This window comes from Onthophagus taurus, chromosome 1 (genome assembly GCF_036711975.1).
Source record: "Onthophagus taurus isolate NC chromosome 1, IU_Otau_3.0, whole genome shotgun sequence".
Lineage (NCBI taxonomy): Eukaryota > Metazoa > Arthropoda > Insecta > Coleoptera > Scarabaeidae > Onthophagus > Onthophagus taurus.
In genome coordinates this window covers 13,161,930-13,229,732 of record NC_091966.1, presented here as the reverse complement: position 1 = coordinate 13,229,732, position 67,803 = coordinate 13,161,930, and the positions used below count along the sequence as shown (strand labels likewise).

Here is a 67,803-nt window from a genome sequence, read left to right as displayed (position 1 = left end):
CAGCTCCGTGATAAATAGCTGTTTCTTTTAACTTTTCTGATCTTTTTATAAATCGCAAAAAATTTTATTCAGTTTATCTACAAACGTTTAGCTTTTACGGTTAGAAGTTTAGCGCGATTTTAATAAATCCACACGGAGAAGCATGTATTCTGGGTCATTACTTACCCTTAAATCATTCTCCAAGTACATCAAACAATGCCCATTCTCTGAGAAAATTGTTGACATTGTCAAACATCTTAACAGTGAGCTACACTGAGCACCTGAGCACTAACTAAGTTAACAGAACACAGAAGATAAAATATAGAAAATAATCGGTCGAAGACGCGTCGTAATTTAATGTTGCACATGCTGTGAGCTGTGTTGTTGGTGCTTTAACACTTATTCTAGAAGCCCGTCTTTGATTGTTTTCCTGACTTGCCATGTTTTGCGAAATCGGTCCTCTTTCTTTTATTCTTTCGCCTATTGGTTTTTGCTTGTTTATCAATAATCCTTATATCTTCTAAAGTTATTTCCTCATATTCAACTTCATCTTCTTCCTCAATAACACTCGTTAGAATCCACGCCGCTATCCTATTTTTTTTCGTAGATCATTTTCAATCCATATTGAGTCAAAGAAAACAGTAATTTATTCTTCTTTTTACGCGAAAACTATTATCTTTAAGAAAAAACCAAAGAGACAAAGGAGTACCATTAAATAATGAGCTTTACAACTATTATTTTTTGTGTTAATATTCCATGATGTTAAAATATTCTTATAAAAAATTCAAAGGGGGCTGTAACTTTCAACCCATCAGAGGGCGCTAAGAAAGCTTAAAGTATGCTTGAAAATAAGGTGTTAACCAGTAGTAAAGACGTTCATATTTTCAATTACTTTGGCTTACTACTAGCCGATATAAAAGAATAATGTAATTTGGGTTAACTTTGACCGCTCATAGCTCAAAAACAAAAAAGTTGCGATCCTATGTTTGTACAAAAAAGGTGTGCTATTTTGGCAAGTACTACGTCGTTGTATAGTTTCCCTATTAAAATCTGACCATCCTAAATAAATATAATGTATGCATGTGTAATGTATACACGTTTATTTTTATGTAATTTTAATTTTTAATTCAATTTTGCATTTTTTTTTTAAATTTTTTAAAACATAATTTTTTTCATAAAGAAAGACTATAAAAAATTTAATTCAAGAAAGATCGTTTTTTTCTTTTTCAAGACACATGACATTTATTTCACGATATCAACAACATCACAACAATAAAAATAGATTAAATCCATTCTTTTTAAGGTGTCATTTTGCGAATAAATTCTCGATTGCTAGAAATTGATGTGTAAACGTACGGATATTGCGAACGACTACATCCGTATCCCCAAGCGGCTAACCCAATTAATATCGGTTTGACAGACGTTACTCCAGCTGAATCTTTAGTGGCTTTCTCCATAATCAACATCGTACCTTGTTCAATCTATAAGAAGACAAACGTAATTTTTTACACTCAACGACCACAACAACAATAATAATAATAACCACAACAATAGCAGCAATAATAACAACAGAGAATAAAAAAATAAAATGTTATGGAGGAGTTTTGGGAAAAGAACTTACGAGACAAGTATCTTCGCCACCGCTAACTCCGTCGGTTCCACCGCCCGCACATACCATATTTGGCGTGATGGCATTTAATCCGTACAAACGACGACATTCCTTTTCCGAAACGATAACTAATTCGTTAGAGCTTAAATCGTCATTGGTCGCACTATTCCAGCCGGTCGCGATGACCTGAGTCAACGGTTCCACAGCTTCACCGTCAGCAATCATATCAATTGATTTTATCATATTGCTAAAGGCGAGGGACGATGTTAGTTTTAAAATGGATATATCGTAGTCATTCGTTCTCGCATTAAAATCGGGATTTATGTTGATTGAACCAACGGAAACTACTCGTCCACCCCGATTGTATTCGGTCGAACCGACGCGAACACTCAACAGATCAAGAGATCTCCTACAAAAAAATCGATTCGTAATAAAATTATTACATTTATCAACTATTGATATAAAAGCTATCATCAACTTACCGTTCAACACATTGAGCTGTAGTCAAAATATATTGACTTGAAATGATTGCTCCGCTACATATATGTTTTCCGCTATATTGTATGGATGCTTGATAAGGATGTTTATCGATAGTTGTACTAACAAACGAAACGAATGGCATTTTGACCAAAAAACGATCACTTTTCTCGAGACTTGGTGCAGCATCTTATTGTAATCGAATAAAATACATACATATATAAGTTATATGTCCAAACAAAAAGTTAAATATATATTAAATTAAAATAAAATCAGTTTATGTACCTATACTGTATTAAATTCGAATAAAATTCGAAACAAAAAAAATCGAATACAACTTACCTTTAGATTCGGTTTTTAGAACGTTACATGTGATTGCACTAATCAACATGCCTAATAAAATTATAGTCTTCATTTTGTATAGTCGATTGATTGGTTGGTTGGCTAGCTATTGGCCACTCACTGGTGGTGTGAGAGATTATGTGAATTCTTCTTGAAATCCAAACTCTTTTATATGGATTCGTCGTGTTAAAGGCCATCATTGTTCGAGGTAAAAGATTTTAAAACCATCGACTTCGAAAAACATAATAATTCAAATTCTAAGTCTTCTGAGAAAACCAGAATGTATCGTCTATCTGCATGACCTGTTATTTAATAATGTGTGTGTTTCTCAGTAACAGATTTGAAGATTATCTGTCTTTTGGGGTCATTTGCAAAGATTTGGGATTAAACAACAAAAATTAAAATGTAATGTTTTAAGTTTTCTAGATTTACTAGAATTCCTTATCTTATCTGATGGTGGCATAAATGACCGCAAATTTCTGGGAACCAACTGTGTCGGAGAAATGCTCCAAATCGAAACTTTATTCCGATTTGTTGGGACTTAGAATATTTATTGAAGGTCATAATTTAATTTATTTATTCTCTTCACGACCAAACATTATTACTGTAGGACTCAAACCTACTACCCTAGGAGATCCTGCTCTACCCACTAAGCCAGTGAGGTATACTATGTGTATGTGTATATGTATCGGGCGTGAGGCGAACCCACACCTGTTCTGGTAAAACTAAGAATCACAATCCATGTCCCTTAGTTAAGTGGATCACATCTTTACGGTCAAATAAAATCCTTATTTACCATGCTACTATAATAGAAGTCAGTTTTGCGAAAAAATATTTGTTTGAGTTAAGGTTAAAAAAATTTATGTCTATTAAGTTCGACACACCTTTTGCAAGAAAAGGAGTACTACAGCACATTTGCAAGTGACTTTAAAGGATGGCCTGTTTAGTCAAGATTCCAAAGTGCTATAGCCTGCTTTTCAGCAAAAAACACTTTATTTAAAAAATTTATACTTTCGTTTGCTGTTTGTGTTTCCTCCAAAATAATTTACCAACTTCGTTAGAAGATGTGCCGATCAATATGTACGAAGATATTATTATTATTGATTATGCTCGTCGTCTACGGGATTACTTGAATACAAAATATCCCGAAAGATGGACTAGACGCCTTGGTTCGATTACATGGCCTCCTCATTCTCCGGGCCTAAATTTGCTTTAATTTTTTAATGAGATTGCATAAAAGAAAAAGTGTATTCAAAACCGATTAAAAATTTTGCCCAACAGCGCCACAATATTGATACCTCAGCAGAAGAAATAAATGCAAGGAGATTTGCACCTTTGAGCATTTGCCTTAGTTCTAAGAAAATAATCCATTAAAATTGATAATAAATAAATCAATCATTCCTTTTGATTAATTTTCTCCTTAAGTTAACTTTATTCGAAACAGTCCTTTTGCAAGACATAAGGGCAACCATTTTGTTAAAATCATATTTCTCCGTAAATATTGAGTGGCATATTTGGCATATTTTCTAATAAAGTTGGTAAATTATTTTGGGGGAATATTTTTGATATTTACATATCAAATCTTATATATGTTATCTTATATATGTTATAACATATATGTATAACATAATGTTATGAGACATGGATTATGTTTCTTATTTTTACCAGAACAGGTATGGGTTGGTCTCTCGCCCGATACCCGCCTCACGTTGAATTTCTGGACACCTGTATACCATAAATAATATATACATAGCGTACCTGACGGGCTTAGTGGGTAGAGCAAGATCTCCTAGGGTAGTGGGTTCGAGTTAAATTAAATTATGACCTTCAATAAATATTCTAAGTCCCAACAAATCGGAATAAAATTTCGATTTGGAGCATTTCTCCGACACAGTTGGTTCCCAGAAATTTGCGGTCGTTTATGCCACCATCAGATAAGATAAGGAATTCTAGCAAATCTAGAAAAGTTAAAACATTACATTTTAATTTTTGTTGTTTAACCCCAAATCTTTGCAATTGACCCCAAAAGACAGATAATCTTCAAATCTGTTCCTGAAAAACACACACATTATTAAATAACAGGTCATGCAGATAGACGATACATTCTATTTTTCTCAGAAAACTTAGAATTTGAATTATTATGTTCTTCGAAGTCGATGGTTTTTTAAAATCTTTTACCTCGAAAAATGATAGCCTTTAACACGACGAATCCATATAAAAGAGTTTGGATTTCAAGAAGAATTCACATAATCTCTCACACCACCAGTGAGTGCCAATAGCTAGCCAACCAACCAATCAATCGACTATAGAAAATGAAGACTATAATTTTATTAGGCATGTTGATTAGTACAATCACATGTAAAGTTCTAAAAACCGAATCTAAAGGTAAGTTGTATTCGATTTTTTTTGTTTGGAATTTAGTCGAATTTAATACAGTATAGGTACATAAACTGATTTTATTTTAATTTAATATATATTTAACTTTTTGTTTGGACATATAACTTATATATGTATGTATTTTATTCGATTACAATAAGATGCTGCACCAAGTCTCGAGAAAAGTGATCGTTTTTTGGTCAAAATGCCATTCGTTTCGTTTGTTAGTACAACTATCGATAAACATCCTTATCAAGCGTCCATACAATATAGCGGAAAACATATTTGTAGTGGAGCAATCATTTCAAGTCAATATATTTTGACTACAGCTCAATGTGTTGAACGGTAAGTTGATGATAGCTTTTATATCAATAGTTGATAAATTTAATAATTTTATTACGAATCGATTTTTTTGTAGGAGATCTCTTGATCTGTTGAGTGTTCGCATCGGTTCGACCGAGTACAATCGGGGTGGACGAGTAGTTTCCGTTGGTTCAATCAACATAAATCCCGATTTTAATGCGAGAACGAATGACTACGATATATCCATTTTAAAACTAACATCGTCCCTCGCCTTTAGTAATATGATAAAATCAATTGATATGATTGCTGACGGTGAGGCTGTGGAACCGTTGACTCAGGTCATCGCGACCGGCTGGAATAGTGCGACCAATGACGATTTAAACTCTAACGAATTAGTTATCGTTTCGGAAAAGGAATGTCGTCGTTTGTACGGATTAAATGCCATCACGCCAAATATGATATGTGCAGGCGGTGGAACCGACGGAGTTAGCGGTGGCGAAGATACTTGTCTCGTAAGTTTTTTTCCCAAAACTCCTCGATAACGTTTTATTTTTTTATTCTCTGTTGTTATTATTGCTGCTATTGTTGCGGTTATTATTATTATTGTTGTTGTGGTCGTTGAGTGTAAAAAATTATGTTTGTCTTCTTATAGATTGAACCAGGTACGATGTTGATTATGGAGAAAGCCACTAAAGATTCAGCTGGAGTAACGTCTGTCAAACCGATATTAATTGGTTTAGCCGCTTGGGGATACGGATGTACTCGTCCGCAATATCCGTACGTTTACACATCAATTTCTAGCAATCGAGAATTTATTCGCAAAACGATATCTTAAAAAGAATGCAATCTAATCTATTTTTATTGTTGTTGAGATCGTGAAATAAATGCCATGTGTCTTGAAAAAAGAAATAAATGATCTTTCTTGAATTCAATTTTTCAGTTTTTCTTTACAAAAAAAAAAAATTTAAGAAAAATCACTTAAAATTATATTAATAATTAAAATTACAGATACATTACCTATAAATAAATCCTAAATCCTAAAATTACTAAGTTTAGGTTGGCCACTTTTCTATTCTTTTACATCGAGTTATGACGTGGTTGTGAGGAGCTGTTACGTCATCTCCTACCGAGAATCGGTGTTTATATACTACTTACAATTGCTGTTGGTGTAGGACACGCCAAGCTATTGTTTTGGATATTCTGAAATATCTGAACTGTAGATAACGGTACTAACAGTACTGCGATCTGCTACAAAATCCAAAATTCCCATTCCTTTCGTTTAATTTTGCATTGCATTTAGTTGTTCAATTTGCGTTGGTTTGATTATTGATTGGAGTTGGTTCATGTTACCATGAACTAAAGAGGTCATAGAACCTACGCAGGAAAAAATTAGTTGTAACACGTACCACAATTGTAATACCTAGTTTTGACTACTATTTGCATCTAAAATGTATTAAATGTTACTACAGAAGACTGTAAAAATTACATTATATATATTGTAACCCTTACTACAAATACGCGGTGTTTTTACTACAATTAATTGTAGTGCTTACAACAATTAATATCAATTTGTAACTAATTATTACAGTAAATTTTAACATTTCTCTAGTAAAATCTACTATAATTAAGGGTAGTATTTTATAAACTTTGTACTATTAATTACCACAAAGGAATGCACATTGTGCACAAATTTATTGGATTTTTATTATCTTTGTAGTAAAATCTACTACAATTAAGTATAATATTTATAAATTTTGTAGTAATAATTACTACGAAGAAATGCACATTGCACAAAATTTGTAGTATTTTTATTTTCTTTTGTAGTGAAACCTACCATAATTAAGTATATTTTATAAATTTTGTAGTAATAATTACTACAAAGAAATGCACATTGCACAATTTGCACATTTGTTGTATTTTTATCCTTTTTTCTAGTAAACTCTACTACAATTAAGTATATTTTATAAATTTTGTAGTAATACTTAACACAAATATATGCATATTTTACACTAATTTGTTGTAATTGGATTTGCTCGTAGGGGATCAGAAACCATCAAAAACTTGTCATTTTTCAGTTCGTGCGTATATGTTTAATAATGCAGTCAAATCTGTGAAAATATGACGTCATTACTTAACAAGTTTCTGGATTGCGTACAAAGATGATTACTTTTTAACTATGAATAAAAATATAAATATGTTAGTATTTATTATAATAATCTAAATTCATTAGTATCAATTATTCAAAATGTTTATTACTCATAAAATGTGGGTTACATACCTACATTTTGGTCTGGCAAGCATAAAATGTAAAAAAATTGTTGACAATAAAAAAACAATAAAGCAATAAAGCATAAACCAATACTTGAAATGGTTTGAAACATAGATCAACAGCTCTTAAAGGGGTTTCGACTTTATATTTTACATTATGGATGACGACATAACAATCATTAATACTGTGGAAGTTATCACCTACTAAAACTGGAATGGGCAGTGTTATCAAACCATGTGCTGCATACTTTCCCCGTTGTTGCTCTAGCTGTGTCTCCAGATTAGATATAACCTATAATAGCAGAATACATTCTTCGTTTGGGATAATTTTAAAAAACCTAAAATAAATACCTTACTTTTAAAACTAATAAAAATCCATTTTAAACCTCTACTCTTGAAGGTCTCCAGTGAATACCGGCTTTTCTTACCTTTGATGTTTACAGAGGAGAATAACAAGCATATATATAATAATTACAATTTATAATTTATGTTGTTCACTTACTTGAACTTTTATTTTTTAAAATACCTTCATTCTCCTTTAATATTTTTTGTAAATATGCATCTTTCTTATTATTAGCAAAATTTAAAAGTTTTGGTTCAAATTGCGGCCACAAACATAGAACTTGGTTGACTTTCTCAGGGAAAAATTTTTCAAAATCTATTTCAAGCTAAAAGAGGATGAAAATTATAAATATTGTAAACAAAAGAAAAACGGAAAAAGATAAAAAAAAGGAAAAGAATTTTATATATATAACAATTGCCAACAACAGCTCCGTGATAAATAGCTTTATTAGAAATTTATCAAAAAATGCAGGAAATGCCGGAAACTGTTTGTATTTTTATTAGAAGGCCATGACATTTTGAATGTTTTTGGTCCATGTTTGTATTATTGTACATTGAACATCATAGCAAGTTATTCCAACGTTATAAACAACAATTATAAACTTTTCGACAGGATATATCGAACACTTAATGAGAGATGCCTAACAAACAATTTCCCAATATGAAGAAAACTACAACAAATAGGTGTAGGAAGGTGTAAAATTATATTCCTTATCTGATAGGCTAATAAAATACCATCAGACTCCAATTACAGTTTTCGATTTTCTTGCCATTGAATGTGGAAAAACGGTAATTCAATTTTTGATCACTCTGTGTAAGATAGTCTGATACTACAAATGGCAATCTATTGGATAGCATCTGCAGAACAGTCGTGCCAATTTAGAGCTTTTTTGAATGAACGTTGGATGAAAAATGGGGTTCTAAAGAGCATGGTGAAATTTTCCAAAAAATACTTTAAACCAAAATAGCTCGAATACGAAATACACTAGGCACCAATAACTTTTATCAAAGTCAGCATGAGGTGTAGTAAAAACTACAGCATATAGAATAATAAATAACGGACTTGTGGTTTACTTCCGGTACACAAAAAGAATTATACCTTATAGAATTATATATTTTTCTTACAGTATTATAAATTTTAAACCATACGATAAAATTTACATATTTTACGATTTAACTCTATCCTCCTATGAATACCAATTGTTACGTGGGTTTTTATCAAACTAAAGTTATCAGTAAACTTATTCATAAAATTTCTTAGTGTCTGAAAAAAAATATTTACGGAGTTGATGGTCTCTTGTGCACCAGTCACCTCGCAGACATGTAAGTATAATATTAATGAGCGCCACATAGTTTCTAAATTTACATCAACCCGCAAAAAAAACATTTTGAGTAAAACTACGAAATTTAGACACAAAAATAATTTTAATTAAAGATAAATTAATAGATAAAAAATATAAAGAAATAATACAAAAAAAATAAGTATAAAAGATTATCAAAAAAGAATTAAATTAAAATTAATAAACAAATTCTTTATAAACCGACGGCGTGCCAGGAAGCGGTAGGTAAACTAAAACGAAATGAAATCGGAACCAACCGAAATTTGGCCAAACCACGGTAAAACCGAGAAACTAAACGAACAACTCCAAATACAAAAATATAATAATACCGCTACAAGGTAACAACAGATCTAAAATCTTCAAAAGTGAGTAAAAAAAATTATTCTTTACTTATTAGCAAACACTTTTTTTTTAGAAACAACAAAAAATTAATCTCTCAAATCTACCGTGTCTTCAAATTTTTGTAGTATATAGGGATGACATAGTCTGAATATACAGATGTCCCGTATCTTCCGGATCAGAGCATTATATGGTTGAAGGATACATTATTCTGAAGCGATTTTTCTAATAATAATTTTTCGAAGTGTTTATAATAACCGCACAGGAACTGTTTAATGTCATCCAATAGGAGATCGGACGAAGGTAATCGGCCCCAATAACTGTAAAGAAAGTAACCAATAGATTCGACACGGAAAGAAAAATAAACTTTTTCCGTGAATCGGTATTGGACGACTTTAAACAGTTCCCGTGCGGTTTCTATAAACATTTCATTATTAGAAAAATCGCTCCAGAATAAGGTATCCTTCAACCGTACAATGCTATGATCCGGAAGATACGGGACAAGCTGTATAGATGGCCAATGAAGAGCGTTCCGGACCAACGTGGTCAATCCTTCACTAATTTTCCCACCTTTCAATGAATCAGTCTTTCCCTATAAATTTAATTTCCACTTTTCACTTTCCACTAAATAAAAAAATATAATCATTTATTTGATTAGCGTTGAAATTTTCTAAAAAAAACTCGTTTCTTACGCCTAAGCTTTTGAGCGGTTTTAAAATTCGTAATTCGAAGCTTTGTGGTGTTTATAACTCCCCGAAGGCGTTTCAAAAACTAATAAATCGATTGATTAAATCCACTAATTGTATATCTACCAACATTTTATCACCAAAATTAAATTTTCTCAACCCCGATATATCTTGTAAACAAGTTTTTGACGTCATCACATCCATAAATAAAATTCTTTTAACAATTGAACGCCACTTTAATTTTTATAATTCACCTGAATTTTACATTAATTAAGAGTAAAGTTAAATAAAATTTCGCCGTAATACAATTTGCAAGCATCAACATTTTAACTTTAAAATTTTTTTTTATTTAACTTTTTTACTTAACTCTTTTACTTAAGAGACCCAAAGGACTAAAGTCCCAACAAATCGGCATAAAATTTCATTAACATTGCATTTTAATTTTTGTTGTTTGACCCCAAATCTTCGCAATTGACCCCAAAAGACAGATAATCTTCAAATATGCTTCGAATATGCTTTTTCGATTTTGAATTACTCTGTTTTTTGCTGCCTATGCTGTTTTTAATATTTTTACCTCGAACAAGGATAACCTTTAACACTACGAATCCCTTTAAAAGAGTTTGGATTTCAAGAAGAATTCACATAATCTCTCACACCTCCAGTGAGTGTCATTAGTTAGCCAACCAACCAATCAATCGATTAAAAAAAATGAAGACTATAATTTTGTTAGGCATGTTGATTAGTGCAATCACATGTAATGTTGTAAATACCGAATCTAACGGTAAGTTGTATTCGACTTTTTTTTCAAATTTAATTCTATTTAATACACTATATACATAATAGTAATTCAAGTTGAAAAACGAGTGGCGAGGACACGAGTTTTTTTAATGAATGAGTGCTTTAAGTCTGATGAAACGTGTTTTTTATGCTATTTTTGAAATTCGCGTTCTTGTCCTTTTTTTTTAACAAAAATAAAATAAATTTTGACAATGTAGGGAAATAGGTATGTAGCAGTTGGTAACACCGTAACACTTGAAAATAGAAATTTGAATTGACAATTAGAAAAACACAAAATGTATTCACTTAAAAAATGTTTCATGTACACCTCCCAAAATAAGAGAAATTGCTCATAGTTCAATGTCCTCATCATTGTGGACCTTGTATTCGATGCTAAGAACGTGTTTAAACATCCATAGACAAAAATTGTCACATTCAGAACTAGAAAAATTAATGACTCAATATCACCAACTTGAATTGGTTCCATAAAATGTTACTAAAATCTTATTACAGCATCGGATGCTATAAGGAGTCTCATTACAGCACCCGTTTGAGTACTGTAATAGCTTTAATTACCGTCGCGAATTACAAAAACTAATTTTATTTTAATTTAATATATTATATTTAACTTAAGTTTTTGTTTGGACATATAACTTATATATCTATGTATTTTATTCGATTACAATAAGATGCTGCACCAAGTCTCGAAAAAAATCGTTTTTTGACCAGAATGCCATTCATTTCGTTTGTTAGTACAACAGTCGATAAACATCCTTATCAAGCGTCCATACAATATAGCGGAAGACATATTTGTAGCGGCGCAATCATTTCTAGTCAATACATTTTGACTACAGCTCAATGTGTTGATCGGTAAGTTGATGGTTTGCTTTTATATCAATAGTTTAGATATTTTAAGAAATTTAACACTTTTATATCAATGTTGATTTTACTACGAATCGCTTTTTTTGTAGGAGATCTCTTGATCTGTTGAGTGTTCGCGTCGGTACGACCGAATACAATCGTGGTGGACGAACAGTTTTGGTTAGTTCAATCGAAATAAATCCCGCTTATAATGCTAGAACGAATGACTACGATATATCCATTTTAAAACTAGCATCGTCCCTCGCCTTTTCCACTACGATAAAATCAATTGACATGATTGCTGCCGATGAGGATGTGGAACCTATGACTGAAGTCATCGCGATAGGCTGGAATAGTGCGACCCATGACGATATGAGCTCTAACGAATTAGTTATCGTTTCGGAAAAGGAATGTCGTCGTTTGTACGGATTAAATGCCATCACGCCAAATATGATATGTGCAGGCGGTGGAAACGACGGACTTAGCGGTGGCGAAGATACTTGTCTCGTAAGTTTTTTTCCAAAACTCCTGGATAACGTTTTATTTTTGTCTTATCTGTTGTTATTATTGCTGCTATTGTTGTGGTTATTATTATTACTGCTGTTGTAGAGTGTAAAAATTATGTTTTTATTCTTACAGATTGAACCAGGTACAAACTTGATTTTGGAGAAAACCACTAAAGATTCAGCTGGAGTAACGTCTGTCAAACCGATATTAATTGGTTTAGCCGCTTGGGGATACGGATGTACACGTTCGCAATATCCGTACGTTTACACATCAATTTCTAGCAATCGAGAATTTATTCGCAAAACGATATCTTAAAAAGAATGCAATCTAATCTATTTTTATTGTTGTTGATGATGTTGTTGACATCGTGAAATAAATCTCATGTGTCTTGAAAAAAGAAATAAATGATCTTTCTTGAATTCAATTTTTCATAGTTTTTCTTTACGATTAATGCACTCCAATAATATACAACCAATCAGAGTAACGATCGTTTAAAATTTCGACCAATAACGTAATTTTTTAATTGGATAAAAGTTACCTAGGTTTTTCAACTGAATAAATCACACGTGATATTATTTTATAACTGATAAAAACGCGACTACCATATATATACTTTTGTTTACCTGTCACATTTTTGACAACTATAATTAAGTCAAAAATAGTTAATAAATAATTAAAAATTGTCGATAAATTGTGCAATTGTCGTGTATTAATCTCCCTAAAATACGGTCGAGCTTGATTTTAAATCAGGCTAATTTTATTTTTAATTCACTCAAGTTTTGTTACCCTTTGGAAATAACTCTCAATCAAAATCAAAAGATAAAATCGCTCCAGCTAAAGCTGTCGCGATTTTATCATACTTTTGATTTCGAGTTATTTCCATGGTAACAAAACTTTCGTGTAAAAATAAAATTACCCGATTAAACGTCAAGCTCTTGTGTATTTACCCCCGAATAAATCACACGTGATATTTTATAACTAATAAAAACGCGACTACCATATACAGGGTGTATCTGAATGACGTGCCCAAACTTCAGGGGGTGATTCTTTAGGCAATTTTAAGGGTACTTTCTTATATAAACTATGAGCGATTTCGACTCCCCTGCGGAGCTACGCCCCTTCAAAAATGGCGAAAAATTTTGGTTTATTTTTTTTTCCCGAAAACCGTTAAACCAGGAAAATGAAATTTGGGAAATATGTTTAGCTTATAATAGGGCATGTTTCGAGCCTATTTGTACTTTCAATCTTCCCTTCTAACTTACTAAACATAACCATCCCCGTTCAATTTTTGTCTAGATCTATTTTATGACGGTGATAAATACATTGGAAATATTTTATTTAGATAGATGAAAATATTCTAAGACTTTTTTGCCTCTCTGATGTTCTTCGAAAAGTTAATAGATTCTGAGAAAAAAATTAATTAAGCAAATATTAATAAAACTCTGGGTTAACGATGAAAATGGTTTATTTTATTTTAAATTCGGTGCTACATGTTTTGGAATTATCTTATTCCTTCATCGGGCACGACTGGAAGTATCGAAATGCTGTTAGTTATAGATTTTTTAGAGATAAAGAAAGTTATAACTACCGTCAATGTTGAGGAGTTAAAATTAATTGTTTCGTTAAATGAATCAAGGACATATCAACAGAATAAAGTTTCAAGAAAACTTTTCTTTAAAGAATATCTCTCTCCAAAAAAGTATCGATCTACACGTGTTTTATAGTTAAGAAAATACTTTTCTATCAAAATTAACATAACACACTATTCCATTTTTTTATAAAAAACTGCTAAAAGAGAGAATGGGTTAAAAAAGGGGGGTGCGAGAAGCTTTTGAAACTTACAAAATCATTAAAATTAAACTCAGTCAGAGTCCATGTGTTGAGCACAAGTGGAAAAATTGAACTGAGGGGACATGAAATTTGGTTGGGTAAACGATAGCGCATGCGTTACAATTATTTAAGAGATGTAGAAAATTAGAAGTCATCTTATAAATTTAATGAAATGTCTGAAACTATTAAGATCCTCAACATCGTTCATAAGTTGATTATTGTGATTATTAATATGAATGTAGTATTCCTCTAAAAGATCTAATTCTTTAGATTTATGGAAGTTCTTGATAAGTTTCAGATTACTAATATCTATCTTATGGTTAAATTTGTAAATGATGGAAAATGTTATATTATAAACAGTTGTCTTTAATATTTCTGGAGATCTGCAGGTCAAGAAAATTGAGGGTAAAATTATCTTCTGTTTCGATTGTGAACTGTAAATTATTTATATTGTTAATTATGTTGTATATCGCTGACAATTTTGCGGGGTTTCCAATTTTCAGATTTAAAGAACACCTCACAAAAGAAAGTTCTGCGATTTACAAACACATCCACAAATTTAACCATAAGATAGATATTAGTAATCTGAAACTTATCAAGAACTTCCATAAATCTAAAGAATTAGATCTTTTAGAGGAATACTACATTCATATTAATAATCACAATAATCAACTTATGAACGATGTTGAGGATCTTAATAGTTTCAGACATTTCATTAAATTTATAAGATGACTTCTAATTTTCTACATCTCTTAAATAATTGTAACGCATGCGCTATCGTTTACCCAACCAAATTTCATGTCCCCTCAGTTCAATTTTTCCACTTGTGCTCAACACATGGACTCTGACTGAGTTTAATTTTAATAATTTTGTAAGTTTCGAAAGCTTCTCGCACCCCCCTTTTTTAACCCATTCTCTCTTTTAGCAGTTTTTTATAAAAAAATGGAATAGTGTGTTATGTTAATTTTGATAGAAAAGTATTTTCTCAACTATAAAACACGTGTAGATCGATACGTTTTTGGAGAGAGATATTCTTTAAAGAAAAGTTTTCTTGAAACTTTATTCTGTTGATATGTCCTTGATTCATTTAACGAAACAATTAATTTTAACTTCTCAACATTGACGGTAATTATAACTTTCTTTATCTCTAAAAAATCTATAACTAACAGCGTTTTGATACTTCCAGTCGTGCCCGATGAAGGAATAAGATAATTCCGAAACATGTAGCACCGAATTTAAAATAAAATAAACCATTTTCATCGTTAACCCAGAGTTTTATTAATATTCATATTGAACGATGAACATAGAATCCACCATCGCCAAATAATTAAGCAAAGTCTAACTGTTAAGCTGTAGCGTTGTTAATCGAAGGTTGGAATAAATTTTTAAAGAAAAAATCTTAGCAGGCTTAGCAATCTTTGTCAGAAATATTTTTGACGTTTAAATGTCAGCGGTTTTCTTACTATTATTATTGTTTTATTTAAAATTTTGAGACGTCGAGTGAACGAGCGTAAATGCGGTAGAACTTTATTCAAAAATTAATTTGAAAAACAATAATAATAATAAGAAAAACACTGACATTTAAACGTCAAAAATATTTGTGACAAAGATTGCAAAGCCTACTAAGATTTTTTCATTAAAAATTCATTTCAACTTTTGATCGACAACCCCGTTGTTTAACGGGCAATGTTTGCTTTATTATTTATTTTCTCAAAAGTTAGTCGTTTTTGGAAAAATCTTAGAGAGACAAAAAAGTTTTAGGATACTTTCATCTATCTATGTAAATTTTTTTTAAATGTATTTACCATCTGCATAAAAAAATTGTAGCAAAAATTGAAAGGGGGTGGTTACGTTTAGTAGTTTAGAAGGATAGGTTGAAAGTACAAATAGGGTGAAAATGTGCCCTACTATGAGTTAAACACATTCCCCAAATTTCGAGTTCCTAGCGTTTATGGTTTTTGAAAAAAAAAATTAAACCAAAATTTTCCGCCATTTTTGGAGGGGTGTAGCTCCTTAGGTTCCCCAAGTCGCTCATGGTTCATATATCAAAATACCCTTAAAATTGCCTAAAGAATCACCCCCTGCAGTTTGGGCACGTCATTCAGATACACCCTGTATATACTTTTGTTTACCTGTCACATTTTTGACAAGTGTAATTAAGTCAAAAATAGTTAATCAATAATTAAAAATTGTCAATAAATTGTGCATTAATAAAATACGCTCAATCAAAATCAAAAGATAAAATCGCTCCAGCTAAAGCCGTCGCGATTTTATCATGCTTTTGATTTCGAATTATTTCCATGGTAACAAAACGTTCGTGTATAGTAGTATATTATTATATAAGCATATAATGATGGCTATTATTCACGAAGGTTAAGTTTATGTCACGAGCGTAGCGAGTGGCATAATTAACCTGAGTGAATAATAGCTGATTATATGCGAGTAGAATACTATACTTTGTCCACGACTATTGAAATTGATTCCATAAATTTATTTTTTAAATAAATTTTTGAATAAAGGTTAAACGTCAATGTGACACAAATTCAATGTTACTAACTGTAACCAAATTCACAACAATTTGTCAAAATTAAATGTCAGTTTTATAAAACGTCGTTTTCTTTACGAAAATTAATTAATTTATGCTTAAATCATACGAAAAAAGGAATTTGTTTAGGTTTTTTTAATGTCAAACATTTAAAAACTCCTAAAAAATTAAATTAAATTGACGTTTTTTGAACTTTTAACGTTTCAAGTAATTATTATTAGTCTGATCAAGATGGCTACCTGTGAATAATGATTATTAGTCACCGTTATTATTCACTCCGTGAAAAATGACTACCATTTTGTTTTAGAAAACTCATTCATAAGGTATATATTATAAGGTAGTCGTGGACAAATAAAATTATCCGATTAAAAGTCAAGCTCTTGTGTATTTATGATTTATTAAAACCTAGGTAACTTTTATCCACTTAAAAAATCATGTTATTGGTCGAAATTTTAAACGATCGTTACTCTGATTGGTTGTACAGGGTGGGCAAATTTGGGTGTTATTATAGGCTATCTCAGAAACTATAAGAGATACGAAAAAAGTAGGTGTCATGTCCCGGTCTCTTTTTTCGAGACTATCCCAATCCAGCAAACACCAAAACTCTATATTCTTTTGTTTTTAAGTTATAGCCAAAAAGTCAAATTTTCGTGATTTCAAAAAATGCTCATATTTTGTTTATTTTTGAAATTAGAGAAATGGGGTTGATGCGTTCTTAAGACACTTTTCTAAGTAGAATATACTGCCGTTGAAAAATTTAAAAAATATTTGATGATTTTTGAGATACAACACAAAATTGTATTTTTTTAAATGCAAACTATAGTAGATTATGGTGTTACTGAAAAGAGCATATATTTAGCTTTCCAATGATGTATTGCATGCATGGTGTGTTTGGGGAAAATAAGCGTTATTTTTTAATTCTAAAATATTAAAGATTAGAATTCAAAATTTTAATTATAGTAGGCGAGGAAAACGTTAAATGCCACTTACAATTAGTTACTATAGTAACGTGAGTTTATTAATCATTTCATTCATGAATTTTTCGAAACGAGTTTCCCGCTTAAGAATTCCTCATTATCTTTAAATACATAAAGCGATAAAATTAAAAAATGATAGATAAGGCTCTATATCCCATATAAGCATCGTTTCAATGGAAAGTCCGCTGCCGAGTTTATGATCCCTAATCTTCCTGTATCTCGCCCAATTTCAAAAGAAAAGGTTGCCAATATGAAGAAACTTCTAAATCTCATGGTTGGGGAAAACTAGGAATATACTACCGAAGATTTCATTCATTGATACCCAACTGTTCTAACCTTACAACCAGTAAGTTTAGTAGAAGAAGATGACACAGTCTGTGACTGTTATTATTATTCTGTGACTAATTTATTTTTTTTTTTCGTAAAGAAAGACTACTATTTAATTCAAGAAACATCGTTTATTTCTTTTTTCAAGAAACATGGCATTTATTTCACGATCATCATTTTACGAATAAATTCTCGATTCCTAGAAATTGATGTGTAAACGTACGGATATTAAATCTGTAGACCCGTCTCAGCGATTTTTCGTAAACTGTTTTTAATGGTTTTATCGAATTTATCCGTTATTTTTGGGAAGCACTGTATAGGTAATATTTCTGTAATTTTGATTTTTAATGTAATTTTATGTATTTTTTTTCGTACAGAAGACTACAAAAAATTGAATTCAAGAAAGATCATTTATTCCACGATGTCAACATCATCAACAACAATAGATTAGATTGCATTCTTTTTAAGATATCGTTTTGCGAATAAATTCTCGATTGCTAGAAATTGACGTGTAAACGTACGGATATTGCGGACGAGTACATCCGTATCCCCAAGCGGCTAAACCAATTAATATCGGTTTGACAGACGTTACTCCAGCTGAATCTTTAGTGGTTTTCTCCACAATCAAGGTCGTACCTGGTTCAATCTGTAAGAAGAGAAACATAATTTTTTATACCACAACCACAACAACAATAATAATAATAATCACAACAATAGCAGTTATAGCAGCAATAATAACAACAGATAATAAAAAAATAAAACGTTATCGAGGAGTTTAACTTACGAGACAAGTATCTTCGCCACCGGTAACTCCGTCGGTTCCACCGCCTGCACATATCATATTTGGCATGATGGCATTTAATCCGTACAAACGACGACATTCCTTTTCCGAAACGATAACTAATTCGTTAGAGCTTAAATCGTCATTGGTCGCACTATTCCAGCCGGCCGCGATGACCTTAGTCAACGGTTCCACATCCTCACCGGCAGCAATCATGTCAATTGATTTTATGGTATTGGAAAAGGCGAGGGACGATGTTAGTTTTAAAATGGATATATCATAGTCATACGTTCTCGCATTAAAATCGGGATTTATGTTGATTGAACTAACGGAAACTGTTCGTCCGCCACGATTGTATTCGGTCGCACCGACGCGAACACTCAACAGATCAAGAGATCTCCTACAACAAATCGAATCTAATAAAATCAACTATTGATATAAAAGTGTTAAATTTCTTTAAATTTCTAAACTATTGATATAAAAACAAAATCATCAACTTACCGATCAACACATTGAGCTGTAGTCAAAATGTATAGACTTGAAATGATTGCGCCGCTACAAATATGTCTTCCGCTATATTGTATGGACGCTTGATAAGGATGTTTATCGATTGTTGTACTAACAAACGAAACGAATGGCATTCTGGTCAAAAAACGATTTTTTTCGAGACTTGATGCAGCATCTTATTGTAATCGAATAAAATACATACATATATAAGTTATATGTCCAAACAAAAACTTAATTTAAATATACAGTGTGTCCGTAAAGTAATGGATATAGGCGATAAAATCATAATAAAGATTTAAATTTGTTGCAATTTTTAAACCAGTTATGACGTCATCGATATTTTTTTCAAACGGAGATCCCCCCTATTACAGTCAATATTAATATTGGTTACATAAGAAAATTTTCGAGAAAAATTACTTTAAAGTTTAATTACTTCAGATTTGTTGACATGATGAAAATAGCAGTAGCCATGAGTAACTATGGTAACCAATGATTGTAACAATTTCCTAAGTATCAAAAACTGATTTAGTAAGTAGTTAACCTCTCTAATACGAAATATCCATAGTAATATATTACTTTACGGACACACTGTGCATTAAATTGAAATCAAATTCGAAAAAAAAAAATAAATAAATCGAATACAACTTACCGTCAGATTCGGTTTTTACAACGTTACATGTGATTGCACCAATCAACATGCCTAATAATATTATAGTCTTCATTTTCTTTTAGTCGATTGATAGGTATGTTTGCTAACTAATGGCTCTCAGTGGTGGTGTGAGAGATTATATGAATTCTTCTTGAAATCCAAGCTCTTTTAAAGGGATTCGTCGTGTTAAAGGTTATCATTATTAAAGATTAAAGGTATCGGAGAAATTTTCCAAATCGAAATTTTATTCCCATTGGGACTTATTAGGACAATTATTTTTTGAAGGTCATAATTTAATTTAATTTTAAACTGCACGTATGCATATTAGTTTAAGTAAAAGAGTTAAGAAAAAAAATGGAATAAAAAAAATTAAAAAGTTAAAATGTGGATGCTTGTAGATTATATTACGACGAAATGTTATTTAATTTTATATACTCTTAATTAATGTAAAATTCAGGTGAATAATAAAAATTAAACTCCAGCTAAATCTAGTTAAATCCAGTTAAAGCTGTCGCGATTTTACCATACTTTTGATTTCGAAAACGTTCGTGTAAAAATAAAATTATCCGATTAAAAGTCACGCTCTTGTGTATTCATCCCCGATAACTTCAGTTTGATAAAAAGCCACGAAACTAAATACGATACATTTTATCGTATGGTTTAAAATTTATAATACTGTAAAATATATAATTCTATAAGGTTTAAAATATACACATACAGGTGTCTCACGTGACTGGTTCGTTAGAACTTTTTTAGATTCCACTATTGGTACAGTTTTGAAATTTTGATAGTAGGGGTTAATCATCCTAAGCTTTCGATATAAAATATTTTCAAGATAGCCGCCACTTCCGGTCTACCGGAAGTACACCACAACTTAGTTATTTTAAATGGAATGCTGTAGTTTTTACTACACCTTCTAATTATATGCAAAAAATATGTGGACTTTGATAAAAGTTATTGGTAGTGTATTTCGTATTCGAGTTATTTTGGTTTGAGGGTTTTTTTTGGCAAATTTCACCATGCTGTTTAGAAACCCATTATTCAGCCAACGTTCATTCAAAAATGCTATAAATTGGCACGACTGTTCTGCAGATGCTATCCAATAGATTGCCATTTGTTGTATCAGAGTATCTTATACAGAGTGGTCAAAAATTGAGTTATTGTTTTCCACATTCAATATCAAGAAAATCGAAAACTGTAAATGGAGTGCCCGATATTTTATTAGCCTATCAAATAGGAAATTTAATTCTCTACAAATCATCTATAAACATTCCTACACCTATTTGTTGTAGTTTTCCTCATATTGGGAAATTTATTAAAACATGCACGAATAGCAGGTTTTTTTATTAGAAAGCTATGGAATTTTGACGGTTTTTGGTCCATGTTTGTATTATTGTTGTCATAAAAATAATAATACTTAAAAAAAACGCTGACTGTACCAACAGAAGGTAAAAAACTTAGGTAAAATAAATCCCTTCAAAATTCATACCAAACTTTACGATAACCCTCAATTTTTTCAATTTTAATGAAGAAACTAATTTAATACAATATAATTATATCCCAATTATTAAAATTAAAGTTTAAAATATCGAAATTAAAGCAATAATAGATACAGCTGCTGAAATATCAATAATTAATACCGATATAACAAAAACAATCGATAATTTAGAAAATTATCTTGAAAACATAAAAAAATTTGAAATATTTGCAACCATGCAATGAAGAATTGAGAATTGGTAAAAATTGTATGAAATTGGAAACAAATAATGAATATTGTCATTTAATGATTGAGAATAAAAAAGAAGATAAAGAAAGTGTTAAGAAAGAAAAGAATGAGCATTTTGAAAGGAATATAAATGAAGTAAATGTAAAAAGAATTAATAATATAAATAAAGGGGAAAAGTATTATAAAAGTATTTATAAAGAAAATAAATATGATGAATATGGGGAAGAAATAAATTATGTAAATATAAATAATGAAAATAAAAATAATAAAATAAATGAAAATAAAAAAGAAAATATAATTGTTGACGAGGGAAATAAGGGATGGTATATAGAAGAATTGATAAAGAAGATTCATATAAAGGAGGAAAGTAAAGAGAGATTGAAGGAAATTTTGTTGGATAATTCGATAATAATAGAAAGATCAAATTCCTATTTTTTATTTTTTTAAGATCGTGTTATATTTGTAATTATAAAATTTCCGTCATCTACGTTTGTAAATTTTCCAATTTTGAATATGGGGAAGTTGTAATAATATCACACTTATGATAGCATTAAGAGGTGGCGTTAATATCAAAAAATTAAAGAAGTCCTGAAAACAGAAAACGAAAAAAAAATAATAGTAAATAAAGTGTTAAGACAATTTTTTGAATTAAGGAATTTTTATTTGAACCTGCTACCCGAAATATTCTGTTAAATATTTAAAAATTGTGTTTTGATAAAAAATAAATGATCATCACAATATATACAGTGCTAGCGTAAAGTAACCCCCCCCTGTTTAACTTCTGAACAGATTGAGATATCAATATGAACAAAAAAACGTCAGTTTCTATATTTTATCAGCACAAATATTTTCTTATGGAAAATTTTGGTATCACTTTTAGTTTTTCCGGAAAATGGAACAGCTTTGTTTTTTTAAATGGAACACCCAGTATATTATGGTATCTTTCGAAAGAATAAAACAATACGAATTCAACGATACCTCACAATCAAATATCGGTTTATTAGTTTTTTACATAAAAATTAAACAAAATGCGGAATTTCGCCGGAAAAACCAACGTATCTTCGTGGACTACCTGTCGAGATACAATGGGCCAGATAAATGGTGGACGGTCAGTTAAAGGTCGGTCTACGCTCGGATTAAGCAGGGTTAAAATCAGCAATTCTTTTAGAATGTTTTTATGAAACAATCAATACAAGAAAAGGATAAAAAGAAAGTTCTTTTTAAAACTTCTAAGAAAAAATTGTCATAACAACAATTTTAAAGTTTGTAGGTACTTTGAAATTTTGTATTTAAGGCAGCATGCCTTATTATTTTCCTTCAGTTCTATCTTTGAATTCTACCCGACCAAGTATAACCAAAGAAAGGCGAGATCAAAATGGCTAGAAGGAGTTTAGAGCACAATATCGAAGCAATTTTAATATTCGCTCGTGCTGACAGAAATCTATATGAAACAGGGTGAAACATATTTGTTTCAGTGATGAATGTACTTTCTTTTTGGGTGGAAAATTGCATCGGCGTGATGTTAATCCACATGAATATCGTGACGTTATCACTCAATTTCATTAGAAAGTAAATGTTTTTTTTTTTAAGACTTTTGCAAATTGTACAACAGAATTCTGACGATTTTGAAATGGAACTAGTGTTTCATCAAGACGGAGCACCTCCACATTATGCGCCAATGGTACGAAATTATCTTGATAAAAATTTTAATGGACAACAAGATCACCAGATCTGACACCTTTAGATTTCTTTTTATGGGGTTATTTAAAATCCAAGGTAAAGGGTGTCTCAAAATTAACGCAAGATTTGAATTAAATAGAAAACACAGTTTTTAGTCTTTTGATTGTAATTTTTTTATTGATTCATAAAGTACATAGGATAGGGTTATTTATGAAATAACACATCGGGTAAATGGCCTCCACGGCTTTGCATACACATACGCACTCGTTTGTCGAAATTTTCCATGACCATTCTGCATAAATGTGGCTGAATTTCGTTGATGCAACGTTGAATCTCCTCCTTTAATGCACGCGTGGTTATGGGCTTGTTGACGTAGACCTGTGATTTTAAATAACCCCATAAAAAGAAATCTAATGGTGTTAAATCACACGATCTAGGGGACCAATTTTGATCACCGAAACGAGAGAGTACGCGACCTGGAAATGTCTCATGCAGTAATTGAAGTGTTTCACGGGCTGTATGACATGTGGCACCGTCTTGTTGAAACCACATATTGGCCACATCAATATCATTCAATTTTGACAAAAAAAACTGTGTTAACATGTCGCGATATCGAGCACCAGTAACAGTCACTGCTTGACCAGCCTCATTTTCAAAAAAGTATGGTCCAATTACGCCTCCAGCCCAAAATCCACACCAAACAGTGACACGTTGTGGATGCATTTGTTTTTCGACAATCACATGTGGGTTTTCAGAACCCCAAAAGCGGCAGTTTTGGGGATTAACAAACCCATCAAGGTGAAAATGTGCTTCGTCGCTTAGGATGATTTTGCTCGAAAAATCAGCATTCATTTGTTGATGCTCAATAATCCATTCAACAAACTCTCTACGCTGTGCATGGTCATTGGGCTTCAGTTGTTGTGTTAATTGAATTTTGTAAGCATGTAGGCACAGATCTTTAGTGAGTATACGCTGTACAGAGCTTCTTGAAATTTGCAATTCTTGTCCACGACGCCGAATTGAGGTTCCTGGATTGTCGCCGACACTCGCACGCACTGCTTCGATATTGACATTTGAACGGCTTGTTTTTGGACGACCAGTGTGTTTGGTGTTTCCAACGGATCCTGTCTCCCAAAATTTTTCAATTAATCTCTTCACAGTTGACGAAGTTAAAACAGTATTCCGATCATATTTTGTACGAAATTTTCGAACTGCGGCCGCCAAGGAGTCATTATTTTTGAAATATTGTTCAATAATGAAGACACGTTGTTCTATTGTGTAACGCTCCATTTTTACTAACCCTAAACTGTCAACTGTCGATTTATTTTTTTTTAGGGTTGTCAACACTTTACTGCATGAATGGCGGCAAATTGAAATCTTGCGTTAATTTTGGGACACCTTTATATGAAATTCCGTTGGGTAGTATTGAGGATTTAAAACAAAAAATTATTGACGTCTGCCAAAATATTGATCACATGTTAAGCCGTGTGAGAGAGGAAACACTACAAAGATGGTACCACTGCCTAGAAGTTCAAGGTAATCATATCGAACAATTTACTTAATATTTGATTCTTAATAAATAAAAAATTCTTTTATTATTCAATAACAACACTAAGCAAATTTTTCAACCGTTACCTATACTAACAAAATCTTTAATAAGAAAATTTCATTTCTTATATTGACTTTTTTCTTTATAAATATTTTTTGATAAAATATGATTAATTCATAAATTTAATATACTTCCAAAAAACTTTTATTTCATTTCTAAAAAAAATAAGTAATTGAACTTGCAATTTTAAATCCGTCTTAGCTCGAGCGTATACCGACCGTTAACCTACCGTCCACCATTTACCTGGCCGATTGCATTTCGACAGGTAGTCGACGAAGATACGTTGGTTTTTCCGGCAAAATGCCGCATTTTGTTTAATTTTTATGCGAAAAACTAATAAACCGATATTTGATTGTGAGGTACCGTTATATTCGTATTGTTTTCATCTTTCGGAAGATACCATAATATACTGGGTGTTCCATTTAAAAAAACAAAGTTGATCTATTTTCCGGAAAAACTAAAAGTGATGGCAAAATTTTCCATAAGAAAATATTTGTGCTGATAAAATATAGAAACTGACGTTTTTTTGTTCATAGTGATATCTCAATTTGTGCGGAAGTTAAACAGGGGGGGGGGGGTTACTTTACGCAAGCACTGTATATACAGTGCTAGCGTAAAGTAACCCCCCCCCCTGTTTAACTTCTGAACAGATTGAGATATCAATATGAACAAAAAAACGTCAGTTTCTATATTTCATCAGCACAAATATTTTCTTATGGAAAATTTTGGTATCACTTTTAGTTTTTCCGGAAAATGGAACAGCTTTGTTTTTTTAAATGGAACACCCAGTATATTATGGTATCTTTCGAAAGAATAAAACAATACGAATTCAACGATACCTCACAATCAAATATCGGTTTATTAGTTTTTTACATAAAAATTAAACAAAATGCGGAATTTCGCCGGAAAAACCAATGTATCTTCGTTGACTACCTGTCGAGATACAATGGGCCAGATAAATGGTGGACGGTCAGTTAAAGGTCGGTCTACGCTCGGATTAAGCAGGGTTAAAATCAGCAATTCTTTTAGAATGTTTTTATGAAACAATCAATACAAGAAAAGGATAAAAAGAAAGTTCTTTTTAAAACTTGTAAGAAAAAATTGTCATAACAACAATTTTAAAGTTTGTAGGTACTTTGAAATTTTGTATTTAAGGCAGCATGCAAATATTTTCCTTCATTTCTATCTTTGAATTCTACCCGACCAAGTATAACCAAAGAAAGGCGAGATCAAAATGGCTAGAAGGAGTTTAGAGCACAATATCGAAGCAATTTTAATATTCGCTCGTGCTGACAGAAATCTACATGAAACAGGGCGACAATTTAAGGAACGATTTCCTGAACATCCAATTAGTCGAAAATATTTAAGAGAGCTTGTGAATAAGTTTTTGGAAACTGGAAGCGTCGAAGACCGCAAAAGAACTGGTCGTCAGATATTAACAGAAGTATTTAATGTGCCCATGATGTCGTCTGCTGCTATCGCATCAACGTGTGATCTGTTAAATATTTCCGCGTCGTTGTTGGAAGACGTGGAAATACTTAAAGAAGAATAAATATCATCCATTTTAAATAAAAATGCTTCATGAATTAACAGAAGATGACCCTGATATAGAAGAACAGAATTTTGTGAGCTAATGACAAATATGGTTGAACGAAATCGATTATACTTGAAACATATTTGTTTTAGTGATGAATGTACTTTCTTTTTGGGTGGAAAATTGCATCGGCGTGACGTTAATCCACATGAATATCGTGACGTTATCACTTAATTTCATTAGAAAGTAAATGTTTTTTTTTCAAGACTTTTGCAAATTGTACAACAGAATTCTGACGATTTTGAAATGGAACTAGTGTTTCATCAAGACGGAGCACCTCCACATTATGCGCCAATGGTACGAAATTATCTTGATAAAAATTTTAATGGACAACAAGATCACCAGATCTGACACCTTTAGATTTCTTTTTATGGGGTTATTTAAAATACAAGGTATATGAAATTCCGTTGGGTAGTATTGAGGATTTAAAACAAAAAATTATTGACGTCTGCCAAAATATTGATCACATGTTAAGCCGTGTGAGAGAGGAAACACTACAAAGATGGTACCACTGCCTAGAAGTTCAAGGTAATCATATCGAACAATTTACTTAATATTTGATTCTTAATAAATAAAAAATTCTTTTATTATTCAATAACAACACTAAGCAAATTTTTCAACCGTTACCTATACTAGCAAAATCTTTAATGAGAACATTTCATTTCTTATATTAACCTTTTTTCTTTATAAATATTTTTTGATAAAATATGATTAATTCATAAATTTAATATACTTCCAAACAACTTTTATTTCATTTCTAAAAAAAATAAGTAATTGAACTTGCAATTTTAAATCCGTCTTAGCTCGAGCGTATACCGACCGTCCACCATTTACCTGGCCGATTGCATTTCGACAGGTAGTCGACGAAGATACGTTGGTTTTTCCGGCAAAATTCCGCATTTTGTTTAATTTTTATGCGAAAAACTAATAAACCGATATTTGATTGTGAGGTACCGTTGGTTTCGTATTGTTTTCATCTTTCGGAAGATACCATAATATACTGGGTGTTCCATTTAAAAAAACAAAGTTGATCTATTTTCCGGAAAAACTAAAAGTGATGGCAAAATTTTCCATAAGAAAATATTTGTGCTGATAAAATATAGAAACTGACGTTTTTTTGTTCATAGTGATATCTCAATTTGTTCGGAAGTTAAACAGGGGGGGGGGTTACTTTACGCTAGCACTGTATATATATCGCCACGCTATCGGTCCGTTGACGTTTTGTCCATATTTAAGTGGTTACTTATTTACCTTCAATTTGGTAATAGGTCTTTTCCTTTACAAACATGCATCGATGAACCACCTTCATTTTAATTTCAGTATAGGGAAACATTTCGTTCAATTTTGGCGAAAGTCCTCTTTGGGTCCAATTAACGTTGTGGAATCGGTATCGATTATAGAATCTGTTTAAAGTCGTCCAATAGTGACTCGGAAAAAGTTTATTTCTCTTTCCGTGTCGAATCTATTGGTGAGTAGACGTGAGAAACGAGTTATGAACGGCGCGGCGCATAGTGGGGCGAAACGCTGTTTTGCTGGCTAAAACCTACTTTATCAAACATTTTCAAATCAAGGGGGAAGTGATAATTATCAGCACTAAAAAGAATGACAATTTTAGTACACAGGTCAAACTAAACCGTAAAAATTTAGAAGTACATGCAAAAAACGCTGTTAAAGTCGAGAGAGCTACGCGCTGTCGGACAATCCGAAAATTTAGCGGAACTTCAAAACTGTTTATTTTAGAAACCATTTCGGAAATACTTCTGATTTTTTGTATATACCAACTTTGATATGTATTCTATTCATTTTATACAAGAACATGTCATTATCTTCGCTAGTTTTCTTGCTAGATTTTCTTTTGTATAAGACTGCTAGTTAATGAATAATTTATGTTTGAGTAGACATATCGTTGTGATATGTCAAGGATGTTCAAGGATTGCCATCTCTGATCCTTATATATCATTAATTAGACATGTTGTAGAGAAGCAAGTTAGACTTAGATTCAGAAGCCTTTGATTTGCTAAAATAAATATTCATTACTATTTTAGTGTAAGCATTATTACTTGTAGTTTAACAATTAAACAAGCATTATTTTTTTCTTAACAATAAATCTATATTTAAATATCATCTGTGTCTTATTTTAGAAGAAAAATTGTGACTAGGATAATGATTATACCGTTTATATTATTTATTGGAACTTCACAGGGTTGCTATTAGGCGAATGGGACAACATCTTAACTAACATTTTTAAACATACTATAAGGGTACTAAATGTCGTTAGAATCAATAAGGTAATTTTTAAATAAAAACAAACAAGGAGTAGTTTACCCCATGCAACCCTCTGGCACATGTGTGATACATCAATGGAAAGCTCTTTAGAAATGAATATTAGTTTATATATATGACTTTCGACAAAAAAAATGTGTTTAAAAGTTATTGAGTTTTGGGCAGCAAAATAGCGTTTCGCCCACTGTGCGGCGGACCGGCCGAGGGCGAGGGTGGGACCGAATGCCTGGATCTGATTTATCTGCTGTTGGACGACTTAAAACAATTCCCGTGCGGTTATTATAAACATTTCGAAAAAAATTTATTAGAAACATTGATAAAGAATAATGTATCCTTCAACCGTATAATGTTCTGATGCGGAAGATACTGGACACCTGTATACATATGACATATACATAGTATACCTCACTGGCTTAGTGGGTAGAGCAAGATCTCCTAGGGTAGTGGGTTCGAATCCTACACTAATCATTTTTGGTAGAGACAAAAATAAATAAATTAAATTAAATTATGACCTTCAATAAATATTCTAAATCTTGTTGGGACTTATCGTTAGATTCGAATCGGAATAAAATTTCGAATTGGAACATTTCTCCGACACAGTTGGTTCTAGCGAAACTAGAATTCCGAAAAGTTAAAATGTTGCATTTTAATTTTTGTTGTTTGACCCCAAATCTTTGTAAGTGACCCCAAAACAGATAATTTTCAAATCTGCTTCGAAACTCTTTCGATTTTGAATTATTCTGCTTTTCGCTGTCGATGCTATTTTTAATTTTTTTACCTCGAAAAGTGATAAACTTTAACACGACAAATCTCATTAAAAGAGTTTGAATTTCAAGAAGAATTCACATAATCTCTCACACTACCAGTGAGTGCCATTAGTTAGCAAACAAACCAGTCAATCGACTAAAAGAAATGAAGACTATAATTTTATTAGGCATGTTGATTAGTGCAATCACATGTAACGTTGTAAAAACCGAATCTAACGGTAAGTTGTATTCGATTTATTTATTTTTTTTCGAATTTTATTTCAATTTAATGCACTATAAATAAACAAATTTTAATTTAATATACAGGATGATTTATAACAAACGGAGCAGACTAAAAAGGTAGGTAGGTACTATGGGCCAATTTGAAGATATTTTCTTAATAATGTTTTGACCACAACTTAATAATCACAAAGATATAGAACGTTAAATTTGAACTGAGCATTTCTTACTATATACGGTATTACACTAGGTTTAAATTCAAACTGCAAATCTTTCGGGGTTACTTAAACAATGCATAATTAACAAAAATAATAAAATCTTGGTAATATAGCAGTTACGGCTATTTAAAAATTTGTTAAAATGCTCAAAAACTGGTGTTCTTTTTTGGTTACTTAGCAGCGGACATGTCATTTAACATTATTTAATAATAGTATATTGTTTTATATGGAAGAGAAGCAGTGCTTTTTATGGCGTGGTCTGTCGCTTAGCGACGAACGCAGTGAGTCGCTAATGACAGATGAGCCGTTAAAATTGTGGCGTGTCCGACAGTTTGCCGGACGAACGAAGTGAGTCCGGCAATGACGGACCAGCCACAAACGAATCTGCTTCTCTTCCGAATAAAACATAGTATTTTTTCTTCAAACGTTGCAAATAATACGGCGCTAAAGTGAAATGTTCTTCAACGTTATGGCGCTAAAGTGAAATTTACTTTAGCGCCATAACGCTGAAGTACTTTTTTGCTATGTTGATCTTAGCAACCGTCGTTATGCAACAATGACTTACTTCTACCGCGAGTAAACACGACAACAAAGTTGTCATTTAATGACGTTTGAAGAAAAACAATGTTATTTAACGTCAAAATTAAACATCTTCTGCTATTATTTAAGTTAAATTAATATTGAAAAAATTTAATAAAATTAATTTAAATTATTATTTATTAAATTTAACATCTATTATTTCTTTTAACAAATTACGTATTATCTAAAATAACAAAACTAATGAAACAATAAATTGCTACATTTACAGCACCTTCAAAAAAGAGGATGGCATATTTTTATTGTTCTTTACTGAATATCAGCAGTTCTCAAAAATGGACGTTAAATTATTTAAAAAATTAACATGCGATATCTATGTAACTATTAAGTTTTTAACAAAACACTATTAAGAAAATCTCGTCAGTTTGACCCCTAGTACCTACCCTTTTAGTCTGCTCCGTATGTTATAAGTTATAAATCATCCTGTATATTTAACTTAAGTTTCCGTTTGGACATATAACTGATATATGTATGTATTTTACTCGATTACAATAAGATGTTGCAGCAAGTCTCGAAAAAAATCGTTTTTTGACCAGAATGCCATTCTTTTCGTTTGTTAGTACAACAATCGATAAGCATCCTTATAAAGCATCCATACAATATAGCGGAAGACATATTTGTAGCGGTGCAATCATTTCAAGTCTATACATTTTGACTACAGCTCAATGTGTTGATCGGTAAGTTGATGATTAGCTTCTATATCAGTAGTTTAGAAATTTAACACTTTTATATCAATAGTTGATTTTACTACGAACCGTTTTTTTTTGTAGGAGATCTCTTGATCTGTTGACTGTTCGCGTCGGTACGACCGAATACAATCGTGATGGACGAGTAGTTTCCGTTAGTTCAATCAACATAAATCCCGATTTTAATGCGAGAACGTATGACTATGATATATCCATTTTAAAACTAGCATCGTCCCTCGCCTTTTCCAATACGATAAAATCAATTGACATGATTGCTGCCGGTGAGGTTGTGGAACCGTTGACTGATGTCATCGCGACAGGCTGGAACAATGCGACCCATGACGATTTAAGCTCTACCGAATTAGTTATCGTTTCGGAAAAGGAATGTCGAAGTTTGTACGGATTAAATGCCATCACGCCAAATATGATATGTGCAGGCGGTGGAACCGATGGAATTACCGGTGACAAAGATACTTGTCTCGTAAGTTTTTTTCCCAAAACTCCTCGATAATGTTTTATTTTTTTATTATCTGTTGTTATTATTGCTGCTATTGTTGTGGTTATTGTTATTATTGTTGTTGTGGTTGTGGAATGTAAAAAGTTATGTTTCTCTTCTTACAGATTGAACCAGGTACGACCTTGATTATGGAGAAAGCCACTAAAGATTCAGCTGGAATAACGTCTGTCAAACCGATATTAATTGGTTTAGCCGCTTGGGGATACGGATGTACTCGTTCGCAATATCCGTACGTTTACACATCAATTTCTAGCAGTCGAGAATTTATTCGCAAAACGATATCTTAAAAAGAATGCAATCTAATCTATTTTTATTGTTGTTGATGATGTTGACATCGTGAAATAAATCTCATGAGTCTTGAAAAAGTCTTTCTTTACGAAAAAAATTATAAATTTAAAAACTTTAAAAAAGATTACATAAAATAACATTAAAAATTAAAATTACTGAAATATTAGTGTGGTGGGCGCACAGAGAACCAGAGTGAAAGCTTCGGCCAATGTGATTTGTACTCTAGATATACAGGGTCCCGTTAAGGGTACGGAGCGGCTGTATCTCGGGATATCTCCTGGACCATTCAAGCGATTTGAATATTTTTGGTCTTGTTTGAAAGAGCATCTCATGCTCTTTTAAAAGATATTTTCAGTAAGACCGTTTGGGTTAAAACAAATAAGCTAGAGGGTATAAATAGTACAGTTCATTTTCACAGACCCTTAGTTACCATAAAATTTGCTAAATATTAGTGAAAACCGCATCTCGATATCTCCATCCATTCTCGAATTATAGAAAAAAATGTTAAAAATTGGTATATCTTAATCGGATCTTAAGCAAACAAATAAGAAAACGCAAAAATTTTATTACCTAGAACCTTCCTTCACACTTTATCCAAGCTTAAAACTTGTTCAAAACTATTTTTGAGGCGTGTTTAAAAGCCAACGGATCAATGAAACATCAACAATGATAATAAAACAAAATAAACCAAAACACTTAGAATTACTTACATTTTTGACAAAAATAGCTGACAAATGTTCGAAATGCATTCCATAAATCTCGACGCATTTATTTAATCTAATTTCGACGAAAAAAAACGCTGTTTAAGTCTCAGCCCTGGACACGTTTCTAATGGCATTTAATGTTTTGTACACTAACATACTTTCCCTGACTATTTCATTCATATCGTTAACAGCCAATAAGAATTCGCGGTTTTCCGTCAATTGCGAGTATTTCAGCGGTTATTTGGCCGTAACCATGGAGAACGATAATACGAACCTTTGTATTATCGCTGTAATACGAACCTTTGTATTATCGCTTGTTTGACATTTAATTAATTTAGAGACATCCATGCATGTTTCCATAACAATCAATGTAATTTATTAAAAAAATATAAAAATTCTAAAAATATGTCTATTTTTTATTCATGATATAGTCTAGCCATATACAAGACGACAATCGAAAATACACGAATCTCGACGTATTGCCTTAAAAAACACCACTCGACCTTCGGTCTCGTGGTGTTTCAGGCAATACGTCTCGTATTATCGAGTATTTTCGATCGTCTTGTTGTATAATATATGATTATTCTACCCCATAGATAAAAATCAAAAAGGGGTGAAAGCAATGTGGGTTTTGTTCGAACCCGAAGTATGCATATTATGCAAGTTTACACCAGGTTGTTGAAAGATGCTTCATGTATCCATAGCATTTATGATAAAAGGTTTGGATTTGCTCGAATCATATTTAAAAGTCAATGATAATAGTAATATATGTGTAGAAAAAACAATATTTCTTTAAAAGATGATATTTTATTTTTTATATTATCGGTGCTACAAATTTGTTTCGGTTAATTAAACCGTCATCAGGCACCACTGTAATATTGAAACTTAAATTAATTTTAAAAATTATCTTATATTACTACTTGGTCTTACCGTCTAATTGTCAATAATAAGTTTTTTGATGATGTAGTTGGAAAAGACATGTTAACATATGTCACTAATTATGCGTTCTCTTAATACAAATGAATAGATTACACTGATACAATAAACACACTACAAGTTGAGAGTAAAGAGTTAAAGTTATATAAAACCCACTATAAATAGTTAAAAATATAATAAAATTCAACACGTTAAAACGGGGAACAAAATAACATCGATGTGAATTTGATCAAGTATAAAATCGAGATACGTGATAGAGGGCTATTTTTGTACGAAAAATAACGTAGGTCAAGGAACTGGTTTATGTTATATTCACAAATTTTAAAAAATATCGGTTATTATTAAATTCAGTTATGTCATTTAATAGATCCTCTCGTTCATTTATTTTTATATAGAACTCTTCCCACAAATCCATTTCTCTAGATTTATTTAATGGCTTCAGAATTTTCATATTATCTAAACTAGCTGTATGATTGTTTTGTTTAATGTGTTTAAAAAACGCCGAATTACTCTTTGAGATATGTTCTTTGTATCTAGTTTTTATATTTCTACCTGTTTGGCCTATGTAGAACATATCACAACTATCACATTTGATCTTATATACCCCGCTCTTTTCCCAATATTGAAACTTATGTCTGTTATTAACTAATAGGTGTCCTAAGCTGTTATTGGACCTAAAGGCAGGGGTTATATTGTATTTTTTGCTTTTAAAGTTTTTTTCCAGATTAGGGTGATAGGGTAAAATTATATATTGTTTTTTGGCGTAGACTCTTGGGAATATGATGTTGTTTATATTATTATTATGCATTTTGTAATATATGTTTTGCATTTCTGGGAAACAATATCCATTATCTAGGCCTATTTTTATGATGTTACTAAGTTCAGAATTAAATGAGTTTTCATCCAATGGTATATTGATTAACCGATTAAATAAAAATCTGAACGCCGCTTCTTTGTGTTGTTGACAGTGATGAGAATTCTTTGGAATAATGCAGTTTGTTGTTGTATCTTTTCTGAATATGCTAAATTTAAGTGACTTATTTTTCGAATCCTTTCGAATGGTTATGTCTAAAAAATTGATTTTGCTATCACTTTCAAGTTCGGTAGTGAATTTCAGGTTGCAGATATTGTTGAAAATGTTATTCAAGGCATGAAACCTAGCGGGATTACCGTTGTAAACGATGAGGATATCGTCTACGTATAATGTAAAATGCTATGTCTCGGGTGAAAGTGCTATATTTATTTGAAAACAACTTCCGTTCGAACCAATTGACAAAAATTTCAGCCATTATCCCTGATATCGGTGAACCCATAGGGAGTCCGTCAGTCATGTTGTAATATTTATTATTGAATATGAAAAAATTTTGGTCACAGACATGTTTAAGAATATTTAGGAAACCATATATTTCACTAAGTTGTAAGTTTAGTTTAGTTTTATTAGTGGCCAGGAATGTTTCTATTATGCTGATGGTCTTAGATATCGGAACATTTGTGTATAAGTTTTTGATGTCAAGAGAAATAAGTTTTGTATGTTTTTCAATTTTTATGTTTTTAATTTTGTTTATCAAATCTACTGAATTCTTAATACGATGTGTGAATTGACTTTCAAAAATCTGATATAAGAACTGTTGGAGTTTCTTTGCAATTTTTTCCGAAGGTGTTTGTTTATTACTAATTATGGGTCTTATGCTTTTATCGGGTTTGTGTAATTTAATTAGACTTTTCAGAGTGGGTGCTAAAGGATTCATTACTGTTGAGTTGTAAGTGTTAATATTTAATTTTGGTACGTAACTTTCTTTTATAAGTTTCTTTAATTTGGTGTTAAATTTTAATGTCGGGTTATAATTAATTGAAATAATATTATTTTCTTTGAAAAAGTTTTCGGTTTTTTCTATGTATTCATCCCTATTCATTAACACTAGTCCTGCATTTTTATCTCCCAAAGTGACAATAAGGTTGTCTTTGTTTATTTTTCGTTTTAATTTTTTAAGGTTTGCTTGTATAAAGTTATACTCTTTTTGAGTATTTTTTCCCATGCTATTGATATTGTGTATATTGTGGAAATTATCGTTAAGTATGTCCCTTCTGAAAGGGTTATTGGTTAGTTGGGATTCCATGGTAATAGCTAAGTCAATAGGTTTCAAAATAGGTGGTAGTGAAAATTTGTGTCCTAAATTCAAAGTTAAGACACATAAGATATTCAAAAATCAACAATTTGAACTTGAGAAAAAACTCATTAGGAAACAGCTGAGAACTCACTACAGGCAACAATCGACTATAGATTCCACACTAAAATTTATTCATAGAAATTTACAGAAACAACTCCACTTTATAGAGATTGAAGAGATCTTGAACAAAATTAGAGAAGAGGTATATTACAAGACATTGAAAACAAAAGGAAATAAACGCAAGAAACTGCTTAGCTTAGTTAAAGACAAGCAAAATCATAATAATCAAATGGAATACAATGGGCATAGTATTAAGAATAACAAGGTTAATTTAATGTATAATGATATCAATAATGATTCAAGTCGAGGAATGAAGGTCAATAATATTAGAAATACTAATCATTTTACAATTAAAAAAATCGACAAAAACAACCCCGTTCAAAGCATAAAATTAACTAATTTGGAAGATCTCACTTTCCCACCGCGTTTCACAAATCTGAGCCACTCTCAATTAACAAAAAACGACATTGATTTACTTAATTTAGGACACAAATTTTCACTACCACCTATTTTGAAACCTATTGACTTAGCTATTACCATGGAATCCCAACTAACCAATAACCCTTTCAGAAGGGACATACTTAACGATAATTTCCACAATATACACAATATCAATAGCATGGGAAAAAATACTCAAAAAGAGTATAACTTTATACAAGCAAACCTTAAAAAATTAAAACGAAAAATAAACAAAGACAACCTTATTGTCACTTTGGGAGATAAAAATGCAGGACTAGTGTTAATGAATAGGGATGAATACATAGAAAAAACCGAAAACTTTTTCAAAGAAAATAATATTATTTCAATTAATTATAACCCGACATTAAAATTTAACACCAAATTAAAGAAACTTATAAAAGAAAGTTACGTACCAAAATTAAATATTAACACTTACAACTCAACAGTAATGAATCCTTTAGCACCCACTCTGAAAAGTCTAATTAAATTACACAAACCCGATAAAAGCATAAGACCCATAATTAGTAATAAACAAACACCTTCGGAAAAAATTGCAAAGAAACTCCAACAGTTCTTATATCAGATTTTTGAAAGTCAATTCACACATCGTATTAAGAATTCAGTAGATTTGATAAACAAAATTAAAAACATAAAAATTGAAAAACATACAAAACTTATTTCTCTTGACATCAAAAACTTATACACAAATGTTCCGATATCTAAGACCATCAGCATAATAGAAACATTCCTGGCCACTAATAAAACTAAACTAAACTTACAACTTAGTGAAATATATGGTTTCCTAAATATTCTTAAACATGTCTGTGACCAAAATTTTTTCATATTCAATAATAAATATTACAACATGACTGACGGACTCCCTATGGGTTCACCGATATCAGGGATAATGGCTGAAATTTTTGTCAATTGGTTCGAACGGAAGTTGTTTTCAAATAAATATAGCACTTTCACCCGAGACATAGCATTTTACGGTCGATACGTAGACGATATCCTCATCGTTTACAACGGTAATCCCGCTAGGTTTCATGCCTTGAATAACATTTTCAACAATATCTGCAACCTGAAATTCACTACCGAACTTGAAAGTGATAGCAAAATCAATTTTTTAGACATAACCATTCGAAAGGATTCAAAAAATAAGTCACTTAAATTTAGCATATTCAGAAAAGATACAACAACAAACTGCATTATTCCAAAGAATTCTCATCACTGTCAACAACACAAAGAAGCGGCGTTCAGATTTTTATTTAATCGGTTAATCAATATACCATTGGATGAAAACTCATTTAATTCTGAACTTAGTAACATCATAAAAATAGGCCTAGATAATGGATATTGTTTCCCAGAAATGCAAAACATATATTACAAAATGCATAATAATAATATAAACAACATCATATTCCCAAGAGTCTACGCCAAAAAACAATATATAATTTTACCCTATCACCCTAATCTGGAAAAAAACTTTAAAAGCAAAAAATACAATATAACCCCTGCCTTTAGGTCCAATAACAGCTTAGGACACCTATTAGTTAATAACAGACATAAGTTTCAATATTGGGAAAAGAGCGGGGTATATAAGATCAAATGTGATAGTTGTGATATGTTCTACATAGGCCAAACAGGTAGAAATATAAAAACTAGATACAAAGAACATATCTCAAAGAGTAATTCGGCGTTTTTTAAACACATTAAACAAAACAATCATACAGCTAGTTTAGATAATATGAAAATTCTGAAGCCATTAAATAAATCTAGAGAAATGGATTTGTGGGAAGAGTTCTATATAAAAATAAATGAACGAGAGGATCTATTAAATGACATAACTGAATTTAATAATAACCGATATTTTTTAAAATTTGTGAATATAACATAAACCAGTTCCTTGACCTACGTTATTTTTCGTACAAAAATAGCCCTCTATCACGTATCTCGATTTTATACTTGTTCAAATTCACATCGATGTTATTTTGTTCCCCGTTTTAACGTGTTGAATTTTATTATATTTTTAACTATTTATAGTGGGTTTTATATAACTTTAACTCTTTACTCTCAACTTGTAGTGTGTTTATTGTATCAGTGTAATCTATTCATTTGTATTAAGAGAACGCATAATTAGTGACATATGTTAACATGTCTTTTCCAACTACATCATCAAAAAACTTATTATTGACAATTAGACGGTAAGACCAAGTAGTAATATAAGATAATTTTTAAAATTAATTTAAGTTTCAATATTACAGTGGTGCCTGATGACGGTTTAATTAACCGAAACAAATTTGTAGCACCGATAATATAAAAAATAAAATATCATCTTTTAAAGAAAATATTGTTTTTTCTACACATATATTACTATTACAAAGATGAACCTGGAGGTGAATATCGCTAATTCAATGATAATAGTTCAGTCTGTTATCATAATCGGTATCTGTTAAGGCCTGATGTAAAATAATATGGTGGAGATACATATTATTCTCTTGAGGAATCTTGTGAACAATTGTTTATTAGATTATCGATGATTTTCAGATTAGATTGAGATTAAATTGAAATTATCAATGCGATCCCAGATTATGTGTATCATAGGAATGATCCATTTGATTCATTAATACTTTCTGGCTACATATTTACCTTGTGTCTAATACCTGGCTTATGTTATATAACTCATTTGAAGGTGATGTTATATTTTTGTTGTACATTATTCTTAATATCCATTTCTGTACTTAATTATTTTTTTCAAAATGAGTGACGGTTACCCCTCCCCAACCCAAAACAGCATATGACATAAGTGATTGTAGAAGGGAGTAGTGAACAACTCTCAAGTGTCTTTTATCCAAAAACTGTGACAGGTACCTAAATCTGATAAAACACTTCTAGAGAAAAATGTCTAATAACTGCATTGCATGCAATTTTTCCATGCAGTTGCATCATATCCGAAACATTGAAAATAAATCATCATACGCTTCTGCGTTAGTAAATGACTTGTTTACAGTTACTATGGTTATGTGATTTGTTTTTCTCGATAAGGTAATACTATACATAAACTATTTTTATTTCAATTTAATATACTACACATAATAGTTATTTATATTACAAGTGGGCTAGAAACATAATTACAGTACGAGTGTGGAGAATTGCACGACGAGGTCGTAGACCGAGTCGTGTAATCACACGAGTACTGTAATTATGCTCTAGCCCACGTGTGATATACAGCATTTTATCTACGACTGCTAAAAATTACTAAAAAATCAATTTCTTTAAAAAAGTCTATTTGACATTTATAAAAATATTTTGAAATGATTGTTGTCAATTTTGAAATGTCAGTTTCAACATGTTTACTCATCTGGAATAATTGTTTTGAAATGTAAAAACATAACAATTAATGTTTATAATAAATATTATTGTTTCTCTGTAAGTAGACAGCACTTATTCTTTTGTATTGTCGCTCGTTTCAATAAATTGAGTTTGTTCTGATTAGGTTAAAAATGAGTTACGTAATGAAACCAGTGCGGTAATGAACTTCATTACGTAACTCAAATCACCTCAAATGAGTGCGGTAATGATGACTTATCCAAGCAGTCGTAGATAATAGTTATTTATATTACAAGTGGGCTAGAAAATAGAATTGCACGACGAGGTCGTTGACCGAGTCGTGTAATCACACGAGTACTGTAATTATGCTCTAGCCCACGTGTGATATACAGCATTTTATCTACGACTGCTAAAAATTACTAAAAATCAATTTCTTTAAAAAAGTCTATTTGACATTTATAAAAATATTTTGAAATGATTGTTGACAATTTTGAATTGTCAGTTTCAACAACATGTTTACTCATCTGGAATAAGTGTTTTGAAATGTAAAAACATAACAATTAATGTTTATAATAAATAGTATTGTTTCTCTGTAAGTAGATAGCACTTTTTCTTTTGTATTGTTGCTCGTTTCAATAAATTAAGTCTGTTCTGATTAGGTTAAAAATGCGTTACGTAATGAAACCAGTGCGGTAATGAACTTCATTACGTAACTCAAATCACCTCAAATGAGTGCGGTAATGATGACTTATCCAAGCAGTCGTAGATAAACTAATTTTATTTTAATTTAATATGTTTTTGTTGACAACTTACGTTTTTGTTTGGACATGTAACTTATATATGTGTGTATTTTATTCGATTACAATAAGATTCTGCACCAAGTCTCGACTAATAATCGTTTTTTGGCCAGAATGCCATTCGTTTTGTTTGTTAGCACAACAATTTATAAACATCCTTATCAAGCGTCCATACAATATAGCGGAAAATATATTTGTTGCAGAGCAATCATTTCAAAGCTTTGTATTTTACCTATGCGAAGTTAACCCTCATTTTTCTAGCCGCCAATTAGATAGGATTTTACATGTATAGTATTTAGATTATAACAATATCTCATTCGAAAGCTTAATCCTTGGCCAATACGAAAGAGGAAATGCCCGATTCAAAACGAGCGTCCAACGGTGAACGTTGGAAGTTGGCATTTGGCTGTGTTCCTCCGACCGGTGTCGGTATTCTTGCACCGAGTCAAAGGGATCTTCCAACGTTTGAAGTAAAAGGGGCGACGAAAAATATTTTATTTGATTTTTTGTAGTTAGTAAGAATTCTTTTTAATAAAAGATTAATGTAACAAAAGTTTTAACGTAGCCATCTTATTGTTCCTGTATTTTTTATACATATTATGCTGTTTTTTTAATTTGTCTAAACACTTAACTTTAAAACCACTAGCCAGAAAATGTATAAAAATATAAATTTAATCAATAACGTATTCAAAATTTAATTTTTTTTTGTCCGAAAAACTACAATTAAGGAAACATAAAAATATTATATTTTTTCATCTTTCCATTTTTTTCAAATAATGCCTTGCAAGACAAAACAACCACAGCAGCGCTAGCAATCAACATCATCATCCTCCTCTTCCAGTTTTAAAACTGAAGCAATGTTTGTACCAAACTGTTTATATCACCTATTTGGTCGAACATTCCATTCACCGTGTAGCAGGAACATTCGTCACACCAACTGTCGAACTTAGTTGTTTTAAACGTTCGGTCCAACGTTGGAACGACCCAATTGCCGTTCGAATATTTACGTCTTACGTAACAAAGTGTTTTGTAATACGAGTGTCTTCGTTTTCTAAGTGTATGTTCTCCTTATTAGAAACTTAAAAAAATTTCCTAATACTACAAAAAATATTAAAAATTAACACAGACTGTTTTCATTCTCGTTGAAGACAGCATACATTATAGTAAATAAATACTACCACAATTTTTGTACTACACAGCGCTGAGAGCCAGTATAACCGTGTTGTGTATGTATCGACAAACGGTGTATTAGAAATTAATTCAATTGTATCACTTTTTACGACAAGAAAAGTACTGCATTGTTGTAGTAAATTAGTAGAATCCAGTTCTTGCTGTGTTACGTGTCGTATTCGTAGCATATTGCTAGGATATCATAAGCACGGCTCAATGCGCCGGTTGAATACGGTTAAAATGTGTATTATCGATACCGATTCCATAACGTTGATTGGACCCAAAGAGGACTTTCTTCAAAATTGAACGAAATGCTTCCCTATACTGAAATGGAAATGAAGGCGGCTCATCGATGCATGCTTGTAAAGGAAACAAAACCACATTACAATGAGGGAAATTATTCTTGACTTTCAAGAAAAATTTATTTATTGGTAAATTATTTCGGAGGAAATACAAATAGCATACGAAAGTATGAATTTTTTAAATAAAGTATTTTGCAGAAAAACAATCTATAATATTTTTTATGAAAAAAAAATAATGACCATCTTTTAAAATTACTTGCCAAGGATGCTGAAGTACTCCTTTTTTAGAATAGGTGTGTCAAAATTAATAGACATACATTTTTTCAACCTTAACTGAATCAAACTAATATTTTTTTCGCAAAACCTAACGACTTCTGTTGTTTGATTTGCGACTACTATGGTAGCATGGTAAGTAAGGATTACATTATTAAAAAATAACTATTAAATTGCGAAAATTTCTAACCGTAGTACCTAAAGACATGATGTACCGGAACGACATGAAATTTTTTTCTTATTTTTACCAGAACAGGTATGGCATCTCGCCCGGTACCCGCTTGACGTTGAGTTTCGGGACACCTGTATAAAGTAGATCTAGAGTACAAATCGCATTGACCGAAGCTTCCGAAGCTCTGGTTTTCTGTGCTTCCACCGCACTAATTTTTCAGTAATTTGAATTTCTAATGTTGTTTTATGTAATTTTTTTAAAAGTTTTTTTAAAGATTGCATTCTTTTTAAGATGTCATTATTTTACGAATAAATTCTCGATTGCTGGAAGTTAATGTGTAAACGTACGGATATTAAATGTGTAGACGGTAGTTTAATAGTTTTATCGAATTTATCCGTTATTTTTGGGATGCACTGCATAGATAAATTTTCTGTAATTTTAATTTTTAATATAATTTTATGTATTTTTTTTTCTAAATTTATTTTTTTTTTCGTCAAGAAAGACTATGAAAAATTGAATTCAAGAAAGATCATTTATTTCTTTTTCAAGGCACATGACATTTATTTCACGATGTGTCAACAACATCATCAACAACAATAAAAATAGATTAGAATGCAGGTATCGTTTTGCGAATAAATTCTCGATTGCTAGAAATTGATGTGTAAACGAACGGATATTGCGAACGACTACATCCGTATCCCCAAGAGGCTAAACCAATTAATACCGGTTTGACAGACGTTACTCCAGCTGAATCTGTAGTGGCTTTCTCCATAATTAAGGTCGTACCTGGTTCAATCTGTAAGAAGAGAAACATAATTTTTTACACTCCACAACCACAACAACAATAATAATAATAATCACAACAATAGCAGTTATAGTAGCAATAATAACAACAGATAATAAAAAAATAAAACGTTATCGAGAAGTTTTGGGAAAAATACTTACGAGACAAGTATCTTCGCCACCGCTAACTCCGTCGGTTCCACCGCCTGCACAAATCATATTTGGCATGATGGCATTTAATCCGTACAAACGACGACATTCCTTTTCCGAAACGATAACTAATTTGTTAGAGTTTATATCGTCTTGGGTCGCACTATTCCAGCCTATCGCGATGACTTCAGTCAATGGATTCACATCCTCACCGGCAGCAATCATGTCAATTAATTTTATCGTAGGGGAAAAGGCGAGGGACTTTGCTAGTTTTAAAATGGATATATCATAGTCAAACGTTCTAGCATTATAATCGGGATTTATGTCGATTGAACTAACGGAAACTGTTTGTCCACCACGATTGTATTCGGTCGCACCGACGCGAACACTTAACAGATCAAGAGATCTCCTACAAAAAATCGAATCGTAATAAAACCAACTATTGATATAAAAACAAATCATCAACTTACCGATCAACACATTGAGCTGTAGTCAAAATGTATAGACTTGAAATGATTGCGCCGCTACAAATATGTCTTCCGCTATATTGTATGGATGCTTGATAAGGATGTTTATCGATTGTTGTACTAACAAACGTAACGAATGGCATTCTGGTTAAAAAACGATTTTTTTCGAGAGTTGATGCAGCATCTTATTGTAATCGAATAAAATACATACATATATAAGTTATATGTCCAAACAAAAACTAAATTTAAATATATATTAAATTAAAATAAAATTAGTTTATATATAGTGTATTAAATTGAAATAAAATTTGAAAAAATAAATAAATCGAATACAACTTACCGTTAGATTCGGTTTTTACAACGTTACATGTGATTGCACTAATCAACATGCTTAATAAAATTATAGTCTTCATTTTTGTTTAGTCGATTGACAGGTTTGTTTGCTAACTAATGGCTCTTAGTGGTGGTGTGAGAGATTATGTGAATTCTTCTTGAAATCCAAGCTCTTTTAAAGGGATTCGTCGTGTTAAAGGTTATCATTATTAAAGATTAAAGGTATCGGAGAAATTTTCCAAATTGAAATTTTATTCCGATTTGTTGGGACTTATTGGCACAATTATTTTTTGAAGGTCATAATTTAATTTAATTTATTTATTTTTTTCTCTACCAAAAATGAGTAGTGTAGGACTCGAACCCACTACCCTAGAAGATCGTACTCTATCCACTAAGCCAGTGAGGTATACTATGTATATGTTATTTGTATATAAACTGCACGTATGCATTAGTTTAAGTAAAAAAGTTAAGTAAAAAAATTGAATAAAAAAAATTATAAAGTTAAGATGTGGATGCTTGTAGATTATATTAAGGCGAATTTTTATTTAACTTTATACACTCTTAATTAATGTAAAATTCAGGTGAATAATAAAAATTAAACTCCAGCTAAATCCAGTTAAATCCAGTTAAAGCTGTTGCAATTTTACCATACTTTTGATTTCGAAAACGTTCGTGTAAAAATAAAATTATCCGATTAAAAGTCACGCTCTTGTGTATTTACCCCCGATAACTTCAGTTTGATAAAAAGCCACGTAACTAAATACGATAAATTTTATCGTATGATTTAAAATTTATAATACTGTAACAAAAATATATAATTCTATAAGGTTTAAAACATACATATACAGGTGTCTCACGTGAATGGTTTGTTAGAACTTTTGTAGATTCCACTATTGGTACAGTTTTGAAATTTTGGTAGTAGGGGTTAATCATCCTAAGCTTTCGATATAAAATATTTTCAAGATAGCCGCCACTTCCGGTCTACCGGAAGTAGACCACAACTTCGCTATTTTAAATGAAATACTGTAGTTTTTACTACACCTTCTAATTATATGCGAAAAATATGTTGACTGATAAAAGTTATTAGTGCCTAGTGTATTTCGTATTCGGGTTATTTTGGTTTGAAATTCTTTTTGGCAAATTTCACCATGCTGTTTAGAAACCCATTATTCAGCCAACGTTCATTCAAAAATGCTCTAAATTGGCACGACTGTTCTGCAGACGCTATCCAATAGATTGCCATTTGTTGTATCAGAGTATCTTATATAGAATAGTCAAAAATTGAATTACAATTTTTCCACATTCAATGGCAAGAAAATCGAAAACCGTAAATGGAGTGCCCCATATTTTATTAGCCTATCAGATAGGGAATTTAATTCTCTACAAATCATCTATAAACATTCCTACACCTATTTGTTGTCCTCATTGTTTTCCTCATATTGGGAAATTTATTAAAACATGCACGAAAAGTCGGAATCTGAATGAAAATAATACCGTAACAAAAATAAGTCGAATACAACTTACCGTCAGATTCGGGTTACATGTGATTGCGCTAATCAATATGCCTAACAAAATTATAGCCTTCATTTTTAGTCGATTGATTGGTTGGTTGGTTCACTAATGGCACTCACTGGTGGTGTGAGAGATTATGTGAATTCTTCTTGAAATCCAAACTCTTTTAAAGGGATTCGTCGTGTTAAAGGTTATCATTGAACTATGTAAAAAATTTAAAAAACCATCGACAGCGAAAAACAGAATATTAATAGAAATATAATACATACTCAGCGGCATAAAAAACGGAATTTTGGACGTATTGCTCGATTTGAATAAGTTTTTTTTTATTTGAAACGTCTACCCTTTGCCAATATTTCTGTAAGCGTCTTCCCCATTTTGGCGCTTTTCAATTTCAGCAATGGTGAATAACACTAATGCGTGTTTTCTTTCATACACTTTGAAGCTTGCTGTGGGGTGCACCGACAAAAGAAAATAATTTTAATCATAAGGAGCTTGTAATCTTGTCTGTTCTGATCAAATCTGTTTTTTGTTCAAGTTTCTATTATTGTTAACACCAAAGTTAAAAAGATAACGCAGCTTTTTCGGCAGCGCCATCAGAAATTAAAGCAAGTCTGGATGTCGATGAAATTTAATTTTATTAAACTGTGACAAGTAAATTAAACAAAATAACGGCACCGCGGGCTCTAACTCGTTTTCCTAGCATATCCCACATGTGTTCTATGGGCTTTAACTCAGGGCTACGTGCAGGCCATTCCATTCTGCTGATATCCAAATTATCCAGGTATTGGGACACTATGCGGGCTGTATTGAAGCGTGCATTATCGTGCATGAACAAGAAGTTGTCACCAATAAATGGGCCGAAAGGAAACACGTGTTCAGCCAAAATTTCTTCAATATACCGATCCGTGTTTAGATTGTCGTTTATAAAGCAAAGCCACGTGCTTCGAAGCACATTCCCCCCCAAATCATTACACATCCTCCCTGGTATTGTACTCTTTCAGAGAAGTTGCACTGAGCATAACGCTCTCCTGCTCTTCTCCAAACTCTCTCTCGACCATCTGGAGTGTACAAGCCGAACCTCGACTCGTCTGGTCCACTGAACATGATCTCGTGCAAATTGTAAACGAGCAACACGATATTCTCGAAGCAACTGTGGTCCAGTTGCTGGTCTCTGTGATCTTAACCCCGCTTCTTCAAATCTCCTTCTTACTGTGCGCTCACACACGTTCACCCGACGCACTTGCTCCAAACGATTTCTTATCTCAACTGCTGTGGTATGTCGATTTCGTAACACGGTCGTTATAATATATCGATCATTACGGGGTTGTGTGGTTCGTCTTCTTCCTGACCCAGGTTGACTGATGAAGGTGCCAGTCTGCCGAAATGACACGAGCAACATAACGAGTGCTACGTTCATCTTCCACCAAAGCCACTGCCTGAGCAACTTCTGCAAGACTTAAAGGCATTTTTTTGTTAAGCAACAGTGTACGACGTTAACGACACTAAACGTCACTGAAACGTTTTCGTAAATTTCTTTAATTTCTGATGGCGTTGCCGAACAAGCTGCGTTATTTTTTTGAGCTTGTAACTTGGGTGTTAACAACAATAAAAACTTGAACAAAAAACAGAAGTGATCAGAACAGACGAGATTACAAGTCCCTTATGATTAAAATTATATTCTTTGGTCGGTTCACCCCACAACAAGCTTCAAAGTGTAGGAAGAAAACACGCATTAGCGTTATTCGCCATTGCTGAAATTAAAGAGACCAAAATGGGGAAGGCGCCTACAGAAATATTGGCAAAGGGTAGACCCTCCAAATAAAAAAAAACTTATTCAAATCGAGGAATACGTTCAAATGTTATTACAGTTGGAAACTGGTCATGATTTTAGGTGATGCGTTTTTTATGCCGCTGAGTGTATATAATATTAATATAAAACAGAATTCAAATTCGAAAGAGAGTTTACCGCCTGTCTGACCTTTTGTTTAATTATGTGTGAATTTCTAGGAACAGTTATGAGGATATCTGTTTTTTGGGGTCAATTGCAAAGATTTGGGGTCACACAACAAAAATTAAATTGCAAAGTTTCGGACTTACTAATTTCTTTTTTGCCATATTAGATACCACCTTGTTCTATCAGTCAACGATTTACATTACTAAAATAAAATAATGACATATTTAGAATTATTCACAATATTAATGAATTCAGACATTATTCAAAAGAAGATATTTTGAAAGAGGGAATAATCTTTAAAGTGATTTTTCGGTAAGTACTGCACTTTTGCGCACTTTTTTTATCATTAACGCATCTTTTGAGTCATTTCCTACCGATTAAAAAAAAACATCGATCTTTAAGAGGGACTACTAAACTTAATATATGCCCAATTTCTTCTCACCTTCACCATCCAGCTTAATCTTTTCGCTCTTATCATTCTCAATTTTAATTTTATCAATTTCCCCTTTCAATTGATTCATTTCGATGTCTTTGTTGTTATTTTCCGAGTGCAACTCCATTTTGTCACTTTCTTGTATTTCTGAATTTACATCAACTTTTTGCTTTTGTATTTTCATCTGCGTTCTTGCTTCATCTACTATTCTTGTTCTGCTACAGCTTGGTTACAACTTTTATTGAAATCTTCATTATCTAAATCGACTTCTAAATATTCAATTTTTTTAGTTTTCTCTTCTTCAATCTGACTGATTGTCAAAGTATTGTATTTCACGGATATTAGGTTTATCTAAAACACTTCTTCCAATTATTATTGGTTCATTCTGGGTCGAATCAGGTACAACAAATACATACTTCAGATGTCACCTCTATTCCATCTATTACTATTTCAGAATTGGATTCTCCTATTGGTCGACATTTCCCTCCCCCAAATCCTGTCAGTTTTACAATAAAGAGTTTATAATGTAATTTTAATTCATCTGCTTCCTGTTGGCATGTTGTAACAACATCACCTATGCGAAGTTAGCCCCCAATTAGATAGGATTTTACATGTATAGTATTTTGATTATAACAAGAGAACCAGTCAACCGATTTCGATAAACACTGTCTCATTCGATTTGTATTTTAATCAAAATCCTTAAATACTTCGAATCGGGCATTCCGACAACCGCATTCAGCCAGCGAAAGCTATCGATTGAGATATAAAACATTAAAATCCGTCAATTCGATTTAGTTTAAATTAATTTTTTTATATTAGGGGCTAGACTTTCGGGCGTTCATACGTGCATAAACAACGAGCCGAACACGGTGTCATTCCGAGGGCTATACAAGGTTAACGGGCATTTTGTGATTTCTATAGAAGAAACTATGACGAATCGAATGACGTATAGATCTTGATCATCGTGCACATCATTTACGAGTTATCACCACTTAAAAAAGGGCATTTTTCTGTTATTTTCGTGCACCTTCGCATTATTTTGGCGTTTTAGAGGAATTCGAAAGAGATTTCGAATCGGGCATTTCCACTTTCGTATTGGCCAAGGATTGAAATCGGTTGACTGGTTCTTTTGTTATAATCAAAATACTATACATGTAAAATCCTATCTAATTGGGGACTAGAAAAATTGGGGGCTAACTTCGCATAGGTGTGGCGAAGATACTTGTCTCGTAAGTTTTTTTCCCAAAACTTATTATGATTATGGAGAAAACCACTAAAGATTCAGCTGGAGTAAAGACTAACTGAAGTCAGACGAAGAATAAAGTACTGCTTTCTTTGACTCAATATGGGTTGGAAACGATATACGAAAAAAGGTGGGATAGGGACGTGGTTTCAAACGAGTGTTATTGAGGAAAGTGATAAAGTTGAACATGAGTAAAACGTAACCATACCAAAACCCTCATTAACTCGGATTACGATAACAACGTGCTTCTTCATTAAACACCGGAAGGGCGGATGCGCCGGTATTCCAACTACGATGATGTTCCGTGATGTTCATGCCGACAATACTCATGTCCTTTATTCGCCCTGTACTTTAATTCCGTTTTCATTGACGGTAACCTCTCCGATCCTTTGCGTATTATGCCGATTGGGGATTTTGCGCCCTGGTTTGTGGAGGAGGATGTTTTGCGTGCCCTTAATGAAATAGGTGGGCTGTTATCCTTATCCTTACGCTCCGGTGCACTTCCCAGTGAATGGCGGAGAGCATTTGCATTTCCTGTATTCAAATCTGGTGAACGTTGCGACGTATCCCAGTATCGCCCTATTACATATTTGTCTACTTTCAAAAATTTTTGAGAAAATAATTTACCCTAAATTATTATATACAGTAAAATGGCTTTCTGTCTGGTACATTGGTTGAGACCAACTTAACTTCAATTCTATTCATCGTGTTTTCGACCGATTTTGCCAGGTGGGCGCTATTTATATCGATTTTAGTAAGGCCTTCGAGAAAATCGATTACAACATATTAATAAGAAAGTTATCACTGCTTGACATTCCTCCGAGTCTTTTAGCGTGGTTGGATTCCTACGTCAGTGACCTTTACCAGGCGATTCTTGTTGGCAATTGTGTGTCTACTTTTCAACGAGTCACTTCTGGGGTTCCCCAGAAAAGCCACCACGGCCCCATCCTTTTCTTGGCACACATTAATGATGTTCTGGCATGTTTCCAACACCCTAAATTTCTGCTTTATGCTGACAATAGCAAATGTTTTTTGGATTTATATTGGATAAATAAGTTTAGTGTATCGATAATCCACTCTACATTCTTGAAGTGCTTGTAAAACTGCCATCAACTCAATTTAAATTAAATTTTATAAATACCTCTAAATACCCATCTTGGGTAAATACTCCCAGGTATATATCCAGGGAATTTTCCCTTGAAAATAAATACCTGGGTATTTAACAACTCTTTATTGAAATTACACATCAAATTATTTAATCAGAATTTGTAGTAGGCAACCCAAATAACTCTTACACCAAATTTTTCCGTTAGATGTCGCTTATAAACGTCCATGTGTCTTAACCTCAAAATTATCCAAAGCTGTCAGAATTTGTTTATATTTTTCTGAAATAATGGGTAAATTGGATGTTTCTTTATTGCGATATCTAAATCGAGGTGATATACGTGTTTTAATAGCTGTAAGTATCTCAATTTACGTGAATATATATATAGATTTGTAGTAACCTAAATTTAATTTTATTTGTTTAATTTTATTGAATAGATTGAGCAAGGAACAAAAAACCATGAATTAACTCCGACACAATTAGCAGCCTCAATAGCTAATTTACAACACGGTGGAGTCCATAAAGTCTTAAAAGAATTATGTAAAAGAAATTTGTTAAGTTACGAGAGAGGAAAAACTTGTAAGATTTAAAAAAAAATATTATATATATTTTATATAATATATATAATAACCCAACCATATATTTTAGATGATGGATATAGATTAACAAACGCAGGATATGATCATTTAGCATTACATGCTTTAACTAAAAAAAATGTAATTGCATCCTTTGGTTATCAAATTGGTGTAGGAAAAGAAAGTAATATCTATGTTGTTGCTGATCCAGAGGGTAATGAGTTCTGTTTAAAACTACACAGGTTACATATTAAATTATTATTTGAGGCTCTATTCAAAATTAAATTCTTTTAGGTTGGGAAGAACATGTTTTAGAAATATTAAATCAAAAAGGGATTACCATAAACATAGAAGAGCCCCCTCTTGGCTTTACTTATCTAAGATTTCAGCTGCTAAAGAATTTGCTTATATGAAGGCTTTACATGAAAGGGGATTTCCAATCCCTAAACCAATTGATTGTAATCGCCATTGTGTAGTTATGGAACTCATTGTAGGAACAACATTGTAACAAATTTAATACAAAGATAATAATTTACTTTATTAGTAATTCTTTATTTTTTTAGGATTAATGTTAGTGATATTGAAGATGTTCCAACTCTTTACGACGATCTTATGAATTTAATTGTCCGTTTTGCAGATGCTGGAGTAATTCACGGCGATTTTAATGAATTTAATATTATGTTAATGGAAGATGAAAAGCCTATAGTCATTGATTTTCCCCAAATGGTTTCTATAATGCACCCCAATGCAGAATAGTAAAACATTTTCATTTAATTAATATGCAATATTTTAACTTTTTAAATATTTTTAGCTTTTTTGAACGTGACGTAAATTGTATTCGAACATTCTTTAAAAAAAGATTTGGCTATGAAAGCGAATTATACCCAAAATTTAGTGACATTGAAAGAAGTGATGCTTTAGATGCTGAACTTAGGTGTTCTGGATTTACTAAAGCCATGGAAAAAGATATTAATCGAGAAATGGGTTTAATTGATGAAGATAGTGAAGGCGAAGAAGATGAAATTGAAGAAAAATCAGAGGATAATATTGATGTTACAATTGAAACAAAGAATTTAGAAGAAGAGAATGTAAAAGAAAACAGTGATAATGAAGAAAGCAGTTCAAATTTTGAATCTAAAGTATTGGATAAAAGCAATTTAGATAAAAACGTTTCTTCTAAAGCATTAGAAGATGATGAAAGATATATAGCAAGTGATGAATGTGAAAGTTCTGAAGATAAATTTGAAGCTGCAACTGCTAGATCTACTATTTCAACTCTTTATATGGATGATATGTTGAAAAGAATGAAGAAGCAGGCGAAAAGGAGAGTTACTAAAGAGGAACGAAAAAAATGTGTTGCTAAAGGGGAAGCTAGTGCTGTTACTAGAAGAAGAAGAGATGATTTACATACTATTAAAGATAGTCATGGGATATGGGGTTAATTTTTTAGATGGTTTAAAAAATATAATATTTTCAATTTAAGTATTAATTTAAGATGATTAACAAAATAAATAAATATTAGAAAAATAAGATTTTTTTTCTACTAATATCTATCATCAGTGAATTAGTAAAAGTGTTGAAGCTACTTTGTTTATACCTATAATGTTTTTGGGATATGTTTCATTTAACTCATAATCAGAAATTATTGTTTTTGTTCATTTAATAACATTTATTACAAATTCAATGAAGATCTACCAATGGGTTCTCCCTTGAGTGGCCTGCTCTCTGACATATTCTTAAATGAATTAGAAAATAAAATTTTAAATAATAATAACAGCAAAAATAGAACACTCTGGCGTAGATATGTTGATGACATCCTCGTTATTTGGGATAACAACAATAATGTAAACATGAAATTTACTTTAGAAACTGAAAATAACAATGAACCCAACTTTGTGAACTTAACTCTTACAAATAAGAAAAATAATATTGAACTAAAAATTTACAGAAAACCAACACAAACCGATGTATTATAACTCATACCACCATAAAAGTCATAAATTTTTAGCTTTCAGAGCTTACCCAGAAAGAATCCGGGTGACTACAGATAAACAAATCATCCGGATTCTTAACATGTTAATAATTTTATTAGTTCAAGTGAGTTTTTATAATGTTCCCTTTTAGTGCTTTTCCAACGATATTTTCTTATGTCAGAATTTTGTCAAAAATGTTTGCATTGCTGAATATGACTTTTTATTTTAATAAATATTGCCCAATTAATGTGATCATGAGTTCAAATTTCGATAGGTGTTAGAGATTTTATTGACCATAAGTTTAACTGTTTTAATTTTATTTATAAAAAATATTTTAGTGTGATTTTCAAATATGTAGATTCGGCTGATGATGGCTAATTATTAATAGCCAAAACCGGTACCGAGGAAATTTTATAATAAAGAGCATGAAAGAAGTTTTCGTTTTATTGAAATTTATTTCGATTATATCTTGCAACATGGATTTCACCAAAAATAAACACATTTTGTCTTTAGTTATTGTCAATCTAACGTTACTTTCGCTGGTGTAGTTGGGTGCTTTTATTTCATGTAAGCATGAATGAATACACAAATGCAGAAATGGCAGACATGCACTTTAAGTAGGGTGCTGCTAATGGTAACGCTTATGAGACATGTCGCCACTACTCGGAAACTTACCCCTTAAGTAATAAATTTTTCACAAAATTGCATCAACCTTTGTCAGAAGTAGGTTCTTTTAAAACAACTTATCATGATGCTGGTCGACCTCGATCTGTGAGTACTCCTAGTAGAAGAGGATGTTTTGAGAAAGGTTGACGAAAATCCAGGTACGAGTGCAAGAAGAATCTCTGGTGCAGTAAATATTAATGCCTCTCTAGTTTGCAGAGGAACCATGTTCAACGAGTGCAAGAACTTGTCGTCCCTGACTACGTTTCGAGAAGAGCATTTTGTGAAGTGATGTTGCAGAAGCTTGCACAAAATCCGATATTTCATGCTAGTGATTCACTGACGAAGCTGCTGTTACAAAAGCCGGAATTTTGAATTTTCATAACAATCGTGGTTACACCGGAAGTGGTGACAATTTTCATTCAAATATAGTCGTTGTAGAGGGTCTCGATGCTCGTTTTGCCTGCTGTGGTCAGTTTTTTGACCTATCTAGGGCTTTCGATACATTACAACACCAACTACTACAACAATTATACAATTATTACAGCAATTAAATCGTTATGGTGCTGCCTTGAGCAGAGGCCCTGCCTTGACCTGGATTCAAAGTTACCCGAGTGGCATATAACAACTAGTAAAGTGGTCACAAAACAATAGTACAATCAGTTCATTCCTTCCCACAATAAGATGTGGAGTCCCACAAGGAAGCATATTGGGACCATTGCTGTTTATCTTGTACATAAATGATGTGTCATTTTCTTGTGAAAATTGTAGGCAACTATTATTTGCTGATGATCGCTCTATTGTCAGTATTCAGTCCAGCAGTTGTCAATGAGGATCACTAGCGTAGCGAATGAAATGATAGATTGGTGCGAAGCCAACGGATTAATACTAAACTGTAACAAAACGCAACTAATACATTTTTCCGGCAAACTTAATAAACCAGATATAGTGTATTGGGCAGATTTGAGGGGAAATCTGTTGGATCTGTGGATAGTATTAAATTTCTCGGTATCCGGTTGGACTTTAGCTGGAATGATCACATAAGAGTACAATCTAATAAACTATCTTCGTTTCCCTTCATTATTCTCCAAACTTCGGGGAGAGCGAAATTCTGAAATTGTCAAAACTGTATATTACGGTATAATTTACTTGTGTAAACCTTGTGTTGGGGCAACTTGTCAACTTCGCAGCGAACTTTTGTAGCGCAGAAAAAAGTCATTAGATCGATGTTCAACTTACCCTACAACAAATCATGTAGAGAAACATTTCGGAATAATATTGACTGCCTACTATTTCTGGCTAGTACTCATATATGTAAAAACACATTTCACATTTTATTAAGAGTACTGACGTAAACACCAGATACAACACCAGGCAAACCGGAAATTTGTATTTGCTTAAATGCCGGTTGTCTCTTGTCAACTTGATTTTAACCGGATCAAATATAGGTTAAAAACTCTCCGTGCGCTTAAATCCTTCGGTATTCCTTCGGTGGAGGAATATATTCGTTGCACACGCAATGGAACCGCGACACTGTCAAGGGTTTAATGTGATTGTTTATGCGGTTTTGTTTATTGTATGTTTGAGATGCATTTGTGTTGTATATTATAAGATGACGTATATATATAATACCGACGGTTTCCTATTCTCTAAGTATATAATAAATGACAATTTCTGATGCTGTACAGCCTATGGAAATAATGTTATTTGATTTGACTTGATTTGTTTGCAATCTTCCAATGTGAGATCTAGTTGCTCTCATAAGATACATAAGATACATTGTTTTGTTCAACATTATCTCGAGTCCCCATTTCTGATATTCTTCCATTTACACGTCATATAATTTATGTAATCGTACTATCTTGTGCTATGAGAGTATCTAGTCTTCTATTGGTAGTATTGAATCCTCTGCCAGCAGTACCTAATCTTTTGCCTGCAATGTTTAGTCGTCCACCTGCACGAACTCTTTAATTTACTATTGACAATTTCATTTTCAGTTTTTAGTCATCTGCTACTAGTACCCAGTCTTCTATTGGCAATATATGGTTTTCCATTATAAAAATCTATTCCTCCGCTAGTGTTGCCTAATTTTTTGATAATATTATCTAGTCTACTGACATCAATATATTTTGGCTTCTACAAGGAGTAAGTAGTCTTCTGTAAATAGTATTTGTACGTCTGTTAGTAAAATTATATAGTTTGAGGTGGTGTAATGTAAATTATGATTTATTAGTTGCTCTAAGAAAGATTTCGTATTTTATGTTTCCATTCTTAGTATTCAAATTACATTATTTCTGAATTATTTTTTCTTAATATAGCAAAACTTCCTATTGGAATCATAACAATATAAGAAACAACCCCACACATAATTTAACAAGTAAATTGTGAATGTTATACAAGACTACCTTTTTTTTACAAGCGTTGGGTTGAATTGAACATTTATAGTGTCCGACGTTGAAATGCGGTGTTTCAGGCTACAGATTTGGACCTCGGATCCAAACCAGGAGATGAGAAAAGATGTCATTGCTATGGAAACACCCCAGCAACGTGTTCTATTGCAGATTTAAATGTCGGTTGGGGTTGCGAGGGGGAAAAACGACGAAAGTGAGAGGGCGGAAGTAAAACTGGGAAACGGTTTATCGGCGACCTTCTGCCTTTGTGCGGAAAAATTTTATCAAAACACGCCCGGCGTTGATTAATTAAATTTAACAAAAGTCGTAGCCGTCGCCGATGACGTCTTTCTCATCATTTCCTTTTGCTTGGGGCGAAATGAAACTTTGAGATTCGGATAGAGTCTTCATCGGTCTCCCATCAATTATTATAATTAATAACGACGGATACTGAAACTTGAAACGACACGACGGGTGCGCCGAGAAATGAACTTCTGTGATTCGCATTGATGATTTATGACTCGTTGTTACCGTTTTATAAATCGATTTATTCACAAGTTGATATTAATATATTGATAGGAGTTATGACGTGGATAACGAAATTGTTACTAGTTGTAAAATGCAACACTTTTGAAAACTTAGTTCGAAGAGAAATGTATCTAAATTATCGAAGATAACGGAATATTGAAGCGATATTTTATTCTTTGCCTCTAGCAGCAAATTTATAGAGTTTAACCGCACAGTGTAACAGCCCCAGGTAAACAACAGATTGTTTGGACATGAAAATAACTTTAGAGATTTATTGAAGTAAACTCTGGGCGACTATTAACTTTACATGTTTGGATTATGATAGACATTTCAACCGGGAAATTTGTAGAAATTGTGCGATGTTTGTAGCAATCTATCTTTGCAAAGGTCGTTTCATTGTACCGTTAAGTTGAATATGGATTTGCATATACTTAATTCGTATTTAATAAGAAATTTTAAAAAATATTTAAGAGTTGATTACTTTTAAAGCAATTTTTTTGTGCGAAAAGAAGTTTTGTTGGAGGGATTTGTTTGGAAATCATGGATTATCTGTCCAAGTTTTTGGGGCAATAACCTAAAACTAATCTATGTCAAGGGAGTGGTAAAAATAACGCCCGAAGCTACCTATGCGGAAGCAAACGGCAATATGAAATATGTGCAACGACGGCGAGCGATGTCAGTCGTAAAGCTTGATATACGATTTCGGGTAAACGCGTTGTAGGGACCTCCAAACCCGGAACGGGACCATTTTTATTCGAAACGCCGTTGGATGACGGTAATCTTTCAAAGGAGCACGTTCTCTAACAGCCTCCACTGTCACCTTTATGGCAAACGGGAAACATGGGGACAAACGGGGATTACCGTCTTCCGTCCAGTTTTAATGTGATTTACGCCCTTAATGGCTGGTGCGTTTGTTTACTTATACCGATCCCAAAACCTTTTAATTCAACCAAAAAAAATATGTCCACAATGGATAGCAAAATAAATCCTACAGTTACTAATAAATATAATTTCTGTTCATCCTTATACCCAAACTAGAATCTTTTTATATAATTATAAACAAACATTGAATTGGTTACTGTTATAGCCCGTTAATGGAAATTGGTAAACGGTGAGATAAAAACGACATTGTCACAATAACCGACCAATTACTGAGCACGTTCGATTTCGTTAATCGTTCGGGCGGAATAACCAAACCGGACTGGTATCGGACAGAACTGAAAACGGCAAACGCGCCGCGCTACAGCAACAACGACAAATAAATTAACGCTAACAACTATTCCGTGCGTCCGCTTGAAAGTAGCAAAATAAATTTCCATAAACTGACGGACGTTGCGCTAATTGTACATTTCAATTTACGGAAACGTTCCGTTCGATTGTCGGTGTCGAAATCGGTGCGAATTGGACGCTGATCCTGAAACGACAGGACATTTCAAAGTATTGAACACAATTCTCGTGGTAATTATCCCACACAGCTCACTCAAACCTTTAGTAGTCCCACAAAAATTTGTTCTGAAGATTGTTTATTCAAAAGACAATGTTTGTCTTTTTTTTAAATGCGGTTATTTCCAATTTATTTCAGTTGTCAAGATATTTGTAAAATTATCCTTGTACAGTAAGACCTCGTTTAGCGCGGTAGATGCGGTCCTGAAGATAGGGCCGCTAAACGAAACAGCGTTATATGAGGTCATTTTAACACATAATAAATAGGGAAACGGGAATATGCGACCAAAAATAAACAATTTTTACTTTAATTTTAAACTGTAATACTAGAAATTTGCAATTTATATAACACAAACATTTGTACAAATATATATCAAGTTTATATTTGTGATCAAGGTCCTGGCTCTTCTAATATTGTTGATTTCTTGGCGAAGAAATTGTCTAGAGTCATTTGTCGCTTTCTTTTTCTTTCATTAAGCAAATGTCTTCTTCAAGGTATTGAAATTCCTCTGCTTGCTTTTGTACTCCTGTCAAAATTTGGGTCATTCGCTACAATTTGATCTACTATTTCGGTTATCGTTTACAAACTTTTTCTAAGAAAATCTGTAGTAATTTCTTTTAATTCATCGTCTTCAGAACCACTATTTTCACCTTCTTCAATTCCTTGTTCTGTCAGTTGCTGAAGGTCGTCGTTGGTAAAGCCTTCACCAGAAACCTGCAGTAGCTCCTCAATATCCTGCTCATCTACATCTCCTAGTCCTGCTGTGTCGACTAGATTGATAATTTGACCATCAATAGACTCTTCTCGTTGATAATCCTGGGATACCTCCGGCCATATTTCCTTCCACACTCCATTCATGCACTTCTTAGTTAATTTTTACCAAGCGACGTCGATATTGCCTATGGCATCCAGGATGTTTTATTTTTTCCAAAATTGCAAAATTGTTTCTTTATCTCCACCTTCTGTTTTATCAATAAGTTGTTGAACTGTACGACGAAGATAATGTGCCTTAAAATTTGCAATAACTCCCTGGTCCATTGGCTGAATTAACGACGTAGTGTTGGGTGATAGGAAAACTATTTCCACCGGAACGCAAGTGTTTAAGTCCCATAGGTTGATGGGATGACTTTTGGTGCAAAATTATTTAGTTCACAGTAACGTTTTACAGATGTACAAAAATGTGTGGTAAACCAATTCTGAAAAATGTCTCTTGTGATCCAAGATTTCTGGAATTCTTATTGAATTCCCATGATAGGTAGACTAGATTTTAGAACTCCTTTCATGGCCCTTGGGGTTTTGATACACAAGTATGATACAGTCATGATACACAAGTAGAGGTTTTAATTTTAAATCGCCATTGGCGTTGCCACCCAGAAGAAGGGTAAAACGGTCTTTTGCAGTTTTGAAAGCCGTTGCTAGCTTTTTTTCTCGCGATAAAAATGTGCGCTTTGGTATTCTCTTCCAAAAAAGTCGTGTTTCATCCATTTTAAAAAACAATTCTGGTGGATAATTTCCTCTTTCAATTATGGCTTTTAATGTTACAGGAAAAATTGAAGCGGCAGCAGTATCTGCACTCGCTGCTTCTGCGGTGCTCGACTAGCTGTAAAATTTTCACTTGTAGTTTCCCTGTCATTTTGAATGTGAATGTGATCGAGTTGTCTTTGTAGCACTAGACGATGTGGTAGTAGTTTCTGGAATGTATTTTCATGTCATTTTTGTTTTATTACCTTTACACCCACTCATTTTTACAATCAAATGAACAAATATTTATTTGATTTTCTTATACAATAATCTCTATTATTACTACATAAACTAATTACGTTTTACGCAGAACGTGAAAGTGTTGAACACTCTTTAATAGCTTACAAAACTTAAATACACCAAACAAGCATAAATTCTGGGGAATCACAGTAATTGTATTATACGAATGTATACGAACCAGTACAATCCTGCAATAAGTTGAATCCGGCTATATTTTAAGCATTTTTAAGGTTTTCAACAAACCGCGTTATAGCAAATCAGCGTTAATCGAGGTAGCGTTAAACGAGGTCTTACTGTATATCTGAAATAAAGCGGTTTTATTTGTACATAATTAGTAGATTTATTTTTTGGCGTATTGAACTAACACGATGATGTAAATTTTGGCATTGTTTCCTTGGTACATGCCCTACAGTCAGTTAGCACGTTCCAAGAATTCGTTCTCGGTCTAGTGTCGCAGTGTAAACAATGATTGGTGACCACCTTTAGCACCACAGAATGTTTATAGCGAAAAATGTAGTACTATAAAGATTTACTTCCAGGTTTTCTCTCAGCGACTTTTAAAGTTAGTAGATAACTAAATAGATAAGGTTCGTGAGAAATTTACGAAAACAGAAACCTTAAAATGTTTAAGATTTTTATTCTAAAATAAATTTTGAGCGTTTCGCGAAAGTTTTAGAAAAGATATTAGAAATAGAATCAAAGAACAGAAGGTAGTAATGTAGTAATCATCTGATTATTATAGAAATGCTTCCGTATCCATTTGTGGAAGCATCATCGTTTAGGACATTACATTTTTCAGATGTAACCGATATAAGTAGGTAAATATAGGTTAAAATAATAAATTACAAGAGATATTCTTCCCTAACTACTGCCTTACGGATGGATATCAGAGAAGTGATAGTGACAACTAAACCTTTCCAAAACCTAAAAGAAGTCTGGAAGTTATAAGAAAATATATTCATACCACATTATAGAATCATCTATGTTTAACGGTTTTACAAAAGTTTGATCAATGACAAAAGTCCTAAAGATGCAGAAGACCAAGGCAGCCAAACTATTCTATTAATTAATTGTGTGACAAAAGTGAAATATAGAAAAGCATTAATCTCAAAGAATATATTATATTCAACCCCAACTTCTACACAATACTGACATTTAACTTTCGTAAAAGAAAACGCTAAATCTTAAACACAGGTGTTAAAACATCCAAACCAAGAAAACTGAAAAGTATGGTAGGTGTACGATGATGTACGATATCATGTACAATATTTTTATTGAATTTAAAAATTATTTTATTCTATTACATTTTAGGTTGTTAATGGAATATTTATTTTTTTAATCTGTTTTTTGTAAATTATATAACAAATCATTTTATTAAAAACAACTTTTCATGGCACACTTTGTGTGGTGCATGGCACACTACAGTAGGTATAACTAGTATCCTGTTTAATGCGCGTTTGTTTCTTTGTACGTTGCGCTTTACAACTTATCTTTTCTTCAAATATTCTATAATTTAATAGAGAGAAGAAATAACATTACATTTTTCAGGGTTCAGTGTCAAGAAATTTGAGCTGCAATAAATACGTAAACCAAAGCACAAGATGTTCGTCAATATCAAATATACGAAATTTTGAAAGAACCAGAGCATGATCGACTCGATCGAAAGCCTTAGTAAAATCAGTATAAATGGAGCCAACCTGAAAGGAATCATCCATAGAGTTTAAAATATAATGGGTGTATTCCAACCAAAGAAATTGTATTACTAGAAGCACATATAAACACCAAGAGTTGAAGCCAGCGTTCGATGTGTTTTGTTTACGTTTTCACTCAGTCCAGAACGGAACGCGCTCAGATCGGACCGTCCGGCCGACGATCACCGAGTATTTCCGAACAGGCCAATCTTTTTATGGTTTCATTGAAAATAAATTTAACTGATTAATGTTTATCCATGTTTGTCGAACCCTAATAAATGAATAATTCTCTCCTAAGTAAACAAGGTTTGTGTGCGTATTTATGTTTTGGCTTTGACGAAGGTAACATTTTAGTAGTACCATATTTTTCAGACTATAAAACGCACCTTTTCACATAGAAAATGGACTCAATTTTGGGTGCGTTTTATGGTCCGAAGGTACCATTAAAATATTTTTTTCAATAAATCGTCTCTAAATTTGAGGTGCGTCATATAGTCCGAAAAATACGGTATATTTTAAAATTGAAACACTGGACATTATAGACGTTGCGAACTTAGAGAACATGCATTTAACTACCTAACTACTATTTTCTAAAAACTGATATTACTTGCCAATTTTGTTTAAATATGGTAGAAGGAACTAGTGATATTTCAATGCTATATAGGTATAAAAGACATATGGGGTTTTGACTAAAGCTTCTGAGTTTGTAGTCAAACTTTACTTAATTAATGAAAAAATTATTAGAGACTATTAACGACAAAATGTATTATTCAGTAACAAGAACATATTTTTAAAGTTAACTAATTCCATTTTATTAAATTTACCTCAAAATATTTATGATCTTTTTGGAGATCATGCGTATGGTGATGTTATTGATGGACATGAAATACAATGTATAAAGTTAATAATAACAAAATGTATTAACGTAAAGTTATTTAATGAAACCAAGTTAATAAATCAAGAATCTAGGCTTTAACATATGTTAAACAAACAAATAGTATTTTCAAATCAATGAGAGTTATTTTAAAATTTATATTTATAATTTAAGTTTTAAGTTTTTTGTTATGTAATAAAAATTTTGAAACAAAATATTAATGTTATTTGCAAACACAATATTTTTACTGCATTATTTACCATGAAAGTACTGTAAAATTCTAATTATATCATCTTTAATTTACTTGTAAGAAATAAACCGTTCACAATTTATACAGTTACAATAATTAATTACAAAAGAACTCAAAGTTTACATTCCTTAATAAACATTTCAATAGATATAGCGTATAAACTGCACATCAAATTTTGAAAAACCTGCTCAATAGAAAAAAAATAATGATAATATACATTTCTTCATGTACGCCACTGTGTAAGTCTGATTTTGCCGAAACTATACACGCCACTGTCAGTGGGACCAAAACCAAAACAAACACTCGAACGTTGGCTTCAATCTCGTATACGGGCGGGGATAGGCAATGCTGCTTCTAGTTATACAATTTCTTTGATTCCAACAAGTTGCTCTCGACCGACCGGCCTGCAAAAAAGCCGTGCTGTCTATAGTCGATTTTACTTTTCAAAATAAAAATAAGTCTTCTATAAATAAGCTTTTCGAGTATTTTACTAAATAATGACAATAACGAAATAGGTCTATAATTAGATACCTCACCACCATTTCCGGATTTAAAGATAGGGATTACATGAGCCTCCTTCCAAACACGTGGAAAAACTCCAGATCGAATCGACCGGTTATATATAACAGTTAAAGGAAAAGAAAGTGACTCACAACAACTTTTAATTATGATGGCAGGAATACCGTCCGCACCTGGGGATCAGGCGGAACCCTGGATATAATGGACAACTCAACTTTGCTTACAGACGGTTTCATCAAGTAAATTGTGGCCTTATTTCGAGAATATCAGCTCTTATGTTGCCTTTGAAGACTTTGATCGTAGCTGGAGCGACTCTTTAACACTCCAATGGTGTTAAATCGCATGATCTCGGCTCTTTTTTATGCAATAGAGTAATCGTATAATTGTGAGTAACTGCTGAAAATAAACGTCGTAGCATCTTCGAGCAAAAAAAATCATTCAGCGAGCGAAAACGCTGAAAAACTTTTATTTTTATCAAAATAGATTATTCAATTTCGAATAATAAACTTAGCTTTGTTTATTTAATTTATATGTTTTATTTGCAGAAATTCGATTGCTACTCTTCTTTATGATGCTTAAGATTTCTGGTGGATGCGCTGGTTAAAACTTAGATGTATGAATATCAATTATTTATTGTTAAATCATGTGTGCTATTGTAGTACAGTTGTTTAATCAATAATTTTTGAATAATTTTATGATGTTATTAATTTATTCTAAATAATAATATTTCGATTTTCGCTTAATTGAACAATGTCAAAACGGCCTTTTTTCGCATGAAACAACAAATCATCGAACACAGTTGGTAGTTTCAGGTCGATTTCGTCGCTGATTCTCCAATGGGATTCCGAATTGACATCACGGTTGGCAAACCGTCACGTTGATTATGCAAATGAAAATGGGCTGTGGGTCAAATACCCGACCGTTTCATCCGTTTTAATAATGTACGGCTTATCCGACGAACGCGCGGACTGTTCATTTCGAGCTTATACGCTTGGGTGCCATTACGAGATCGCGTTTTCGAACCTAATTACGGCTACTAGTTTTCAACAGACAGTTACATTTATCATCCAATTTATACGCAAATATTGACTATTTCTTATTTCACAGGAACTTTTAGGTAGGTTAAGGTTTTATTCTAGGAAATTCGTTCTTCTCAACCGTAATGCATAACACATGTAGTAAGAGGATTTGGCTGAGGTAACACTTGTACTACTCTGTGATGCATAATTGAAGAGATTCGTGAGTTAAGTTGACGTGACGTTGTCGGTGCCCCAAGAACTTGCAACACTTTCGGTGCCTTGTAGTGCTGACAACACGTCACGAAGGAGGACGACGACTCCAAAAAGTAGATTAACCGAGTAAATGTTGGCCCTCCAGAGAATAACAAACTTCTAAAGTGCATTGGTGCTTATTAAAATATATAAAAAAAAGGAAAAATTAAAATAAATATGAAATAGTTTTGTTAAAAATAAAAAGAATTATGTAAAAGATTTGTTTTTGTTATTTTTGTAACGAGGCGGAAATAACTGTGAAGAACGAAAGAACTGAAATTCTCTTTCAAAAATATCGGCTTTCGAATGGTGCAAAAGTTATTTTAAAATTCTCTTTGTGTAAAAAAATAATGTTGTTTGCAGCTACCGGGCGCCTGTCATTATTTGCCCTCGTATTCAATGCGAACTTCACAGGACTCCCTTCAAACATGTCCTTTGATCTATTTAATTAAAAGCCAACATTAACCAACCGCCCCACCTGTCCCTCAATACAGCATCGGTCAAGCGAAAAACAGCAAAGCGATTCAAATTAAATATTTTTCTCGCGTTTTTCATGTGTGTCGTTCATTATTTATGCTAGTTCAACCGAACATTCTAATTACACAGGGTACGAAACAAAACATATTGCAATAATGTTATCTTTTTGAATCATAAACAGCAATTATTCGCATTTTGATCTTATATCTTGAAAACACAAGACTTCCTTCCAATTAGATCTGGACGCCGTCGTTGGACTTTTAACGACCTCATTGTTAATCACTTATTGTATTTATTAAACCCGCATTATGTAACTCCCGCGGGCCGCGTTCATATCTGCAATCAAATTGCAGCTTCCCATTACCGCGCCCCGCGTTTCTCGATTATAGAAATGCGAGAGTCCCTCTATCTATATGGATCGCACCAGGTCCTAGTTGTATTTCACCTTCGATCCGCTTCCTGTGTACGGCAATTTTCCAACATTAATCAATCGCGTGCCCGCACACCACCACCAATCCGCGAAACCCTTAGCAACGCGACGCCGCTATATTTACGTTCGAAACAAGCACATGAAATAAAAAATATAAATATTGAACTATAGAACAATGTGTAATTAAACCCACGTGAAGATCGGAATTGACCGAACGGCGGGAGGAAAGGAAAAGGATGCCGCCGCGCCGTTTGAATCTCGATAGCACCAGCTGTAAATACACGACTGTGGGGTTCCTTCAGGGTCTATTGCTGTCGATACGGTCTGTGACCACCATAGAATCGAACAATTTCTTGTATTGTTTACAAAAACTTTTTATAAAATTTCTTAACAAAAATCTTTTAAGAAAATAATGCTGAATAAAAAATGTCGAATCTTTTAAGACCATTGATTTTTAATATTTTTTTCAAAACTAGGTAATAGAATAATCGTGGCAAAATTTATAAGTCACATTATCTTTAAAAAATCATATTTTATATTACCCAGATTTTGAGATTACTTTTTAAGTTAAAAAAAATTATCTAGGGAAATCAGTTCTAAAAGGCAAGATAATGAAGGAAATATGAAATTGTGTATAAAATGTTTGTTTTTAACTAATAAAAATGATTTATACATGATGTCCCGGTAGACCTTATCACAGGCGAAAATAGAACGATTTAATTCAAGTCATAATATTTTCATCGTACAATCTCACTATAACAAAAATTTCTTTAGATTATGATTATAAATTAAATGATACATTGAATTCAATGATACTTAGAACAAATTTAAAAGCAACATTTAGTAAATTCAACATTTATTAAAATTGAATATCTTCTTTAAAAGTACTGCTATCCATATGTATATCAGCAACTACTATTCATTCTATGTATAAATTAAAGTATGTATAAATTAGAAACCATGTTAAAATAAGTTAGAAAGCAATTTCATTTCTTACCTCCTATGAGAAAATGTCGACGAGTGAAGGATGACACGATATGGTTATCACCAGTATTAAACGATTACATTTCCATAAATTACATATCTGGTAGGCGGATCAACCAACCTTGCACCGCGACCCTAAGGATTTAATGTACCCCGATAGATTACGTTATCAAATTTTACCGTGCAGTCTAATTCTCTTAACAAACATTAATACCTTGCTCGGTGAAAAGTCATTCAGATCCTTAGAGGAGATAAACTGCGACCCAAAAATCAAGAATCTGATACAACTGACAGCAGGGCAGTGGCATAAAACATGCTGAAGGCATTCAACAGCGTCGGCTAGTCCCAACAAGTTGAGGACGTTGAGGTGTGTCTGTAATCGGCAGATGTTAATTTAACAACTTAGCATGTCTCATTCCAGGAGAACTGGTTCTCTGTAGGAGAAGTCTCTCCTCAGCCCACAGTCCAATCCTATGTTTGGTCAACGCAAACAATACGCCAACTGGTGACTGTGGCCCCACAAACGCTTTAGCTCTGCTCTCTCGTGCTAGCTCATCTGCTGCTTCGTTGTCAGCAACCCCTGAGTGACCTGGGAGCCAGATCAGAGTAACTCTGATAGTGATCCCGCCAAATCTGACGGCAGTGATAGCACAATATCAGTGCTTATAATGTCTTCAGCAGCCCAGTGGTAGAACATGTCGGAACAGTTTTGAGCATATTGCTTAAATTTATAATTGGTAGTTCTAGCCACTTTCTCTACATGCAAATGCAAAGGCGATAGGCCAAGCAGAACATCCATTGCTAGAGTTGGCGTTGTGGTTATCGCAGCTTGAGAGATTGCTAATCCAGCTACTCGTTGAATTCGTGAAGGTTTACTGATAACTGAAGTCTGTCGGATTTTCCTATACCAGGCTGTTGTTCTGTATGTGATCATATGTCTAACCACAGTCACATAGAACCAGTACAATCTTTCACGGGTAATATCCCAATTTTTCTACAAAGACTACGACAAGTCCGAAAGGATAGTCTGGCTTTGTGTAAGACTCCCTGCAAATGTCCATTCTAAGAGAGGGTTTTGCCTAGGATTACTCCTAGATATTTGACTTCCCTTACACCAAGCGCAAATAGTATCTATGGTCAACTTCGACAAACAGGTTCCTTTGACCATTACGACAATGTCATCAGCTACACCGACGGCTTAGACTATCGCAATCAGGTCGTCAACCAGAAGGGACCAAAGCAGGAGAAATAACGCGCCTTCCCCCTTAGTATTAAACGATACTACTATTGAAGACGATATTGTAACAAAGTAGAATGGTATGCCACAATATTAGAAATTGGAGATCAGATTTACATTAAAAAATCTATAAAATATTTGTTCGAACGTAAGCATTTTTCAGCTTTTGTTATTTGATTGCCTGAGTAGTTAAAAAGGAGTGGAATTCATTATTTTTACCAAAAACGTACATATTTACAACAAGATATGTTTACTGTCAGGTTCATAATTTTTAGGATCTCTTACACCATTTCTGAATTCTGCAGAAAATAGTAAAGAGGAATCTTGTATCTTGACACTTGTATCAATGAGATGTTATAACGCATCTACAACTAAA

At 32.5% G+C, this 67,803-nt stretch overlaps 5 protein-coding genes across 10 annotated transcripts; 3 read left to right on the top strand and 2 right to left on the bottom strand.

Annotated features, from left to right (window-relative positions):
* Positions 1-1,245: 1,245 nt before the first annotated feature.
* On the bottom strand, positions 1,246-2,545 carry LOC111413779 (trypsin-3-like). Its single transcript, XM_023044885.2, has 4 exons — positions 2,408-2,545; positions 2,071-2,254; positions 1,601-1,997; positions 1,246-1,460 (listed from the first exon to the last, which is right to left on the bottom strand). The coding sequence occupies exons 1-4, from the start codon at positions 2,478-2,480 to the stop codon at positions 1,278-1,280; spliced, it is 837 nt and encodes a 278-aa protein (XP_022900653.1). The 5' UTR covers positions 2,481-2,545; the 3' UTR covers positions 1,246-1,277.
* A 1,980-nt stretch (positions 2,546-4,525) lies between these two features.
* Positions 4,526-6,018, top strand: LOC111413793 (trypsin-3-like). Its single transcript, XM_023044901.2, has 4 exons — positions 4,526-4,792; positions 4,945-5,128; positions 5,202-5,598; positions 5,739-6,018. Exons 1-4 carry the CDS (start codon positions 4,720-4,722, stop codon positions 5,919-5,921), a joined length of 837 nt encoding a protein of 278 aa, XP_022900669.2. The 5' UTR covers positions 4,526-4,719; the 3' UTR covers positions 5,922-6,018.
* A 4,587-nt stretch (positions 6,019-10,605) lies between these two features.
* Positions 10,606-32,089, top strand: LOC111413794 (trypsin delta-like). Of its 3 annotated transcripts, none has more exons than XM_023044902.2 (4): positions 10,606-10,842; positions 11,528-11,708; positions 11,810-12,206; positions 12,339-12,601. In XM_023044902.2, exons 1-4 carry the CDS (start codon positions 10,770-10,772, stop codon positions 12,519-12,521), a joined length of 834 nt encoding a protein of 277 aa, XP_022900670.1. In that variant the 5' UTR covers positions 10,606-10,769; the 3' UTR covers positions 12,522-12,601. The 3 variants fall into 3 exon arrangements, with proteins under 3 accessions (XP_022900670.1, XP_071053240.1, XP_022900672.2); XM_071197139.1 differs by lacking the exons at positions 11,528-11,708; positions 11,810-12,206; positions 12,339-12,601 and adding exons at positions 31,012-31,192; positions 31,286-31,682; positions 31,823-32,089 and having other exon boundaries at positions 10,718-10,842; XM_023044904.2 differs by lacking the exons at positions 10,606-10,842; positions 11,528-11,708; positions 11,810-12,206; positions 12,339-12,601 and adding exons at positions 29,508-29,699; positions 31,012-31,192; positions 31,286-31,682; positions 31,823-32,087.
* On the bottom strand, positions 18,277-44,267 carry LOC111413792 (trypsin-4-like). 3 transcript variants are annotated; one of them, XM_071197131.1, is made up of 4 exons: positions 44,118-44,267; positions 19,168-19,348; positions 18,670-19,066; positions 18,277-18,531 (listed from the first exon to the last, which is right to left on the bottom strand). In XM_071197131.1, the coding sequence occupies exons 1-4, from the start codon at positions 44,188-44,190 to the stop codon at positions 18,349-18,351; spliced, it is 834 nt and encodes a 277-aa protein (XP_071053232.1). In that variant the 5' UTR covers positions 44,191-44,267; the 3' UTR covers positions 18,277-18,348. The 3 variants fall into 3 exon arrangements, with proteins under 3 accessions (XP_071053232.1, XP_022900671.2, XP_022900668.2); XM_023044903.2 differs by lacking the exon at positions 44,118-44,267 and adding an exon at positions 19,823-19,966; XM_023044900.2 differs by lacking the exons at positions 18,277-18,531; positions 18,670-19,066; positions 19,168-19,348 and adding exons at positions 42,891-43,173; positions 43,323-43,719; positions 43,781-43,961 and having other exon boundaries at positions 44,118-44,265.
* Positions 44,268-50,559: 6,292 nt separating this feature from the next.
* On the top strand, positions 50,560-53,342 carry LOC111413811 (RIO kinase 2). 2 transcript variants are annotated; one of them, XR_011640794.1, is made up of 7 exons: positions 50,569-50,714; positions 50,798-50,939; positions 51,009-51,177; positions 51,230-51,439; positions 51,499-51,690; positions 51,747-53,032; positions 53,090-53,342. XR_011640794.1 is itself a non-coding variant. In XM_023044919.2 (6 exons), the coding sequence occupies exons 1-6, from the start codon at positions 50,649-50,651 to the stop codon at positions 52,375-52,377; spliced, it is 1,410 nt and encodes a 469-aa protein (XP_022900687.2). In that variant the 5' UTR covers positions 50,560-50,648; the 3' UTR covers positions 52,378-53,342. The 2 variants fall into 2 exon arrangements, 1 of the variants encoding a protein (XP_022900687.2); XM_023044919.2 differs by having other exon boundaries at positions 50,560-50,714; positions 51,747-53,342.
* Positions 53,343-67,803: the final 14,461 nt, after the last annotated feature.

Excerpts from the sequence above, each read along its gene's own strand:
- LOC111413779 (XM_023044885.2), bottom strand. The coding sequence starts at position 2,480 with ATGAAGACTATAATTTTATTAGGCATGTTGATTAGTGCAATCACATGT. Across the intron at positions 1,998-2,070 it reads ACAGCTCAATGTGTTGAACG|GAGATCTCTTGATCTGTTGA; the intron begins GTAAGTTGATGA and ends ATTTTTTTGTAG. Across the intron at positions 1,461-1,600 it reads GTGGCGAAGATACTTGTCTC|ATTGAACAAGGTACGATGTT; the intron begins GTAAGTTCTTTT and ends GTCTTCTTATAG.
- LOC111413793 (XM_023044901.2), top strand. The coding sequence starts at position 4,720 with ATGAAGACTATAATTTTATTAGGCATGTTGATTAGTACAATCACATGT. Across the intron at positions 4,793-4,944 it reads TCTAAAAACCGAATCTAAAG|ATGCTGCACCAAGTCTCGAG; the intron begins GTAAGTTGTATT and ends GATTACAATAAG. Across the intron at positions 5,599-5,738 it reads GTGGCGAAGATACTTGTCTC|ATTGAACCAGGTACGATGTT; the intron begins GTAAGTTTTTTT and ends GTCTTCTTATAG.
- LOC111413794 (XM_071197139.1), top strand. The coding sequence starts at position 10,770 with ATGAAGACTATAATTTTGTTAGGCATGTTGATTAGTGCAATCACATGT. Across the intron at positions 10,843-31,011 it reads TGTAAATACCGAATCTAACG|ATGTTGCAGCAAGTCTCGAA; the intron begins GTAAGTTGTATT and ends GATTACAATAAG. Across the intron at positions 31,193-31,285 it reads ACAGCTCAATGTGTTGATCG|GAGATCTCTTGATCTGTTGA; the intron begins GTAAGTTGATGA and ends TTTTTTTTGTAG.
- LOC111413792 (XM_023044900.2), bottom strand. The coding sequence starts at position 44,190 with ATGAAGACTATAATTTTATTAAGCATGTTGATTAGTGCAATCACATGT. Across the intron at positions 43,720-43,780 it reads ACAGCTCAATGTGTTGATCG|GAGATCTCTTGATCTGTTAA; the intron begins GTAAGTTGATGA and ends GATTTTTTGTAG. Across the intron at positions 43,174-43,322 it reads GTGGCGAAGATACTTGTCTC|ATTGAACCAGGTACGACCTT; the intron begins GTAAGTATTTTT and ends CTCTTCTTACAG.
- LOC111413811 (XM_023044919.2), top strand. The coding sequence starts at position 50,649 with ATGGGTAAATTGGATGTTTCTTTATTGCGATATCTAAATCGAGGTGAT. Across the intron at positions 51,178-51,229 it reads TTCTGTTTAAAACTACACAG|GTTGGGAAGAACATGTTTTA; the intron begins GTTACATATTAA and ends AAATTCTTTTAG. Across the intron at positions 51,691-51,746 it reads ATGCACCCCAATGCAGAATA|CTTTTTTGAACGTGACGTAA; the intron begins GTAAAACATTTT and ends AAATATTTTTAG.